At 40.3% G+C, this 60,408-nt stretch overlaps 5 protein-coding genes across 13 annotated transcripts in view; 2 read left to right on the top strand and 3 right to left on the bottom strand.

The window, feature by feature from the left end:
* The first annotated feature begins 2,983 nt into the window (after positions 1-2,983).
* LOC127753270 (F-box/kelch-repeat protein At1g22040-like) lies at positions 2,984-5,867 on the top strand. Of its 3 annotated transcripts, XM_052278747.1 has the most exons (3): positions 2,993-3,144; positions 3,356-3,598; positions 4,168-5,867. In XM_052278747.1, the coding sequence occupies exon 3, from the start codon at positions 4,190-4,192 to the stop codon at positions 5,615-5,617; it is 1,428 nt and encodes a 475-aa protein (XP_052134707.1). In that variant the 5' UTR covers positions 2,993-3,144; positions 3,356-3,598; positions 4,168-4,189; the 3' UTR covers positions 5,618-5,867. The 3 variants fall into 3 exon arrangements, with proteins under 3 accessions (XP_052134705.1, XP_052134707.1, XP_052134706.1); XM_052278745.1 differs by lacking the exon at positions 3,356-3,598 and having other exon boundaries at positions 2,984-3,144; XM_052278746.1 differs by lacking the exon at positions 3,356-3,598 and having other exon boundaries at positions 2,995-3,144; positions 4,102-5,867.
* Positions 5,868-7,252: 1,385 nt separating this feature from the next.
* Positions 7,253-20,150, bottom strand: LOC127753244 (uncharacterized). Its single transcript, XM_052278718.1, has 11 exons — positions 19,822-20,150; positions 17,727-17,890; positions 17,412-17,612; positions 17,171-17,293; positions 16,122-16,159; positions 15,933-16,047; positions 10,719-15,272; positions 9,362-9,469; positions 8,888-8,995; positions 8,658-8,800; positions 7,253-7,881 (listed from the first exon to the last, which is right to left on the bottom strand). Exons 2-11 carry the CDS (start codon positions 17,802-17,804, stop codon positions 7,650-7,652), a joined length of 5,700 nt encoding a protein of 1,899 aa, XP_052134678.1. The 5' UTR covers positions 17,805-17,890; positions 19,822-20,150; the 3' UTR covers positions 7,253-7,649.
* Positions 20,151-29,093: 8,943 nt separating this feature from the next.
* Positions 29,094-31,302, bottom strand: LOC127785827 (disease resistance protein RGA4-like). Its single transcript, XM_052313206.1, has 2 exons — positions 30,987-31,302; positions 29,094-30,742 (listed from the first exon to the last, which is right to left on the bottom strand). The coding sequence occupies exons 1-2, from the start codon at positions 31,300-31,302 to the stop codon at positions 29,094-29,096; spliced, it is 1,965 nt and encodes a 654-aa protein (XP_052169166.1).
* Positions 31,303-38,688: 7,386 nt separating this feature from the next.
* Positions 38,689-43,745, top strand: LOC127786101 (disease resistance protein RGA5-like). Of its 2 annotated transcripts, XR_008019910.1 has the most exons (5): positions 38,689-39,585; positions 40,272-42,368; positions 42,795-42,889; positions 42,966-43,018; positions 43,292-43,318. XR_008019910.1 is itself a non-coding variant. In XM_052313429.1 (4 exons), the coding sequence occupies exons 1-4, from the start codon at positions 39,005-39,007 to the stop codon at positions 43,480-43,482; spliced, it is 2,922 nt and encodes a 973-aa protein (XP_052169389.1). In that variant the 5' UTR covers positions 38,689-39,004; the 3' UTR covers positions 43,483-43,745. The 2 variants fall into 2 exon arrangements, 1 of the variants encoding a protein (XP_052169389.1); XM_052313429.1 differs by lacking the exon at positions 42,795-42,889 and having other exon boundaries at positions 43,292-43,745.
* A 7,876-nt stretch (positions 43,746-51,621) lies between these two features.
* Positions 51,622-60,408, bottom strand: part of LOC127785681 (GDSL esterase/lipase At4g10955-like) — a 12,765-nt gene continuing 3,978 nt past the window's right edge. For 4 of the 6 annotated variants that reach the window (XM_052313072.1, XM_052313076.1, XM_052313078.1 and 1 more), the window contains 3 exons: positions 53,382-53,595; positions 52,266-53,252; positions 51,622-51,944 (listed from right to left, as the gene is read on the bottom strand). In XM_052313072.1, coding sequence (XP_052169032.1) covers positions 52,268-53,252; positions 53,382-53,458 — 1,062 coding nt within the window. In that variant the 5' untranslated portion in view covers positions 53,459-53,595 and the 3' untranslated portion in view covers positions 51,622-51,944; positions 52,266-52,267. The remainder of the gene's footprint in view (positions 51,945-52,265; positions 53,253-53,381; positions 53,596-60,408) is intronic. The other 2 variants (XM_052313075.1, XM_052313077.1) reach the window with 1 other exon arrangement.

The raw sequence follows: 60,408 nt of genomic DNA on the forward strand, positions 1-60,408 counted from the left end.
TTAATAATTCGTTAATTATGTACAATGATTTGTTTCGTTTCCCGTGCTGTTAAAAAGTTCAGCTCAAGAGTTAATTCGAATGGTGCCTTAGATTCTTGGCGGAGTACTGTTCAGTTTTGATATTTTCTACTAGTACGATAGAAAACCCAATTGTAGAAATATAATTTGGGGTTGAGCCAGGACAAGTATCCTATGAGGTGGGCCCCACTGTCTTAGGGACAAAACGGTCACTTCGAGTGGATCACTTCATGTGGCTGAAAAATTAGGAAAAAAATATGGGACACGGTTTTTTGGTTTATAAAGAGAAAAAAAAAAAGAGAAATGGTCAAGCATCCATTAGAGAATGCATGTGCATCCCTAGGTGCTAAGATGGTATTAAACGTGGGAGAAAATGCTAGCATGAGTTCTTCATGCATGCTAAAGCTAAAATACTTAGCTCCCATGCTAAGTTTAGCATGAATATTACAGATTTCTAGTCCAAACTTTAATAACTTAACAACTAAGATGTGCTAAAGGATATTTACGACGACATGATGATATAGCGAGGGCCCTCGTGTTTTTACATTGGACTCGAGCTACCACCTCGATTAGGAGAGTGGCCTCACAGGGAAATACGCGCCATGACGAAGGTATATGAGCCACGTCTTATAAAATACTCTCTCCGTTCCATAATACAGGGGATTTTGAGTTTTTTTTTTTATATTGTTTGACCACTCGTCTTATTAAAAAAAATTGTGTAAATATAAAAAACGAAAAGTTGTGCTTAAATTACTGTAGATAATAAAGTAAGTAAAAAAATAAATAATAATTCCAAATTTTTTTTTAATAAGACGAGTGGTTAAACAGTGCAAGCAAAAACTCAAAATCCCTTATATTATGGGACGGAGGGAGTAGCTTGGCTCGCAAAGTCATTCTCTAGAAATCATATTAGGCAAACAATTCTCTTGTCGTGGTTGCTATATTGAAAAGTGTCGGTCTTAACACATGCTCTCTCGCTAGACTGTGTCATGAGATCATTTTGCATTGCAAATGCTTAAGGGTCAAGTAAAATCTATTTGCCACGTTGTGGTCTCACCTTTTCACCATATGTTTCTAATTTAATGCCATAGTCATGTTCTACCACATTAACGATGATAGTTTTATGGAATTAATCAGTACTATACTCATTATCTTAAAATAATCAGTACTATACTACTTCATCCCAAAATAAATTTACTTTTATACATGGATCAAAATGAATAGAAGTAAAATTATTTTGGAACAAAGTTTTTTTTATTTTTAAAATTAAAAATTACATAATTTTTTTGAGAAAATCTAAGAAATATGCCATTGACAACTACCCAAATCTAAGAAATACCATCGACGAGTATGACAGAAATTCCATTGACGTTAGGGTTCCGTATATGATGCGCTTGGAGATAGATCGATGGTTGTTTAATTCCCATCTGAGTGTGCTGCATTTATAGACATTGAAAAGGGCCCACATAGTTAAAGAGGCTATTCAGTTTGGCCTAGGACCCACGATGTGGAATCCTTTTATCACGTTGAAATCATTTTAATCTACGGTTCTAATTATATAACTAATCTAATAAACGGTTGGATCTTTCTAATTAATGTGGGAACTCCTAGGAAGTGTCCAATTAGTATAGGTATAGATAGATAGATAGATCTTATTTGGGCCCATTACTTCCGTAACTAGCCAAAAAAATCGGCCCGTCCCGTTTAGCACCCACGCGGCCCATCTACCAGCGATAACCCGACGTGGGGCGAACTAAGCGCGGTCCAGTTGTCTTCCATGGCCCAATGATCAGGTGGGCCAACAACGGTGTTGGCCCGAGCGGGACCGATTTGAGCCGTCCGATCTGTTGGACGGCACGGCTCGGTCCCGCGCCGATGAAATCACCGGCCGAGGGGGGTTCCGAAAACCCTATTCTCCAATGAAATCGCCAGCCGATGAAATCCCCTTTCTCCCCTACTCTCCCTGATCCAATCTCTGGCAACGCATGTCTCCCTCCTCTACCCGAGTTGTCGCCGACCAGATCAACCACTGGCTCCAAGCCATTGTTGCTGCTCGCGTGGATCCACCACGGGCACTTGGATCCTGCCGTCTCTTCACCTACCTCTCACGCGGATCCGTTGTCGACGGTGACATGAGGGGCGGATCCGGTGACCTCTCGGCGATAGCCAAGGTGCGCGGGTAGCGGCAGGACTGGTGGGCGACGGATCCGATGTCAGGAGAGGCTCGAGGGTGGCGGTGAGGGTGGTGGGCGAAGGATCCGGTGGCGGGGGAGGCTCGAGGGTACGGAGGCGGCTGAGTTTTGGCGGCTGCCTCTCGAAGTTGCTGCCGCTGCCTGCTTCCTCGACATCACTGCCCGTGGGAGTCGCTGCTGCGGGGAATCGCCTCCCGGTGTCTTGGGCGATGCTCTCTCAACACCTCGACACCTGAGAGCCTCGCTGGTGAGGGCCGCCGCCAGGTTGGATCCGTGGAATCTTTGTTATAATTATGGGGTTGGTTTCATTCGTTTTCGAGTCCAAATCAAATCCACCTGTATCTTTTGTGTTGAACTTGTATTCGCTCTTCCTGTTTTTGTTCGATTTTTCTTGAACGGGGGAGGATGACGTACGGACTCTCGGACTTACAAACCGAAAGGAAAAGGTGACAATCAGAAAATTATGGATTTTTTTAATTATATAGTTAAGATAATATTTTTTTTTTGAAAAAAACGACATAATATATTTGTAGTTCATAGTTTTTAACTTATCGTACAGTGTCCTTTCTTTAAAAAAAACGATTCCTATAAAAAAGGAAAATTGTAACCATGCCATTATAATTTTATAAAATTTAAGATATGCCATCCTGACCCACATATCATTGACTCATATGGGTCCTACATATATCATTAAGATACCGATGACATATCTTAAACTTTAAAAAATTATAATGGCATGGTTCTAAATTACCCAGAAAAAAAAAACGGGAGCCAAAACCGACCCAAACCAACCACAGCTCCCCCTTATCCACACTACTCCACAGCTCCCTCGACACTTCTCAGCCCGCCCGCTCCTCCTCCTCCCCGGCGCTGCGGCTCCACAACGCAACGGCTTCCCGGCGGCACGGCGGCGAGGAGGAGGTCCGGCAAGGAGGTGCGGCGGCGTCCTCCCTTTCACCCCTCCCTCTCCTCTCACCTCTTATCTGATATGATTTATTTTGTGATTTCCACATCTTCTCTTCTCTCACCTTATGTGTGATTTATTCTGTGATTCCGATTGGATTGGATTTATTTTCGGATGATTCCGATTGAATTGGGATTTTAGTTTTTTGGGTTAGATTTGTGATTGGTTGTGGGATGTTCAGAGCGGACGCGCGTTGACAGAGAAGCGGAGAGGAGGTGCACGCGATGCGGACAACGGAATAACACAGACGAATCGGAGTGTGATGAAAGGGAAATTACGAATATTTTAATTAGTTAAGATTAAAAAAACATGTATAAGAGAAGATAAATACACGCCCTCCATCCCAGGCTCGTAGCTCAGCTCATTCGAGTGGGAAAGCTTGTCGCAGCCGCACCACTACTGCAGCACCATCTTATCTTGCAAGGTAGAAGCATCACTTTGGTTGGTAAATGCGGCCTCGCCCGGTGCGATTTTCTTGGGATTTTATGGCCAAAAATTGTATCTTTATTTTTTTTTTGTTGGGTGAGGAGGTGGTGTTCTTTGATGTTCGGAAGATTCTTCTGACGAACCGCCTACTGGGGTTTGTTCGGAATCGAATCTTGGGGTGGTGATTAGGAGCAAAGAGAGAGATCTCGATGCTAATTCAATTGCAATTGGATGTTATTGTTTGATGCAAACGACGTTAAACCTGGACGATATTGTCGCATCCAGTTGAACCTGTAGTACACTTGGGCTGTTCTTGATTAATCCCCATCTCCTTCCTCCTCCCAATCTCGTCTCCTCTTGTACCCAATCATCCATCCATTGCCGCCGCTTTCGTGGATAAAGTGGGATTTTTTTTTCGTGGTATCTTCTGAATTTGACGTTCCCAGTTTCCCTTTCATATTATCTTGCTATTCATGTTGCGAAATATTGATTTCTCCACAGGTTAGAGAAGGAAGTTGTGAGCTTTAACACCATGCTGAGATTACTGTTCTCTTTGGGAATTTGCAGATAGAAAGGAGAAGTGCTCAAAATGGGGGCCCTTTTGAGCTCCCCCAACAGCAAGAACCAGCCATGGGAGCATGGTGAAGCTTCAAAGGCAGATTCCTCCAAGAAGCTGCGGATGTCGGCGCCGCCTCTGTCCGGTGGCTACGACCACCCCGGGCTGATCCCGGGGCTCCCGGATGAGATCTCGCTGCAGATCCTCGCAAGGATGCCCCGGATGGGTTATCTGAATGCAAAGATGGTTTCGAGGAGCTGGAAGGCTGCGATCACTGGCGTGGAGCTGTACCGGGTGAGGAAGGAGCTGGGTGTGAGTGAGGAATGGCTGTACATGCTTACCAAGTCAGATGATGGGAAGCTAGTGTGGAATGCATTCGATCCGGTTTGTGGCCAATGGCAGAGGCTGCCACTGATGCCGGGGATCAGCCATGGAGGAGAATGCAAGAGGGGCATCCCTGGGTTGTGGTTAGGGGATTTGTTGAGCGCCGGCATCAGGGTCTCTGATGTTATTAGAGGCTGGCTTGGCCAAAGGGATTCATTGGATAGGCTTCCGTTCTGCGGTTGTGCAATTGGGACGGTCGACGGGTGCATCTATGTTTTGGGTGGATTCTCTAGAGGCTCGGCGATGAAATGTGTATGGAGGTATGATCCTTTTGTCAATGCGTGGCAGGAGGTTAGCTCGATGAGCACCGGGCGCGCGTTCTGCAAGGCTAGCCTGCTGAACAACAAGCTGTATGTTGTTGGTGGTGTCAGCAAAGGCAAGAACGGGTTAGCTCCGCTCCAATCCGCCGAGGTGTTTGACCCAAGGACAGGAATTTGGGTGGAGGTGCCTGACATCCCGTTCTCGAAAGCGCAAGCTCTACCAACTGCCTTCTTGGCTGAGCTGCTGAAGCCCATTGCGACAGGAATGACCTCATTTGGAGGCAAGCTTTATGTTCCTCAAAGTCTGTATTCCTGGCCATTCTTTGTTGATGTTGGTGGGGAGATCTTTGATCCGGAGACAAATTCATGGGCGGAAATGCCTGTAGGAATGGGCGAGGGCTGGCCAGCGAGGCAGGCTGGTACGAAGTTAAGTGCTGTCATAGATGGGGACTTGTATGCTTTGGAGCCATCAACTTCTTCTGATAGAGGTAAGATCAAGATTTATGATCCTCAGGAGGATGCTTGGAAGGTTGCCATTGGCCAGGTACCAGTGGGTGACTTTGCAGAGTCGGAATGTCCATACTTACTTGCAGGATTTCTTGGCAAGCTCAATTTGATCATCAAAGATGTAGATAGCAAGATCAATATAATGCAAACCGATGTTCTGAAGCCTGTGGAGTTGTCAGCCCCTGGAAATGGTCCAACATGCCAAAATCAACAACTTTCTTCAGAACAGGAAACTAATTTGTGGAAAGTCATCGTGTCGAAAAATCTTGCAGCCGCTGAATTAGTCAGTTGTCAGGTGCTCAACATATAACTTGTTATGTGTTTACTTTTGTTGAGTAGATGTGCTTCTACCAACATCTGATCAAGTCAACGGTAGAGGCTATCACCTTAAGTGAAAATGATCATTATCTGTGTATGGTTTGGATATGTGAGTAATGAGCTGCAGAAATCAATTCAAACGGCAATGTACATATTTATATGTTATCTGTGTGTAATTCAACTCTGTAATACATCACATAAGATAGAGAAAGCCATGCTGGTTTCTTCAGTTCTCAATACAACAGTGCTATCTCCATCAGCACTGCCAAATATATGAACCTTTTTCATTGTCATTCCATTGGTAAAGCTCAGCATTTTCTTTCCCACTTCTTGATGGATAGATGTGCTTTCAATCAGTTAATCCTCGTTTGTAAACTGTTTTAGATGTGACACTTCATATAAAAACTAATAAATGTGCTGATAAGTTTATGTTCTGAGTTGTTGAAACTTGAAACTTTCTTTTTTCTCGAAAACGCAGAAGTTGTTGAAACTTTCTCAAGTAAATATAACTTCCATTGTTGTGAGCTGCATGCTGAGACCGGTATTATCCAATTGAAGCTCTTTCCACAACCTGGAAAAAGGCAAATTCTGACCTGCACTTTTTCTATCTAACAAATATTAAATCTCTTTGTTCCACTGGAAATGATATGTATATGAGTATCTGTTTACTTTCCTTTGGCGTGTCAAAGTTTCATAGCCTGAATCTTTGACAAAATATGGTATCGATTCTTGTGTCCCCATCTGAAGTTAGCACCAGATCCCTGAATGCAACTTTGCATCATGCATCAGCAATGCTTTTCCCTTTTTCATTCTGAAATTCCATTCTTTACCTACTGCCATTGTCTAGAATCTGTCATCTTCTTTTCATCTATGTAACATCTTTAAAATACTACGTCTGGTTCTAAAAGATGACGCCGTCAACTTCTGGATATAGATTTGATTATGCCTCTTATTTTTTTAAAAAAATATGTAATTATTATTTATTTTATTGTAACTTTACACTTATATTTTTACATATTTGTATATATATGTTTTAATAATACGAATAGTTAAAACGTATGTTCAAATGTGAATAGCGTCGGAGCACCGACAACCAGGTCTATTCTTGATGATGACATTATCCAACATAATTCGATTGTGTAATGTGGCTTTAGATCTACCTAAAAAAACTTTATAGCTTCGTCTATTAATAACCCAAGGGGGTATTTTGTACGCATCAGAATATTGTGATATGTAAGCAGATGACGTATGCTTTGGATAGTATATTATCACTAACAGCATCAAAAGAAAGTACGGATTACCAGTATGAAACGCATCTGTGATGCCTGATGCTTTACACATGATTGCTTCAGAAGTTCAGCCACTGGCTTGCCTTGAAACCTGTGTGGTCAAAAATGGAAGCTCTCGGGTTGTCTACACTGTAGACTTGTCAATGGTTGATAATAATCATCAAGATTGACAACTGTAGTAGTATAATTCATCGTATTAAACTACTGATTTTGATACCAAGACTGGTTGACAAAAGAAATTGGCAGAATCATGCTCACAGAAACTATACACATGTCAAAGATGCCAGTATTGCATTAGGATGTTTCTTTTTCACATCAGAACATACATGGAAGGTAAATAAATAATTAGAAGCTTCTTTCTTGTTTTAGCCATTAAATTAACAACAGCAAAACAAGGTCTGTACAACAAGTCTATTGCTGAAAACACCCTAAAAAAACTGTGCGATACAGTCAACAACAGATGTGAATACACTCTGGAAAAGGCTGCTGGTTTTTTGGCATATAATAGCAGTTAGATTAACAAGAATGTTTTCTGAACATGAAGGGGCTTGTACAAGATGTTACATTTTATGTATATGACACACACACAACTCTACAACTGATATTCCACATGCTGAGATTCTACTGATATTTACATTACAAAAAAAGTAATTCCCGTGCTGTCGCGGAATAAGTCCGTTTTACGAACTCCGCGAGATCTTGATTTTTCTGTTCATTTTTTCCTCTATGTTTTTGCTATGATCTCATGGGTGATCGGTTCTTCAGGTTCATCTCAAGCTTCTGCCTTTCTCCCTCAACTTCAGCAAACTGCACACTGAGCTCTGAGTACCTGCCCTGCATGTCTTTCAGCTCACTTTCTACTGCCACTTGCCTTCTCTTCAGCTCAATCGTATCCTGTATCAGTTCATTGATGTCCCTGAAGCTCTGGAATACTGCTGCTTCATCATTATGTTGCTTCAGGAATGAACTGATGAGAGAACAAAGCAAGGGATCAGCCTTCGGTTGAATAGGAATCGACTAATGCAATTAAATTTCACTTCTCCTTTTCTCTAGCTAGTTTTGTTTTCACGAAAACTCTAGTATAATGTAGATCCAGCAAGAAAATTGAAAGGCACATTTTCTCTAAATTCAGGAGTTCCTAAATAAATAGTATGATTTTTTTTAGGTGTACTATGGTAAGCACAGGACAAAGGCTCATTTTTTTTATTATTCGAACCTCTCTAACCTTTTCTTTTTTTTTTAAGGTGTCTTCTGATGTAGTGCTGGTGGTCAATCTGCCACATCACCACTTACCATTAAATTTCCTGAGCTTAACTTAATATAACATAATGCACCTTCTATGTGTCATTCTTTTGTTTATTTGGCTTTCTAAAATCACAATTTAACATGGAAAAGCTAAAACATTTGAAGTGACCTGTATATATATATATATATATATATATATATATATATATATATATATATATATATATATATATATATATATGGACGAATTAATTTCATAATTTATGTGTATAAACGCTATCAAGTGCTTTTGTAACAAAAAAGAGCGAAGGCCAAAGGACATGTTTGATGCACCACATTCTCGGTTTTGAACAATATAGACCTGGATAATCCATCCTTACCCATTTGCATATGCACGGGCAATCAGGCATTTGTTTAGCTAGCAACCATAAAAATACGCCTTGCCACAGAACAGCAAACATGAAAGAAGAGACAAAAATGACTGAATGTAGCAGCTACCTCTGGAAAAGGATGTCTGTTTTCTTCTTTGCTTGGAGTGCTTCTGCTAGTTCGAGTTCCAAAGCAAGTACTCTTTCCAAGGCATTGCCAGAACCAGGAAGCTCTTTAAATGAAGGAAAAATGATCCTTAAATGTTCATTTGCCTAGAAAGTGCCATATTAGCAAGAATAAGGTAAATGCCATGCCAGTTCATGTTTAATGGTACAACAGAAAGGGGGAGACATGCATACCATATCAAGCTGTGATAATGCCCTCTCCAAACCACTGAGTGATGGGTCAATTAGATTGATGTCCAGGGGAAGAAGAGGAGAAAGATTCTCATTTTTCAGTCTCTCCAACTGCATATGCAACACAAGAAATGTCTATAAACTTGTTATCTGTATCATGCCAAGTCTATACTGTAAAATTTCATAGTCCTTAGTTGTGTGTATACACACAGGTATGCATGTTACATATACAACAAGCACTTTATATTTCTGATACATATATCGATATCTCAGCACCCTGATATAGGCTCAAATAATTACAAACCTTCCAGACATGCGGCAATTGAATACACAACTAACTATATTGCTTTTTGTCAAGTAAGAAAAGCCATAATTTTTTTTCAGCAGGTACCCAGGGATATATCCAGTCGTCTAAAAACTTGTAAGAATGCAATTTGTGTTTGAAGAAATAATACACCAAGAGAAGTTTTCACATACCTCCTGATGGAAATGATTCAAGTCAACTGCTAATTTCCTATGCTCCATTGAAATATCCTCAATGGCAGTTTTACCAGTCGAATGATTCTCTAAAGATGGCTCACACTCCTGGCAATTATTCAAAACAGTAAAAACAAAGTAAGTTGAGAAAGCAATCTGCTGTAATACTATACTAAAACAAAATAAGGAATAAAAAAAGCGAGAGTCGATGTGGTGCAAAATAAATACCAGTTAATTATTTTCGCTTGTTACAAGCAAAAAAAAAAAAGTACGAGCAGTAAAACACAAATGAAAGACGAACCAGAAGGTGCACTGACACTTATATGCAAAATACCAAAAAGCAGACTACCATCATCTAGAATGGAACAATATTGCAAGGGTCTCTAATACCATCTTTCTCTGAGTTCTGACACGGCAACACCTAGACTTTACTCTAGATTCCTCACTTGATGTTAAACAAACTGTCCAAAATTATCAAAGATCTAACAATGCATGAGGATTAAACTTCTTATGGACATCATATTAATCATTCTATAGCCCAAAACCCAGATAATTTTTCTGAAACTTAATAGAGAAGTATTCGGAGGCACATGCAAAAAGGGTTGTAAAGGAACAGGGGTGTAACAACTCAATTTACTTGAAGTAATATTTTTTTCCCTTTTACAATCACTTTCCTACTCCAGAGTTTAACTATCAACAAATGAATTCACCAATGAATTCTCTATTTTGTGCTCTAAGCATAGTTCTAGTTTTTCAAAATTGAAGCATATACTTTCTCTAGGACTCAAGGTCATGATGTGGTTCTCAGACTAAGTTACACCGGATGAGATCGTGAGAGTCGTGTTTATGTGTACATACTTCTACCAATGTTATCTGATCGTTTGATTGACCCTGATCACCAAGGCACTGATCAGGTCAATCAGGACGATTAATCATCGATCAGGTTGATTAAGCGAGGCTAATTGATACTGTATATACCAAGATCTATATACTATATAGTGCATAGTATAAGCAATCATAAAGTTTGATGGTCAGATGGTCACTTGTTAGTTTTGATTTGTGATGGCTTCTGGGTGACTAAACCCTATGGGGAATGGGTTGGCCTGATACTACCAAGGCCCAACTTCGCATGCAAACCAAAACTCCTACTGAAATTAATCGTCATCTAGCCTAATCGGACAATCAGATTTCTGATCGAGTTAATTACATTGACTTCCACTAAAGCAAAACTTGTATTCTATTTATGTGCAATGGAAGAAACCTTGGCAAATGTTCTGCTAGAAGTTTGACTATGTGCACTACTTTTTATTAAATTGGTATACATGACACTAAGGAGAATAATGTGTAGACTGATTACCTCTAAGTTCTTGGATGGCACAGATCTGGCATGTTCACCCTGCTCACTAAACCTTCTAACATCCTCCCCTGCTGCCAAAGTTGATGAAGCATTCGTGCTTTGGATTCTATCTTCATCTTGCTGTAATCCAGAATCAACTTCTGGTGTATTTTTTGTTGTCTTTGATGAAGCGGACCCAGGCTTAGCATCTCCAAGAATTTGTCCAATGGATGTAGCTCCAGAGGTGCATGATCCAGAATTATCAGGCACAGTGGGATTGTCAGTTAATGCCATGTTCTCTAACAATTTTTTAACCAGGTCAAGCTCCACCCTTATTCTATTGCGTTCCTCAGTGCACTCCTGAAGAGTGTCCTCAATCTTCTGTTTTTCTTCCATGCAGCAATCAAAGTTTAGTTTTGTGCATTCCAGTTCTGTTACTATGCTGTCATATGCATTAGACAGGTCTCTTTTATCAGCTGATGCATCCTGCATCTCTAACTCCATTTCAGAAATTCTCATTGATAGCTCTTCAATTCTTTTAGCAAGAGCAATCTCATTTTTCCGCCCAGTTTCAACCTCATCCAAAGCACTTTGTAGCTTCAGTAACATCTCTTCAGCATACTTTTTGGAAACAAACACCTGACCTTTCAGTTCTTGAACCTTTGTTTCGTACTGCTCTTTAATGAATGCAATTCTGAGGGATTCTTGCATGGCAAACAATGATCCCTCTTTCTCCTTCCTTCCAGCTTCAGCCTTCTCTTTTAGCTCTCTCAAATGGATAGACAAATTCTTGAACTCTTCTGCCTTCAGAGTTTGTTCAGCAAGTTTTTGAGTAAGATCCTTGTTCTGTTCTTTAAAATTGGCCAACTCGTGTCCAGAGTTCTGGAGCAATGACAATATTTCAGTACGTTGTTCCTCCAATTTTGATTTTAGAACCATGTTTAGAATTTCAACCTCATCTTTTGTAGACCTCAAATCATCAACTTGCTCTTCAAGATTTGTCAGTAAGACTTTAAGCTGCAAAATGTCATCTTGATACTTCAAAACTCTCTCACTGCTATCAATTGATTCTACTATATCTCGAGACTTGTCGGTACCAACTTGAACAAATTGTTCTTCGTTACTTTTTATAAGCTCCTCAAGTTCTTCCTTCTCTTCATTGACCCTAGCAAGGTCAATTTCTAAAGAATGGATAGCTGCTTCGAGTGCAGCAACTCTATCAGCTAATTCTGCTTCAGTTGACATGTGTACCCTTAGTAAATCATCAGCATCTTTGTTCTTAAGCTGGAGTTTTTCATGGTCATTTCTCAAGGAATCAAGTTGCCCAGTAAGCTCCTCAACCAGATTTCTCATATAACTAGCTTCAGTTTCAGTGGCGACTGTATTCTTCATAACTGTTGCTAACCGGTCTTCAACATTGGAAAGCTGGGACTGGAGTGAGATATTTTTACAATTGAGATCCATCTGGATTTGTTCACTTTGTGAAAGAGCATCTTGCATCAAACTGTTTGTCCTTTCCATGTCCAAAACTTGGTCCCTCAGACGATTTAACTCCGTTTTGTGCTCATCAAAGGAAAGCAGGGCCTGATCCTTGTGACCAAGTTGTGACGTCAGACTTGCAAGGGTAGACTGAAGCTCTTCCATCAGCCTTTTTTCTCTTAGCAAATTATCATCACTAGATCGCAGTTCATCTTGCAAGCTTCTGATTTCATTTTCCATTTGCATCATTGCTTCATCTTTAGATTGTAATGACAGGGTAAGAGTTTTGTTCTCCTCCTCAGATTCTGCAAGAGTTACTTTGGTCCTCTCATGTTCCTCAACAATAGCAGCAATATCCTTCAACTTCTCAACAAGAGCTTCATTCTCACTGGTAATGTGCTGCAGTTGACCTTCCATTTCTGCAAGCCTCGATGTTAAGTCAGCATTGATAATGGAATACTTTTCTTGAGCCTCTGAGCTAATCTTAAACTTGTGTGTCATGTCCTGTAATTCTTTCTCAAGCTTTTCCATATGTTCCTCAGAGAAGTTCAGCTTTTCTTTCATCGCATCGAAATCAAGTTGATACTTCTGCTTCATATCAAGCAACTCTAGTTCAGACTTGTCCTGTCTACTTCGGAGAGCCTCGCACATTTCTTCGGCTGCCTCCTTCTCCTGACGAAGTCGAACCACCTCCTGGCATGATTGCTTCTGGAAGAATTCCAAGCTTGCCATGACAGCAATGTAATTCCTTCTTTGAAGTTCATGTAGCAGAGATACCTCATCTAAGCCAGAAATGCCAATGTCCTTGCTGGAAGAAATAATCCCATTGCACACATTGTTCATTTGCTCTTGAAGCAATGCAGAGACAGTTTGCATATCAGTGTTTAATGTGGACTGTTTATGTAATTCATCTTTCATGGCCTCAAAATTTTCCACAACTGATCTGAGCTCATCCTTAAGATGACTGGTTTGCAGACTTTCTTTCATCAAAAGGTCCTCAAATCTCTTCCTATCTTCAGCGCAGGCCTTGTACTTGCTTTCACAAGATTCATGTTCCTGAACATATCGTTCAGATTCTTTGAGCTTTTCCATTAATAAAGCGTTTTCAGCTGACATATCTTGGAGTTTTGCTTCTAAGATTTTGTTCTTTACCATAAAATCATCGCATTTCAAAATGTATTCTGCTTCAGTTTCTTTCACACTTTTGGCTTGATCCAATGCAGCGTTCAACTTCAGCACTAGAGAATCCCTAGCATCATTAGAGTCACGAAGCTGTATTTCCAGCATGTGCAGTCTTTCCTGCATTAGCTTGATTGTACCCAATGCGGTACAGTGAGCCTCACGTAGCACATCAGAGAATACTTGCCACTCTATGTTGGCCATATATGTTTCTAAAACCTCAGATTCCGTTGTTGAAGGGGTTTGTTCTAGCTTGTCAAGTTTGGAGTAGTCAACCTGTAGATTAGTATTACTTCGAACTTGAAATTCAGATCTATTACGGATCTCTTCCATTTTAAGGGCCCGAAGAAGACTTTTCTGGCCATCCATTTTGTAAGTGAGATTATCTGGTCTGCCATTTTCTGCTGAAAATGCTTGGGATTCATGATCAGACATGTACAGGCTACGTTCCTTGTTAGCACCTAAATCTGCTACTGCAGACTGTTCTTCAGGGGAACTCTCAAAATCTTCTACAATGGATTGCTTCGCAAGAGTTTCATTTGATTCATACATAGAGAGAACCTGAAAGGACAGTAACTCAAGATCTTTCTGTAGACGCTCCACAGCAGCAGAATAATTCCATCGAACCCTCTTTAATGCAGTTTCTGTAGCAACAGCCCTCCTCTCAAACTCCTTATTTTGAGCTTCTAATGTTGTTCTGTCCTCAACAAACCTTATTAATTGATCATTCATTTCCTCATGCATTTTCTGTTTCTGGGCTTGGAGAACAGAAACAGTATAGAAACAAGAATTATGTTCTTTCCTGAGGTTTTCCAATTCAATTTCTGTCTGCTTCTGGCGCTCCTCAAGCTTGTGAATAAAAGATTCATAGTAACGCTCCATCTGGCTCATCTTCTCCAACAGATTCTCCTTCTCAGTTTTTGAGTCCTCCAACTTCTGCAAGAGCTCACACATTTTCTCCTCCATTGTGCCTGCACTGCCAGAGGTTTTCTTGTTGGAATCATGATCACGCCCTAAACTTGGTTGATGAGCAGCATTTGTGGGTGGAACCAAGTGTTCTAGATAGTTATTTTCTTTCATCTGTCCAATCTGCACACCTTGCTTGAGGTTCTCAATGACACGCTGAAGAGCCCCCAGATCAGCAAGAAGGAAATCAAGATCGGCGGCTTGAAGTCCATGTAGAGCATTATTTCTGGTCTGCTGCAGTTTACTTTCAAGAAGCAGCAATCCTTGCAACCATTCGGTTTGAAGATCACGAACTGAAGTATCTGCAAGAATATCATTTCCAAACTTACTTGATATATTCCCTTGGCCTGCGGCCATCATGATATCTTCTCCATTTGCCTTTTGCTGCAAGAGTTTAGCAGATTTCATTTCTTGCAGCTCTCTTTTCAGATTGGAACACTCTGTCCTTAGCGAGGATACTTCGGCACTGAGCTGGTTCCGTGACATAAGCTCAACACCAAGCCGTTGAGCAAGACCTTGTGTTTCAGTACCTAACTTGTCGGTAAAATCCTGCAGAGATGTTGCTTCCAACTTGAGATGAGAAAAAGCTGACTCAGCCACCTCCAATCTGGTCCTGAGTTGATTATTCTCCTCATGAGCAGCAGCTAGATCATGGCCAGTGGAAAGCTCAGGACTCCATCCATAAGTCCACTCATTGCTCCCTTGTGGTGAAAGGTGCTTACTCCGAAGTGACCCCTTTTCTGGGGTAGGACTTTGACTTGAAAGTGATAGATCACCTGACATTGTTGCCCTAAAGCTACTGACTTCATGACCACCATATGAATCAATTTTTTCAGCAAAAAGGCCATCAGAATTGTGTGATGAGTTTTCATAGTCTTCAGTTGACCCAGCAGAATCTTCCGCCAAAGGGAAACCCGAAGAAGTTTCTTTCAGCTTGATTCTTGCATTGGCCTATTCAAATAATACAAATAATTATGGTGGGTAACTGAAAATCAAATGACATAATCACATAAAAGGCAGTGATTACACAAACAAATCAGGGAGATGATTCAAAATAAACTCCTCCTGTAAGACAGGCATATTCCACAGGTTATCATGACCCAAGGCATAATAGATGATTTCTCTAATAATGTTTGGCAGTACAACCAGCATTAGTACAATCGATAATTCAATATAGATTAAGCCCACCAGCTGTCAATCTATGGCTGACAGGGCAACCCAATAGGCCTAACATACCCATCACACAGTTTAATAAATATATATAAATTTTCTAATACGCCACATAGTTTATGTAATGGAGATTACCATGGTCACCTCCAAGAAAACAAATTGGTATCATCTTGATCTGTTTATTGGTTGCATCTCAAGAGAAAAAAAAAGAAACAATATTTACTAATAAACCACGGAAGTTACAACTACAATGAAATCAATATATGGATTTATCATATTTGACATGGATAGGATATAATTGCAATGTAGAACAGAGAATATACTTTTGAGAATACCTACTTCACATGAATAAACAACTTTCATCCAGGTAAAACTAAAAGGCAGTTTGAAAAAGAACCACGCACAATTGTCACTATATGAGAATAAATAAGATTGACCGACCTTATGACTATAAATGTCTGATGAAGCCACACCAATTTCGGAAGGATCATGACTTCTTTGGTTCACTAACTGTTGAGTACTTTTGGCACCAGTTTCTCTTTGCTGCTCAAATTCCCTGTGGTAAGAAAGCATTAATAAGAGTCGGAACCAATAATTCAAAATAATCTCATTGTTGCATAGTAACTCAACCTGAAGCCAGTTTTAGTTGTAAGGAGTTGTGCTGTGACCTGCAGTGGTACTTGTTAAAGAATAACTTAGAAGGAAAATCAGAAGGCAATAAAAACAAGGGGCAATTGCGTTTTTGACCCTATTTTAAGGTCTAACTACCAATTTGACCCTACTTTCTTAAGTTTGCTCTTTTGACCCTCTTTTTTGAAAATGAACGTTACGTCTGGCCCTATTCCATTAAGCCAACATAACGGTGTTAATTCAGAGAAAAATGGCTTTTATGCCCTCACTCATTTGACTCAACTTTTTCAAAGTTTTTGCTTGTCTAATTTCGTGTATTTTTATCTAAAAATGTGATATTTTTTTTATTACGATAAGTGACAAATTTAACTTAGGTTTGAGGGATTTGACGAGTTTTTAATAGATTTAACTTTTTTTTTGACAAAATTCACTTAGATTTCACTTAATCCCTCCAGCACCAACAGCATGCAGTCCTCCTGACCGGCTCCGTCTACCTCCAGCCAGGCAAGAACAAAGAGAGGCCAGAGAGAAATGGAGAGCAGCAGCAACAGCAAAAACAAAGCAGCAGCCAAACACCTGCTGGCGAGCTCCCGCGCTGCGCGCCTCCTTCCGCGCCCCGCGGCGGCGGCGAGCTCCCGCGCCGCGCGCCTCCCTTCGCGCCCGGCGGCGGCGAGCTCCTGCGCCTCCCTTCTTCCATGCGGAGCAGCTGCTGCCACTGCCCTCTGCTCACCGGCGCCGAGAGAGATGGGGTTGAGTGCGAATGGATAGGGTTGAGTCCACAAGGGTATTTTTGTCCGTTTGAATAATAATTTGAATTTTTTTCTTTTCCTAAATGAAACCCTAACGGTATAATAGAAATAGGGTCAGACGGCAGCTTCATTTTTTAAAAGCAGGGTCAAATGAGCAAACTAAAAAAAGTAGGGTCAGATTGGTAGTTAGGCTCTGAAATAGGATCAAATAAGCAATTGTCCCTAAAAACAAAGAACTGTTAAGATCACTTTCTCAACAACATCAGACTAGATTATGATAATACTGTGTTAAAACCATACATGTAATATTGTCCCAAATTCACAACCACGAAGAGGAAGTGCTATTGAGACAGGCTTCAGTGCTTCTGCAAATTCGGCAAGATTCACGTCAAGCTCTCCAAGAATACTAGATCGAGAAGTACCCTGGTTTTTCAAGAAACAGCGAAAAAGGGTAAACATTACTTAATGAATCATGTGTCCGATGTGCTTATGTTTGATAGATGATGATATAGGAGAAGGGAAAACAATGTCTAGAACACACCATGGCCACGACAATCTTATAGAGTTTGTCATCATATGTCTTGGTCCTAGAATCCTGAAGAAGCCGTGTTGCTTCATATATAGGGTCTGGCCATTTGCAACTTCCATTCCTCACATTTGCTTTATTTGTCTTTGCAGATACCTTTCCCGTATCAGCAGAAATGAAGGACAAAAATAGCTTGTCCCACCCTGTTGATGGAATCTACAAAAGAAACAAGAACACATGTCAAGATTATTCAAGCATGGATGAAACAAATATTGAACAAACACCAAGAAAGAACATAAATGACTTCAACAAAAATGTATTGCAACTTACATTTGTAGCATGGAATTGTAGCCGGAAGACTACCTTGACTTTCGCTTTTTCGATCTTCCATTTAGGTACCCTTGACATTGTGCCAGTATCAAGGCAATTCCCAGAAAGGGGAAACTTTATAATTTAAGCATATCTCAGTTCTAGAAGGGTCAGATTTCTTTTCCCTGCAAAGCAAACAGCAAAGAATAAATAAAGTCCTTAAACAACATTCATGCAAAAACAAATGTGAAAATGAACTTTTCATGCAGGTGAGGTCGTGAGGTACAAAAGGAAAAATACTGGACTTTGGTCCTGCTTCATATAAGTTACACTTCCCACAATGGGATTGATCCTAGAATAGCTTTCAAAAACATCAATGCACCCAACTATCATTAAAGCATATCTAATTTCCTAATGAAGGCAAAAGATATGCACAGATACATATAAGTTCACAAATATCCATTATCCCGTGTAACAAGGAATTTTCATGGCTATAATGTATAGCTGGTTCAGCGGCATAGAAACCAGTAGGCAATAATGCTATATCCCACAAAGGAGATGAAGTAAGTAATAATTGCTGTTCAGGAAGGGGAGGGGGCACATATTCCTCTGCAACAAACCTTTTTGTTGAGTTCGCAAATGAAACTGATACAAGGTTCAGTATAATGGAAATATATCCTGGAAGAACTCAGATAACAGAAATACAAGCACGACACACTGTTGCATGTGCTACCGAATTCGCTAAAGGGATCATTCATACTTAATCAACAATTTAACACACCTCATACAATGTACAAGGCTACCAGTTTCTAAAACGTAAAAAAATAGTGAAAAAATGGCACATGTAAGGACAGACTGACAAAAAAACTAACTTTTTAGCTAGTTAGTGACTTAGTTCAGATCCAATAAAAAGCAGAAGAGACACAAGCATAAATAAGATTCCACAATTATCTGCAAAGTTCCCACTTTCCACAAAACAGAATCCTAACACTACGCTACCCATAAAGAGTCTAAATGCAAGAATTCTAAAAGGCTGCATTCAAAAAAAAAACAATCTACCATTCTGCTTCCCACGGAAGTAAACAAAATCTCAGCATTACCTCCAAAAAGCCTCCATCTTTCCACTAAAGATTAATACGGTACCATATCCAAAGGCCCCATGAATAATAGAGGCCATCAGCATTGTACAAACAACCAACCAAAAGCATATCCAACTAACCGAAAAGGCTCTGAAATTTAATCAAGAAGCAAACCCCAGCCAACTCAGATCCACCAGACCCTCTAAAAAAAGCTCCAATACCTTGCGATTTACCAGCAAAGACCCGCACCCGCGCACCAAGTACAAGATTTAATGCTAAAAACGTATAATGCACCGCAATCAAACCCCCTGATCCACTTAAGGACGTAGCTGACCGAAGATTGAGCTGTTAGTACAGGGAAATTTCATCAGCATTGGCAAGATTTCACCACAAAGTTCACAAGACTTGGCCCCAGACATCTATAATTAAGAGTAGCTAAGCTCCTTCGCTGTAAATCAAGATCCCCAAGAACATCCACCAGCATTGGCTGAACAATCCCAAAAGGAAAAAAGAAAAAACAATCACACCAACTAAAGCACCGAATCTAACCACTAACAACAACCCCATGACCCCCACACAAATTGAGAAGGCCGTAAAATTAGTCCAAAAAACTTGCACCTTTGTGCACTAAACAGTTTCACCCCCAACAACTCCCAAGTAGTACGCATACATCTGTAACCAAAATTCACTTCCTTGATGCAAAATGCTCTGGTATATATATTTCACTGATTAAATCGATTAAATGCAGTCAGATCCATCCAAAAAAAAAAAACCGGGCTTGCGCGAAAATTCCCCGGAGACGGCGAACCGTGGGGTGGAAAGAATCAAGATTTGGGCGGGAATCTCCCCGGATCTACCAAAGTAAAGGAGGGATCGAGCGCTACTGTTCATCCATTCCTCTCCTCTTATCCCCTCCTCCCCCCACCATTGCAAGAACCCCCCCGAGCAACAGCAGCAACAAGAAGAAGCCGGGGAGAGGTATACCCCCCACCGACACCATCACCGGGCAAAGGACGGAGATGGCATTGGGCACGAACCTCTCGCTCCACCGACGCCGACGCCGAACTCGCCGGAGAGCGGCCCCCCGCGCCCTCTCCTCCGCGTCCACGCCGCCGCCGCCGCCGCAGCGGCAGCGGACAAGAAGACGTACGGCGGCCGCGGTCGCCCCACGCGTCGCGACGCCGCACCCGTGACTCCGGCGAGGAAGAGAGAGTGGTGGTGGGCTACTGGAGCGGGTGATCTAGCTGCAGCTGCTTGCTGCTGCTGCTGTAGTAGTTGCTAGTGAGAGAGAGAAGAGAAAGATGTAGAGAGAGAAAGAGTGAGGAGAGAGAGAGAGAGGTGAGGTCAGGTGGTTTGGGGTTTTGATTAGGGAGGAAATGAATGAGGGAGGGGAGGGAGCTTTGCTTACCGGGCAGGGAACGACACCCGCCACAGCATAATCATGCCTGTTTGTGTGTTTGGTCGCTTATATTAATCAATTCATTACCCCAATCAACATTTTTCTTTCAGTACATCCCCTAATTAAGGCTTTAATCTATTGAGATATGATAGACTGATATGCATTGTTCTTGGGTTTCTAACCGCTGCAGTTTTTTATGAATTTCTAACTCATTAAACAGTACATTATCATACATTATGAAATCTAAAAAATGAACTAGAGTCGGAAACTAGAAAAACCTAGCTTCTCTATATTCTTATACTACTCCCTCCGTTTCAAGTTATAAGACGTTTTTAACCAGGGTTTACAATTCCGACAGGCCCTTCTGTTTCGGGCACTGGCGGAATTTGGAATTTCGTGAAATTCAGTGGAAAACTGGTAAATTCCGAACAAATTTCATAAACCAAAATTTGAATACAAATTCCCTGAGTTTGCCGACAAGTTCTCGAAAACCGATCGGTTTTGGCGAAATTCTAATCGAAATCATCGAAATTTCGATCAGTAATTTATAATAGAGGTAATTTACTGAAATTATTTTCTTTCCTGATGTAAGTTTCAGTAAATACACACAATACAACATTTTTCTCGAAAATCTATATCCCAATATGTTCTATGAATATCATAGTATTTATAAGATTTTATTTGATTTTTTTTCTTTTTTTATCAATTCAAATTTGAATTTGGATGAAACTTCTTGAAATCTCAGACGGTTTCTACTTTCGAGCCTCGTCGAAACGTTGAAATTTCGCGAAATCCGACCGGATTTCGTCGGAATCGTAAACCCTGGTTTTGACTGCTTGAAGTTTGACCAAGTTTATAGAAAAAAGTAGTAACATTTTCAACCCAAGAAAAATTTATTATAAAAATATATTCAATTATTGATTTTTATGACACTAATTTAGTATTATAAATATTATTATATTTGTCTATAAACTTAGTCAAACTTGAAACAGTTACCAAAGTCAAAACGTCTTATAACATGAAATAGAGATGGAGGGAGTATCAAACAGGGTGCTTAAGAAAAATTAAGAGTGAAGTGCACCAGCGGTCCCTAAACTTGTGCAGGTGTGTCATCTAGGTCCCTGAACTCTCAAAATGCATTTTTGATCCCCGAACTTGTCTTGCGTGTCATATAGGTTCCTGAACGCAGGCATGGCTGCTGATTGCCACGCTCCTGCACCTTGCCACATGAATAGGGCCAAGCACTGCATGCATCTATCCACACATGCTACCGAGCGGAGGCCAGCGAGTAGCTGCGCGTGGAGGGGTTTGCCGTGTCGCGCCTGGGTGGAGAGGCGACGTAGCCGCGCGCGGCCAACGGAGTCGCACGTGGCGGCGGCGGCGGCGAGCCGCGCGAGGTCGCAACGTCGACAGCATAGGAGTTTCGCATGGCCGCGGAGGCGACGGAGTCATGGCTCAACGCCGAGGCGGACAACCATGACGGCCGGAGCCCCTCGGCGTTGGCAGTCGCGCGTGGTCGCGGAGGCGACGGAGCTGCGCGCGGACGCGGAGGTGACGCCGTGGCCCACGCAAAGGTGGTCCCTCGACGGCGCTTGCGGCGAGCCGGAGCTCAAGCTGAGGCGGAACGGCCTTGGCCGTAGCGAGAGGCGAGAATGGAGGTCGTGGAGCGGCATGCGGATTACTCGGCTGAAGCCAGCGGAGTGCTAGGCGGAGCTAGCCGCCATGCGCGTAGCGTGCGCCCATGCATGCTACATATGCACGCAGCATGGGAATCCAATGCATGCCGCCCGTGCATGCAACCATAACTATGTGGGCTAATTGAACAGAAGCCGCGACGTCGCTTGCGGCACAGAGGGTGCCGAGGAAGCGGCCTCGGGCGAGGCGAGTGTGGCATCGCTTGCGGCGCGGAGGCGGAGGCGGCAGAGCTCGACGTGGAGAGCCGGCTGAGGCTGCCCGGCCGGGCCGAGGTGGGTGCGGCTTCGCCCGCGGCGAGGAGGCCAATGTGGCGGAGCCAGCGGAGCCTACGCATGTAGGCCGGCGCGCGCATGCCAATGAGCGGAGGCGGTGGAGTTCGACGCGGAGGTAGAGAGGAGAAAATATGGTTTTTAATTTTATTTTTATACATGTGACTGACATGTGGGGTCCTCACCAACACGTAGGCGTCACCGTGGCATGCCACTTCATCGGATGGACCTATATGACACGCAAGACAAGTTCGGGGACCTAAAAATGCATTTTGAGAGTTCAGGGACTTAGATGACACACCCGCACAAGTTTAGGGACCGCTGGTGCACTTCACTCAAAAAATTAATGAAGCAACCCAAAAGATAACTTAAGGGTAAATTATAGCATATATCTGTTTGTTTGGGATCCAAAACTGATACGGGAAATAAACTACGATGAGAATACAGCAAAATCAATTGTTTACATTTAATTTTGGCTGCAGGCCTGCAGCTGATAAGCCAACTGGTAAAACGATTTGAGGATAACACACTCAACAGAGGAACGACAAATTTATGATATCAGTAAACTTCTTTCAAGGCGTAATCCATCGTGCGTAATAGTATTTACTAGCATCAAGATTTAAACAACCAGTTTTTTTAAAACAAACAATTTAATTAGTATGCATGATTTTCTTTATTTTATCTACTTTTCTACTATATTATGTTCATTTCGATGAGGAAAAAAAGGTGTTTCCACTAGTGGTTGGTACAAATGGAGTCCATGCTATGATGTCAAGTCATTTTTTTTTGTCGGCGGAAAAGATCTAAAGATTCTGGTCTAGCTCCAAACAACTTGTGCTAAAATATTTGCTACTAAGGCTATATTTAGATCTAGGGGTGTAAAATTTTGCCGTGTCACATCAGATATACGGACACATATTTAAAGTATTAAATGTAGACTAATAACAAAACACATTACAGAATCCGCATGTAAACTGCGAGACAAATTTATTAAGCCAAATTAATCCATCGTTAGCAAATATTTACTGTAGCACCACATTGTCAGATCATGGAGCAATTAGACTTAAAAGATTCATCTTGCAATTTACACGCAATCTGTGTAATTAGTTATTTTTTTCATTTATATTTAATACTCCATACATATGTTCAAATATTTAATGTGATAGGGTGAAAAATTTTGCCAGAAGAGCCTAAGTTGGGCTTCCGTTTCATATTTTGGTTCAATTAGTTGGTCGTTGGTATATGTTACATCCATCTTATTAAAAGGTGAAGTTTGAGCAGGAGGCATGTCAAGTTTGTCATTTCAAGGGAAAAATGGTTGTCCCTCCAACCTTTGTTTGACATTAATGTTATCCCTGTTTAGGTCCATCACTTCAAATCGGAGAAAAGGTATACCACGCCAACCAGAGTCTTATTATGCTCATTAAGGATTTGGGTATACGTTCAGTAAGGGCAGAAAAAGACATTTTCTATTCCTTAGTTCATTAAATTTCACCAATCAAATGATGACAAAACTACATATATATTTAATATTGATGATGTCATAAAACTACGGATTTAGAGATTAAATCATTAGCACTAATATTATCTTTCAGATGTAAGTGTTATAGTTTTGTAATTATATTGGTGCTAAACTTGTAATTTTAGAATGAATTTTGTTAATAAATCTGTAATTTTGTGATACTTTATTTTAATATGTAGTTTCACGATAATTTTACTTTTTTTAAAATAAAATAAGATCAACCTAGAAGGAACTAGAGTGACTTTGTTTTAAGAAGAAAATAAACAACTAAATTCCTCTCGATGAGGATAAACTTGGGTGGTCTAGGCGTGCACCTACACCGTCAAACAACTAAGCCAGCCTCAGTTTCTACGAGAAATTTATTTCTACGTATGTAGTTTTATAATAATTTGGTTAAAGTATTTCTAGTTTTGCGAAAATTGGTTAAAGTGTTTATATAAAATTTACTCTTCATAAAATACTCATTCCATTTTAGATATAATTAATTCTTTGAACTATAATTTTAACTGTTAGTTTCATTTATGAAATACCTGTATATCTATGTATATCTATGATATTATGGCGGTACATTTTAAATGCATCAATGTTTTATTTTGAGCAAAATTTCATACATAAAACCATATATAAGGTTTAGCACAAGTCACATAACCACACACTTTCTGGTTAAAGTGTTTCTAGTTTTGCGAAAATTGGTTAAAGTATTTGTATAAAATTTACTCTTCATAAAATACTCATTCCATTTTAGATATAATTAATTCTTTGAACTATAATTTTAACTGTTAGTTTCATTTATGAAATACCCGTATATCTATGATATTATGGCGGTACATTTTAAATGCATCAATGTTTTATTTTGAGCAAAATTTCATACATAAAACCATATATAAGGTTTAGCACAAGTCACATAACCACACACTTTCTGGTATTATTATTTCATGAAACCTCATCTTAAGCAAATCTTATCTATCTTACACATGGAGTCGTTGGTAGGTTGTCATGGCGCTCCATTTAGAGTGTTTCCTTAATTACTGAAAACATATATGTTATTGTCTAAAACTAAAGAAAACATATATGTTATGTGAGTTTTGATTTTCCGTAACTTGGATAATAAAACCTGAGGTTTAGCACAATTTACTCTATAATATTCATATAGTTGATCAAAATTTAGAACAATATCAATCTTACAGCTTTTCTTTTGAAGGGAAATCCTTGTAAATTTTTTACCAAAGGTATTTCATATAGTTGATGCGTCATAAATTGGAGCAAGTAATGTTTATAGCTTTTAGTTTAAAAGGGTTTATAACTTGTTCTTGCTCACTTCTTTTGTGTGCGTGATCATAGGTCATAGCAGTACTATATATGGCCACATAGGGGTTGTGCAGTAGTGCTTATTGTTGCTGGTGGACTGGCTGATTGCGTAGTGATGAACTAGTGGTGGACAGCTCACAGGTAAGGTAAGGGTACTAATGAAGGTTTGCTTTATTAATTGACACAATTAAGAATGTTATCATTATTCCAACTCTTGATGATGGATATTTCTTCATCCTTCAAACCGTAGGTAAAGAAAAAACATTATGTTGTTTTCCGAAGCAAGAAATCTACTACTCACTCTATCCCAAAACACAACAACTTCTATCATTTAAAATTTATTCTAAAATATAACAAATTCTCCACCAACATTCTTTTCCAAACCAATCATAACACTTCACCATTCACTTTTTTACATGCCTTCACTTTTCAATCAATTACAACATCTCTCTATTTAATTTTACTTATTTTCTTAATAATTGTGTTCGACTTTCCAACTACTTATATTTCAGAACAAAGGTTGTAAGAGAAGCCAAGATTTTGACCTGACCAAACGCCAAACAAATACTAATAGTATCTGTTTTATATTGAGAAATACTGGCTCAAATAATGCAAAAAAAAAAAAGCACTGTTTTATTTCCCAGTGCCTATCATATATCATCAAATATTGCTACTAGTACAAGCTAAGCACGAAAATAGAGTTTTTTTCTTTTGATATGATCAACTCCACTCTTCTGTACTCTCTCCGTTAACTGATATAAGGAGTCAGGTTTCTTTGTGGGAGATTACGAAAAAATATAAAAATATATAATATTTCTCATTAAAAGGTAAGATAGAAAGAAAATTAAATGGTACTACCTATGTCCAAAATAATTATATTTCTACCATTTAAATTTCTGTTGAGGTGGGACCTAACCTTCCGTTTAATCACGTTTAAAAATAGTAATTAAGTGGGCTTATTGTCTCATCCTTCCTTTCAATCAAGTATTTGTATGGTATGAAATATGTGCATGCAGTGTGATCATCGGTTATTATAGTAAATTGTGTTTATTGCTAATTTGTCTCTGATTCTCTAGAAATATAATTATTATGTAATGGAGGCAGCAGTTGATTAATAAAACAAGTAACACTTCCAAATCTCTTATATTTATGGATAAATCTTAAGCCTCAAAATCTTTTATATTTATAGACGACGGGAGTACTTGACTCTTTCTTTTTTCCTTTCATAGTGTTGGTGATGGAGCTGCAACTTTGATGTATAAAATATTTTCATCAACAAAAAGGTCTGATGACATAAATTTTAGACAGCTAAATGTAGCTTTGAACATATGCTAGTACAATATCGAATGTTATTCCTGGCATATATTATAGTAGCGGTAAATAATATTACTCAAGTCAAATTTTATTTCCGACAATTAATCGCCCACATGGTGTAGTAAATTTCCAGCTATGGTCTCTAGTAAAATGGACTGATGAAATATTCCATAGTGACGGCAACAAATGGACACAACAATTAAGCCGAAAAAGAGACAATTGCGTAGAACACCACCCAGCACCTCTGTCTGAAGTCTCTAATTAACCCAAGATAACACAGCACTTGTAACCAATTTCCTTTTTTTCACAATTATTTTATATATGTGTATAGTGCAGTGGCAGGTGATACACATAGTACTACATTAATTAAATTCAATGTACGGTTTTGTTTATACTATAACAGAGTATTTGTGAACCTATCCTACAACGTGTCCATGCAAATAATTGAACCCTTGGAACTACATGTTTAAATTAAAGCAGATACGTGGAAGGAAGTACTGTGTTTGTCATGAGCATCAGAGACACAAGTACATGATCAGGTGCTCTTCAGCCAGCTGGCATTGTTTCAGAGTAGTACATGTGGTGACCAAATGTATAATTTTGTTTTGCTTTGATTGTGGCTTGAATTGTGATGATTAGTTTGGCACATATGGTTTTCAATGCATCAGCTTAATTAGCGTATTAGAGCAATTATTATTGAAATGCATTATTGCTTATAGATAAAAGGTATTCTCTCTTGTATGTACCGTATGCATAAGCTTTCAATTATTTCAGTCTAGTGACATATACACTAAGACAGAAATACTAGATGAAATTATGCATTGGATAAGGGCAAATTGCGCTATTTTGTACTAGCTTGTGTAACTGTGTTTAGCTAGGTTCTCTACCACGTCATTTTCCTATCACTAGCTTAACTGATATATTCCTATTTGATGACTTTAATTAATAGTCTAAATCAAGGGGCGCCATAAATTAGCTTTAAAGAAAGCTAAAGAAAGGCTTTGGGAGAGTACATGTTAAGCTAGCTTTTGTTTTATTAGTAATACCTAAAAAAATTTTACTTAACCCTCTAAAAGTAAGTATTATCTGGGTCTACCTAAGAGACGACCTCTTGGAAGGTAGTTTTAGATAGGTTTGTTTTCACCATGACAGGTAAAACGTGCCTATGATACAAAACGTGATGGTTGTGACTTGTGATAGTCACATGTTCCGGTTAGGTGCATTCTTTTCAACAGTTAGTGATAGGTATTCAGCAGCACGTGAAACTGATAAGCTATTAGCACATGATTAATCGAGTATTAATTATTATAAACTTTAAAAATAGATTTATTTTCCCTGAAAAAGAAAATTTATTTGATTTTTTAAAAGAAACTTTTATACATATTTTTTTCTATACATTTAGCGGTTTGCAAAGCGTGCTAATGGAAAACGGGAAAGTTGCGGTTTGGAGTTGATAGAAAAAAAAACTCAATCTTAGTTTGGGTTGGTGGCGACTGAGAGATGAGAATACGCTAAGGTTAGGAATAGAAACTTAACATGTGGGCTACTGTGCGGCTAGCCTTCACCACACCATAAAAACATCAGCTGGTACAGTGTCAAGTGACAACATCACTTCACAATCATCCCGGATGTTATTTGAACCACCCGTCATACTTTGCACGTTAGAATCTCTTTTCCTTTGTGTTCAATAGAGAGGGTCTTTTCTCCTTGGACCCCAGTTAGGTGAGCTACTTCTCTTGTTTGCATAATTATTAAGCTCAAGTATTTACACGAGATTCAAATCAATATAATGCAAGCAATATTAGTTCTTCTTTTGTGGATATAACCTCATTAATGGAATTGAAAAATATCGAAAAAAATGGCCAAAACATCCTTACCTCAACATATAAAGGATTCATAGCTTGTTTGGTAAATCATGCAATTCTTCTCTTTTGTTGAACAGCTATCTCAGTCGGATGATCTGTTTTGTCAAAAAGGAAAAATAAATACAATGCTGTGTGTTTCTGGTAGCACAAGGCAAATGATGGTGTAAGGCTTTCATGGCGCCACAAGGACCAGCTGCGGACTGCAACATCAGATCAGAACACTATGATAAGAACAAACTAAACCTTAAAGTGCACCTTAAGTCCTAACAACTTAACATGCTATAATTTATGTTTAATTAAAATAAATAAATAAATAAATACTTTGTTAGCTTATGGAATATATTTGTGAGGTTGCACTTCGTTACCAGCTCATCTCCAGCGAGTTTATCCCAGTGTTGATGAGACAATAGCATAGAAACAGCTGCAATTCCCTCAATTCCCGCATGTTTATCCTAGTGTTGATGAGACGAGCGCTTCTTAAATTACAAGAATAGTCGGAAAATAGAATACAATATCATAAGAGTTTTCTGCGAGTTGGAATAAAAGACCATTATGTTCACCAAAATACTACTACCTCTATTTTTAAATGCATGGAGTTGAATTTTGAACTAACAAAAAGAAACGAGTAGTAGATAGAACATCGAAAAGCGAGTCATCCGACAATAATGTGACTTCAATATTACAAGCAGCAATCAACATATTATGAAATCGTAAACGAAGATCTTAAAGCATAACTGTCAGATGGCAGGAACCAAAATGAAGCCTGAATCTTCACAATCCTTGCTAGTTGCTGTGCTGAATAGTACTTTGTTTGAACCCCCCCCCCCCCCCCCCCCCAAACAAAAAAAAAAGAAAATCTTGGAAGCTGTCTAATTTTTCATTTTCCATTTCTTCACGCATGGCAGAGATCTTGGAAATCTCGAAACCTGTTAATTTCTTACAAATAGATTCCGTATGCCATTTTGTAGCCAATTCCGATGAAGTGTAGAAGGTTTCTCTCTGCCTGTGCAACAGAATGTTCTGATCTGGCCCTTCTCGTCCTTTCGATGAACAAAATTCTGGGTCTATTTGCGTGCTTCTTCGCCCAGTTTTTCCGTGATCTTCCATTTACCGCAGAATCAAGCACCACTTCCCTAAGACGCTTGATGCCCCCAATGTTGATTAAAGGAAGGTTTGCCAAATTTTCATACATCAGCTGGAGAGACACAAGCTGTGGCAGAGCTCCATCCTGGATTTCGAGGAATGATGGATTCTGAACCACCATGCATAGTCGTTGCAGGCTTTGGAATGCCCCAACTTTTATGACAAAACCCTCGAGATTTTGCGCGACAAGTTTGAGATAAACTAGACATCTCAATTCAGTCAAGCTAGTTAAGAGTTCCTGCCGAAGAGTAGTCGATGTCAGAGATAGCTCTGTGAGAGCTACCAATGAGGGAACAAATGGAGGTATTTGGTGCAGGTCACCTTGGAGCTTCAGCGTGGAAAGATTGCAGGGTCCTTGCAGGGAAAAATTCATGATGTCTTCAGAGCATTCGTTGAAATGGACAGACAGAGAACGGGCATCGTTCAAGTCATCGCCGTCTTCAATGTAGTTTTGAATGGCATTTGAAATCAAATGAAAGTTGTTTCCATCTGGTATAGACCGGCACCATATCTTAATTTTTTTCAGGTTCTTCATATGACCAATTAGTTGCAGAAAACCTTGGTTACTGTCTGTGACAAATCCGGCTAAAGTTTGTAGTTTACTTTTTCCCGCATCGAAAAACTTAAGTATTTTATCCGATACCTTACCGAAAAGTTTAAACTTCCCAAAGAGGTGAATTAATTTGGGAAGCACTATTGCTTCGACTGGGAACACCATCACATCAACCTTGGCTCTCCTAACATCAAGTGTCTCCAAGAAACTTAGTGTTTCAATCTTCTTGGGGAGCATGGTAACTTCTCCCCCGAGGCTAAGATACTTGAGCAACAACAAATTGGATACGCCTTCGAGATGTTGATCCGTCAATCCGTCACATTGTTCCAGATCCAAGACTTTGAGCAGTTTGTACCTGCTGAAATCCAGAACACATTGGGATGCTATGCCGGAGACCATGAGAGACCGGACAAGAGAGAGATCACTTCTTGGTCCTAGCCTGTCCTTCACAGCAGCAGTGCTAAGTTGGACAGCGAGACGACGAGGGGCATACCTGGGCATCACATTCTCATCAGAAACCAGTGTGATGAAACCCTCCGATATGGACCTGTGCAAGATGAACTCGAGCATCATCCCGGGCAGCTGGCATGTCTTCACCTCGTCGTTGGTGCTCACACCGACAGGATGAACGATGTTCCGGTCCATGAACGTCCTGAAGTTCTTGACCGCCGCGTCGCCAAGTCGAGGGTGAGGCTGTTCTCTGACAAGCCCTTCAGCCAGCCATCGCATCAACAATCTTCTCCTCCGAATCGGGTAGTTGCTGGGAAACATGCCTAGGTACAACAAGCAGGCCTTGGCATCATGGCATGGCAGGCAGGCATAGCTCCTGGCAAGCAACCCTTGCATTCTTGCTAATGCCTTGTTGTCCTTGTTCTCCAGATAGTAACCTACTCCCTCCGTCCCCAAAAAAAAAAAGATAAACCCTGGTTTCCGTGCCCAACGTTTGACCGTCCGTCTTATTTGAAAAAATTATAAAAAAATAAAAAGACAAGTCACGCATAAAATATTAATCATATTTTATCATCTAACAACAATGAAAATATGAATTATAAAAAAAATTCATATAAGACGGACAGTCAAAGTTGGACACGGAAATCCAGGGTTTGTCTTTTTTTTTTTGGGACGGAGGGAGTAGTTTGCTGCAGATGTCACTGCATGTCTGCCCTGTTAGAGCTCCTTCTGTGCGCAAGAACTGGCCTACGCAGATCAGAGCCAGTGGGAGGCCATCACATTTCTTTCGAAGTGATTCTGAACCTCTCTCTATGTCAGGTGAGCATTTCTCGATAGAGGCGCTTCTGAAGAACAGGTTTTTGGAGCATTCAGCATCTAGTTTTTCCATTTTGTAGATGTAGCCTTTTGGGATGCTGCATGCATTGGCAATTGATTGAATACTCGTGGTCACCACTATTCTGCTGCTGATACCATGATCGGCAGGGAAAGCAGGCTCCATATTACACCACTGTTCTACCCTCATATCATCAATTACGATGAGATACCTGCGAGACTAATTTCCCAATCATAGAGGGGGAAAAATTGATCAATGAGTTTAGCTTTAGCACTAACAACAACTTCTGAATTTAGGTAACACTCAAATACAAAAAGATTAGGTAGAACTGATTAGTTTGTATCACATTCTTTGCTGATTAAATATAATCCTGGAACTCAACTTGGGAATTTTAGAACAAGATTCTGACAAACTGAGCTAACCCCATCCCTAAACCCACCTGTTGACTCTTGCACTGAACATCTCACAATATGATGCACTAAAAAAGGCAAATGAAAGACATCGATAGTTTCAAGTTCAATCCAAACTTATTTGAACTAGTCTATAGATTAACAGGCTAAACTTCACTCCTAGAAAAAAAAAATTTGTGTGCACTTTCATACAGAGCATATGCCTAATGTAAATAAAGTGCCCGAGCACTATTTGTTCTAGAAGCAGTGTATAGTAATTGGGACTGTTTATTTGTGAAGTGACTGATTTATTTTTTCCTTGTCTACCGATAGCTCTTTTTTTCTTTAACACCAAATCAATATCCAATAACTCATGCATATTTTTTTTGTCGCTATTGTGAAAAAAAATGTTCTAAACTAAACTGTAAAGAGAATACACTTTGTTGTTTATCCTCACTATATAAGCATAAAACTATTCTAGATTAATCTAGAAAAATAAAAAAAATAAAGCAAACAAGAAGTTGCAGTTGTTATGTATAAAAATTTGCAGTTTTTATATATCATACACCTTATAAAAAGGTTTAGTCTACACTCTATGCAAGTTTTAGGTGAATGACGAAACGACCAACAAAAAAATGCAAAACCGTTTAATTAGCCTTACCTTTTGTTGCGGAGCAATTCTACGGTCCTTGAGGAGATACTATGAGGTACCAAAATTTTAGTGTAAAATTTGGTACCTCATGATACCTAGGTACCAAGAGGTACCAAATTTACAATAGAAAAAATGGTACCTCATGGTATCTCCTCAAAAACCGTAAAATTGCTCTTTGTTGCGAAGGTGTTCCCTGAGACGCTTGCTGAGTTGGTCGACATCAGACACGTCCCTTACTCGCACCTCAAATCTCTGCAATATCTCCATGAGAACCTCCCCAGCTGTCTTCTCTGCCGCGCTAACCCACGCCCGAGGACTGAAATTCTGCTCGTCAGTGTCGCAATACACCTGATTGGCAAGGACAGTCTTCCCTAGCCCACCGAAGCCGACGATGGAGATCACCTTGGGCTGCTGCTCCGGCTGTCCCTCGCCATTTACCAGCTCCAGGAGCTCCCTCCGGCGAGCCTCCATGCCAACGAGCTCATCTGAAAAAGTCGACAACGGTGCGGCAGAGCATAGAGTACTACCACCACCACCGTCACCGATGATGATGTACTCCCGGCTGAGAACAGCTGCTCCGTACTGCTGGTTCAGCTGGGACAGTTCAGCTGATATGCTCCTGAGCTCCCTGACCTCGGATGCAAGCCGAGCAGGGCCTTGCCTCCGGGAGCCATGAGGAGCCATCTGATCGTAGATGTAGCTGTCGATGCAGTCCTCCATCTGATGAGCCAGCGTGCGCACCTTCTCGATCCATGTCGCCTGCACAGCTCCTGCTCCCAGCTGATGATGGCGGCCATCTCCGCTTCGCGTTGTCGTCAGCAAGCTGCTGTAATCTTGGATGGCGCTCAACATCATGTCCAGCTCGTTCTTGATGGATCGGATGTCTTGCCGGATAGTCTCCTCCAGATTGTACTGCCCACTGATGAACGTGTAGAGCTTAGGGATGATCGTGGTCAGTAGACTGATCACGATGGGTGTTGGATCCATCACGCACTTGCACCTCCAAGAGGCAAAGAGCCCGATTGATGGGAGTTGATTTGGGGATTCTGCGAAGAAACCAGCTGACAAATGGAAGTTTGATCAGTGAGCACACTACATTCATATAGCCAAGAATAATCTGCACTTGTACTGGTGTACTCGGAAAAGGAAACAACCTAGTTAGCCCAATTGTTATAATTATTATTGGTAGAGTCCCAATCATGCATTTATTTATTTATTTATTTATTACGACAGATAATGAAAGAGTATTCCAAGTATAAAACATAATAACCTTCACATCACTGACGAAGAGAAGAAACAAATTCAATACTACATTGCAGAAGAAACAGCTAAACAGCACACCAAGACAGCAGAATGGCAGAATAACTATTGCGATATTGATATTTCATAGGTAGTATTTTTTTTTTTGACGTAAGAATGTAGAGCCGGCTCTACCTTATAGCCATTTCACTGACAAAATGGAGAGGAATAAAAATACAGAGTGGGGATACCTGAATTTTTTATATTTTGGTCCTTTTGAAAAACTTATTTTATAAATAGACCCCTGAAAAAACGTATTCTAGGAATGATCCTCTTTGGTGCGCCAGAGAGACTGGCGCTGTCATCATGCCACTGTAGCACTAGGGCACAAGTGGCGCAGGGCTGACGTCCCACAGACCACGGCGCCAGCCTGGCTGGAGCGCTCTCCCTGGGTAGGTTGCGCCCTTAACCCGCGCGGGCCGCACCTCCTTTCTCCTCCACCACTCATTCGCCCTGCCTCCCCAACCCGAGCCGAGCTGAGTTCTTCTCCCTTTCTCTCTCCCCCTCACCTCTCCACCTCAAATCCACTCAATTTGAAGGCGTTTTTCGCAGGATTTTTTAGGAAATCGAAGAGAAAAGTATACTCCTCCATTCCCCCTCTCTTTTTTTCGTTGTAATCGGTTGAATTTGTAGATCGGAGGGTAATTCTAGAACCCCTTTTTTTGCCCAAATTTGTGATTTTCAACGTTTAATTTGGAGATTTGCTGATTATAGTGCTACATATGTGCAATGTACTCTTTGGTGCCACGATTTTTTGAAAATGTGGATTTTTAGATGGTTTGGTTGGATGGATGGATGAAAAAATAGACTTGAGGCATTAAAGGAATTTTAATTTGATGGATTTGAGACTTTAGGCTAATTTTTTAGATATGAATTATATGGAGGGGAGACGAATTTGGTAGCACTATAGAAATTTATTAAAGTTAATTAGAACTAGGTTGGGTTGTATGATGGAGTATTTGTAATATTTTGATGTTTTATGCACTAGTAAACATGTTGGTACTTTTGGATGTGGAATAAATATTTTTCGTGAAGTAGTAGTTTTGGGACAATTTAAGTTATGCATTGGTTATAATTTATCGATTTGGACTACGTTTAGGAAGGTGGATGTAATTTTAGTTGTAAAGTCACATTTTATTTTTTGGTGTAGATGGATGGACTTGTTCGTGTTTACTACGGTGGTAGAGTGGTGGAACCTTACGTTGGTGCACATGTTGAGTTTGAGGATATGTCATTGAAGACCATTTTGTTTCCAACCCGCCCGATTCTAGATGAACTAAGGTCAAGAAGTTCTTGAATGGACCGAGGATAATGTGAAGATTCGTTTTTATGGGAGATACGATGTTGGTCAAGAGCATAAGTATATATTGAATGTGCTAGGTCAGTTGGAATGGGAAATTTACTTTGATTTGGTAAAAGAGTCTCAGTTTAGATCTTTAGAGCTATTTGCATCAAAGTTGGTACGTACCGTAAACAATTTGGATCTAAACAAATCTCCTTCTTATCATTACGTTAAGAAAAATTTTATGACGTATTCTTCTCGACGTGGAGGGGGAACAAGTAAATCAATCTCAAAGTCTGAGTTAGTACGAGAAGACTTGGATGGGTAAGGACAGAAGAAGAGACCTTTGTTTGGAAATGAGTTAGGGGAAGCAGGACCATCAAAGAGACATTGTAGTAGTGATGATGTGGACGCAACAAGGGAAATGGAAAGGGAGTTAATACAAGAGGAGCTTGATCTAAGTGAACATTTGTCGGAAGATGTAGGTAACGACCTAATTGGTCATCTTATGGAGGCAACCCTGAATACTCAACGCAAGTAGCATGCCAAAATGTGGATCCAGCTGATTACTTTGATGTGCAATTGAGTGGTGGTCACGATTCTGTTTCAGTAGAAGTCAATCGAGAGGAGGTTGACGAGGAACCAAGTGTTGAGCAGTATGATATTGAATTTGCTGATGACTCCGATGATGACCGTCTGTTCCCTCCACTAACTAATAATGACAAGTTAGCATTAGAGGAATGTCGTGTGTTCGAGAAGGTGTTTGGGAGGAAGCCAGACATTCCTGAGTTTAGGGACCTAATGCATGCCCATGGTGCAATATTAGATGACGGCATCAGCATGGATCACTTGCCAGAACCATTACAGGTGGATGGTCTCCAGAAGGGTTTGGAGTTCGCATCCATGGTTGCAGTGAAGCTATGGCTCCAGGAGTACTCCATCGTGCACCATCGTCCATACCATGTTATCAATTCTACCGCAAATAGGAGATACACTGTTAAATGTGAACACACACGATGCAATTGGAAGGTGCACGCAACTAAGAGGTCTAGTGGCACGTGGAGGATATCACGAGTTGGTAAGATACATAGTTGTGCTAGTGCAGTAGGTTCATGGAGCCATCGACAGTTGACATCTAAGTTCGTAGCAAACAAGTTATGCAATGCCATAAAATTGCAATCTACACTCTCTGCTTCAGCATTAGCTGTCTATATATTTGAGGTTTTCCAATATAGGGTGAAGTATGGCAAGGCTTGAAGGGCAAGAGAGGATTTTCGCAGACCCTTTGGCGTGTGTAGGTTGCCATGCCACACGCGAAAACCTCTTTCCTACCGCATGAAAAAAATTGTTTTGGTAGTAGTGAACTCAAAAGGCCATGCTGTTTTTCCCATATATGTCAAAGTTCGTTCTTCAGCTAAGCTATGCACAAACGAACATCGTCCGCTTCACCTTGAGCTCCTTGACTTCGCCAAGACGCGTAGGAGCTGGATTGCAAATCCCAATAAAATAAAATAATTAATTAAGACTGAGTAATAACGTGTTTCTTTGATATATAATGTGATCGAGATTATGGGGGTGTAACGTCTCGCCTCTTCCAGGCCAGACCCACTTACATCTTGCAGTTTTTATAGGTCATAGACTGCCCTCACAGACCAACACAAGTCTTTTCTGCACACTTTCGGAAAAGAAGTTGTATTTTGTTGGTATGAGTATTATATTAATCCTATTAAGCCCTGGGCCGGGATGTCAGAAAAGAAGTGGCCTGGGAAGAACCCAGTCTTTCTGCACACTTCTGGAAAGGATGTCAGAAAAAGTAGTGGGAAGAACCCAGTCTTTTCTGGGCCGGGATGTCAGAAAAGAAGTAGCCTGGGAAGAACCCGGAAAGGATGTCAGAAAAGAAGTAGTAGCCTGGGAAGAACCCAGTCTTTTCTAGGCCGGGATGTCAGAAAAGAAGTAGCCTGGGAAGAACCCAGTCTTTTCTGCACACTTCTAGAAAAGAAGTTGCAACTTGTTGGTATGAGTATTCTATTAATCCTATTAAGCTCAATCTAGATATCAGAAAAGAAGTAGTAGCCTGGGAAGAACCCAGTCTTTTCTGGGCCGGGATGTCAGAAAAGAAGTAGCTTGGGAAGAATCCAGTCTTTTCTGCATACTTCTGGAAAAAAAGTTGCAACTTGTTGGTATGAGTATTCTATTAATCCTATTAAGCCCAATCTAGATGTCAGAAAAGTAGTAGTCTGAGAAGAACCCAGTCTTTTTTGGGCTGGGATGTCAGAAAAGAAGTAGCCTGGGAAAAATTTCCCGGTTGGTCGCCCATCCCAAAATTGCTCTAGACCAAGCACGCTTAACCGTAGTGTTTTTTTTGGAGATCGGCTTCCGGTCCAGAAAAGAAGTTACAACTTGTTGGTATGAGTATTCTATTAATCCTGTTAAGCCTTGGGCCGGGATGTCATAGGGGGTGTTTATATAGATCCAGGGGTAAAGTTTTGGCGTGTCACATCGGTTATTATATAGGGTGTCGCATGAGGTGTTCGGGTACTAATAAAAAAACTAATTACAGAATCCATCAGTAAACCGTGAGATGAATTTATTAGGCCTAATTAATCTGTCATTAGCAAATATTTACTGTAGTACCATATTGTTAAATAATGGAGCAATTAGGCTTAAAAGATTTGTCTCGTAAATTAGTCGTAATCTGTGTAATTAGTTATTTTTTAGTCTATATTTAATACTTCATGCAGGTGTTTAATGTTCGATGTGACATGATGAAAAATTTTAAGGTGGAATCTAAACAGGGCATTCATTATGCAAATGAAATCGTCTGGGTTCTGAGCAAAGTGTCGACACACGCAAATAGAGAACGAATTAGACGTTGTTGTTAGAGCCGGTAGCTTGTTGTGTGGTGCTATCTCAATCTTTTGGCTTCTTAATATATTCGTCTCGTATGTTGACAAATATTCCTAATTATTTGATGCACCGATGTGTGCGCCGTGTGTTTTACGATATATATGAATATACCGGCTGCTGTTGTTAGCGACATAGGGATTTTTTTTTACTACAGTTGAGTGCTGTTGAGTTGTGACAGTAAGGTGTGATATTAATAAGCTTTTCTCTTCTTTTTTTTTGGAAGGTGTTATAATAAGCTTAATTACGGAAACCTTTGTTGAACTAGCTAGTATTTGCTCTCAAGAATATAGTTTATTTTAACGAAAAATCAGCAAAAATATAGATCCTCACCCTGACCTTTAAGCGTAGATATTGGGCTGAGCTGACATAGTTTGTCATAAAGTCATCCTAAACGCTTCGCTATCAACTACTCCCTCCACCTAGAATATAAAGAATTATAGAGTTGGACAAAAAAAAATAGTAGATGGAATTAAAAAGAAAGGGTTGTGATTGGTTGAGAAGTGGAGGTAAGTAAGAAAAATGAATGGTGGAGGGTTGCGATTGTTCTGAAGGGAATGTTGATAAAGAAGTTACTATATTTTGGGATAAATCCTAAGTGCTAAAAGTTATATTTTGGGACGGATGGAGTAGTACACTATCTACCATAAAATAATAACTAGAGCACTCGTGTCAAGTCAATAACTTATAAAAAGAAATATTCAAGAAATACCATTGACAAATACCAAATTTCAAAAAATACCATCAACAAATACGAGTTCTCATACAAGCGACTTTATCCCAGAAATGCAATCGCTGTTAGGGTTTCCATTAACACTTTTAGCAGCCCTCCGTAAAGTGCTACAGGATGAGCAGTGCATTTAATAGCGTGAGATGGATGGAACCCTGACAACGATGATATTTCTGGTATAAAATCGCTCGTACAATAATATTTTATAGAACTTGCACTGACATGTTTTGGATTTTGGTGTTTGTCGATGACATTTCTTGAATCTTCTAACTTAAAATCTGATAAGAAGTTTCATGAGAAGGAGTCGAACAGCCAGCTAATTAAGCTACGCTCCAATGAATACTAGCCAAAACCAGCGGTATCTGTATCCTTTCCTCGCACGTATTTTTGGTGTGCTTTGCTTGAGGCAGGCAGCGGCAGCCATGGAGATGGGGTTCAGTGCTTGGACGGGGGCCATGGGCTCTCTTCTCCGGAAGCTCGATTCGCCGCCACAGGCTGGTGATGGTGGTCACATGGAGGCGGCCTACTAGGGGATCCACTCGTTCAGAGACGACCTCGAAGAGAGCCATGGATTCCTGCGCGAGCTGTCGGAGCTGGAGGAGACGACGACCATGGCGGACAAGTGCTGGATGAAGGAGGTGCGCGAGCTGTCCTACGACATCGAGGATTTCTTGGACGAGATCGCCCTCGCCGCCGACGCCATGCTCATCGCCGGCAAGGTATCCGAGTTCCGGGAACGCGCGCAGGAGGCGAGCCAACGGCGGCGGCGCACCAGGTACGGCCTCTGCCATCCTACGAGCAGGCGGAGCAGCCGCCGGAGATGTTCCTCGTCGTCCACCAGGCGGCCGCCACCGCGGTTCGGCGCCGACGTCGACGTCGCGGCGGCGGATGAGGTCGCCAGGTGGGTGGCGAACGACGACGGCGAGGAGGAGCGGGGGCTGAAGGTGGCGGGCGTCGTCGGAGCCGGTGGGACCGGCAAGACGGCGCTCGCCGGGGAGGTGTACCGGCGGCTGGGAGGGCAGTTCGAGCGCCGGGCGTTCGTACGGGCGGCGGAGAAGACCGACCTGGGGAGGCTTCTCAGGGACATGCTCTCGCAGCTGCTTGGGCGCCATCACAAACACCTGCAGGACCACGCTTGCGTCGACACGCCGGATCTTGTTAAATTCATCAGGGAAAGCTTATATCATCGGAGGTATATATAATTTTTTTCATCCATTATTTTCTCCCCAGATGTAAATCATTTCAATCGTGTATTTTCAGTGGATGGCCGTCTAAAGAAAAAAAATCTGTTTTAGCCACATGTAAAAATCATTTTTCTAGCAGTGTAAGCTGACGGCTGTTTTATTTTCTTCATTTTGCGGGGATATATACTCTTCGATCTGCTATAAGTGATTTATCACTAGTTTTAGCTTATATTCATGGTGTTGGATAATTCGATTACGCATTCAATTTTTCCGCCTAATCAATGAAATTCGGTGTTGTCGGAACAAATTTCGTACAAATAGTCTGTATCAAATTTAGAAGAGGGGTGATCTCCTTGGGAGTTGGGGCTACTCGATCAATAGGTAGACTAGCAGGTCATGGATCCAATGATCAACTACACCCTGCTCTTTTTCTCAACGAAAAAAAATTAATTGTGCGAAAGGAGTCGTAAATATTTGATGTTTATTGGAAGGGAAAATTTTGATAAAATTTTTAAACAGTGACCAACAACATTTTCTCAAATAACTAGGCTTTTTTGTTTTAAAAAAAAATGGTATGCATAGATCTGCCTTGAAAATTACTATCATAATATGATAGACTTGTTCCAATATAAAATTAATGATTAACCTTTTAAATACATGATAAACTTGTTTGTTGTGAAAAATTAATTCGCAGGTACTTAATTATAATCGATGATTTATGGTCGACATCATTGTGGAATTACCTTCGTCGTGCATTCCCAGAAGACAATAATTCTAGCAGAATAATCATAACTAGCCAAGTCGAGGAAATTGCGTCATCATGTTGCAACTATCACTCCGGGTCCATTTTCAAGATGAGACATCTTACTACAGATAACTCAAGGAAACTATTTTCCAGAGGAGTTCTTGGCTCTAAAGATGGTTTCCCTGGGCATTTCAGGGAAATTTCAGCTGATATTATCAACAGATGTGGTGGTTTGCCGCTTGCGATTGTTAATGCAGCTAGCCTATTAGCAAGCCAACTGGCAGTGATGGATGAACAGGAGCCTTGGAACATATACAATTCATTGGCCTCCAATTTGAGAAGAAATTCCACCACAGAAGTGACAGGACAAATACTGAACATGAGCTACAATAATCTGCCTCATTATCTGAAAACATGCTTGCTCTATCTGAATATATATCCCGCGGATTATACGATCTTGAAGGATGATTTGGTGAAGCAATGGGTAGCTGAAGGTTTTGTAGATGTCATAAAAGATCAAGATTTAGAGGAAATTGCAGGAAACTATTTTGATGAACTTGTGGAAAGAAGAATGGTACAACCTGTGGATGTCTACTATGACAATAAGGTGATTTCCTGTACAGTGCATAGCATGGTTCATGATTTTATTGCACACAGGTCCATCGAAGACAACTTCATCATAGTACTAGATAATTCTCAGAACTCGATCGAAATTTCCGACAAGGTTCGTCGACTGTCACTCCATTTCGGAAATGCAAGATATGCAAAGACTCCAGAAAACATCAGCTTTTCACAAGTTCGAACACTTGGATTCTTTGGAGCTACAAGGTGTTTGCCTTCTGTTGCAGAGTTCAAGATTCTTCGGGTTCTAATCCTTTATGCTTTGGGTGAAAAAAGAGGACCACCAGTTGTTGACCTCCATATCATCGGTGAACTGCATAAGCTAAGATATCTGAAGGTTTCATGTGATTCCAGGATTAAGCTGCCGACCCGGATATCAAGGCTAAAATGCTTGGAGACACTTGAGATAGAAGCAAAAGTAACTGCACTTCCATCGGATATAGTTCATCTGCCACGCTTGCTGCACCTCCGTCTTCCTGACGAGACAAATTTGCCAGATGGCTTTGGAAAGTACATGACTACTCTTGTTACACTAGTAGCATATCTTAATCTCAGTGGTAGCAGCATAGAAAATGTTGAGAGCCTTGTTGATCTGATCAATCTTCAGGATCTTCATCTGACCTGCTGTAATTTGCAGTCAGTCCAGCTTCTTTGGGAAACCATGAACACTTTCGGTTTTGTCATCGAGAGCCTTGTCAACCTCAAATCTTTATCTCTAGCTGTTGGCTTCTTGAACGGGACATCATCCACGGATCATTTCAGTTCAGCTACTACAAGAATGTCATGGCAAATGTGCACTCCTCCTCCGTTGCTTCAGAGAATTGATCTGTCACCTCATGTCTGCACATTCTCCACGCTTCCAAACTGGATCAGAGAGCTTGGCACCCTCTGCATTCTGAAGATTGCAGTCAGGAAACTCGGTGATGGCGACATGGATGTTCTTGGTGGATTGTCTGCACTCACCGTACTGTCGCTCCATGTCAGTGACGCCCCTGAAGAAAGGATCATCTTCCGCGAGGCAGGGTTCCCGGTTCTGAGCTACCTCAAGCTCAGATGCAGCGTAGCAAACCTGGCCTTCGAGGAAAGAGCAATGCCGAGGCTCCGGCGGCTCGTCCTCGGCTTCCGTGCCGCCGGCATAGCGGAGCAGCAGCCCGGCCGGACACCTGTTGGGATGGAGCACCTGCTAAGCCTCGAGGTGGTCACTGCACGGATCGATGCTTCCTGTGCAAACGAAGCTGACAGAATGGCTGCTGAATCTGCACTGAGAAACGTTGTTAAAGCTAGGAATTTGTTCGGAGGAATAGCTCCAGTTGTCAACATTCGTTGGGTAGATCGACAAATAACTTCTACCGAGGAATCAAAGACAGTAGGTGAAGATCAACCAGCAGATTATCCAACTTCAAAGAACGAATTCAGCGGCCGCAGGTATGGATTTTCAGATGCCCACCTGTAAAGAGTTCGTGTTGTTTTTCAGTACTCGTCACCATCAGAAGTCATATCAGCGGGGGAAGCGTTTTCATCCTTAATAGGATATCTTTTTTATTTATTTATGTTATTTAAATAGTTAATAAGAATTTAGTTTTTATGAGAATTTATTTTTTTACGAGATAGATTAATATGTGGCGCAAATATCCAACTTTACATTCAACTTCTACAAGTTGCAGTAAAAATGGTAAATATAACTGTAAATGTACGCATATAAGATAAATTTAAATTTTTATTACAAACCTGCAGAAATCAAATTTATCATCAGATTTTGATATGCTAATCACTAAAGTGTGCAACCTCATACGTTGGTGAAGTGATATATATCATATTGATGTATGTTGTCAATTTTTCTATAACATTTAGGCGACAGGTAAACAATGAGGGGGAAATGAAAATCCCATCTTCGTATCAACGTTACGTTTTGGCGTTCTTCTAGTTTCATTCGTCTATATATTTTCGTACGTTTTCAATCTTCATGTGCCTTGTCTTTATTCATAGAAGATATAATGATGAATAGTGGCTTTATATTATCAGGATTATTGAGTCGTCCAGTCTGCCTGGGAGATCCTTCACATGCCACAATCCAGGTAGCTTATTTAACGAGGCTTTTTACAGTTTCTCGAGGATGTATTATGGTATGTTTTAGTGTAAATTTAAATACCTTTTGGTATGTTGTTTTTTAAAAGTAACAGGATGTACTACAAACTAATACTCCAAATTATGGTATTTCTGAACAACTGTCAAAAGTCAAAACTACAAAATTGTTCTTATTTAGAGTATGATTATCGCTTTATTGGCTTGGGATCGGATCCAGTATATATAGATATGGCTCCGTCTGAATATTTCTTGATTTTGTTCAGGAATGAAATTGCATGAACGAGTGCCCATGACCCCCTGGGAAACAGTATTGGTGTTGTCTGAAAGCTGCTTCTCAATGTTTTCTGGTCCAGAAACTGGGTTCACTTCAACGCCTGCAATTTTCATCGCACGGGGAGCTATTCTAAACAATTCTCTAGAAATTCTATATAATGGACAACATATAAATTTTTGAATAGAAAAGTTTGGCTGTTTTGAGAAAAGAGTTCGATAACCGATCTTTATCTTTTTGGAGAAACAACTGTACAATACAAATTGTGGTGAAAGCTTGACAAACATATTTATACTTGAGTTTGCTATGTATATCACTAATTGTGAGTTCATCACTTTCCCTCACTAGTAATATGTCCATGCTAACGCAATGGATACAATCAATATTGTAAATGAGCAACCACAAAGTTGGTCATATGTAGTACATTGAAGCCGTGAACTCCAGCATTCCAACATAATATAATTAGTTCAACAGAAAACAATGTTTCAGAACTACTCCAATACAGCTGACACAAATTTGAGGAGCAGCAACAGTAATGCTCAAACTCGTGACCGGAAGATTTAGAAATGGTTAATTTGATCCGTGCCATTGCAAATATGTCTATTCAGATAAACGTCATTACAATTCGTCTATTTATAGGCATTGCATTCAAATTTTATAAAATTAGAACCATCCCATCGTCGTCACATTTTCTATCTTCTTCTCCATATATGGGCTAAGGCCCACAAGATTAATTCTTTAGAAAGTCACAAAAACCCACCTCATGGGATGGCATGTATGGGGAGTTTAATACCACATTGCCTATTATAGGAGAGGGAGACCTCCTTATGAGGGATGGTGCTTTCCTAGCCAGAGATGTGTGGTGGACAGAACAAGAGGAACACACGCGCACTCGCCACGCCTTGCCAGGCGGCGCATGTATGTGACATGCGCGTGATTTTGGAAACCTAGTTTTTGGAAACACACCGAATAATCCAATGCGTGGAGCGACGTGGAGTCCGGATAAGTTACGCGCGACTTACCTGGTTTGGTTACGCGGTGTGGAGAAGTCTGGATAAGTTACGCACGACTTACCTGGTTTGGTTACGCGGTGTGGAGAACGTGCAGACGTCCTGATACCTCTATATAAACCTAGTCGCCGCCTCCTCTCACCGTACGCGAAAACAATCTAGGGTTTGGTTACGCGGTGTGGAGAACGTGCAGACGTCCTGATACCTCTATATAAACCTAGTCGCCGCCTCCTCTCACCGTACGCGAAAACAATCTAGGGTTTGCATCCTCCTCTGTACTGCATCGTCGCTCGTAGTCTACTCCATTCCACTCGCCAGCGTGCACCGATGATCGGGAGAGCAGGTCTCCGAAATCTTCGCCTTTGACGTCTTGCACAAGGAGAAGGCGGCAATAAGGTTTTCGGGAAGCATCTCGCGCGACTGCTTGTAGGTCTTCCATGATGGCTCGTCTTCCTCTATGTTTGAGGGTAGCACATCGACCACAACACTCAGCACCGCACGTTCTTCATGTGGTGCGTGTTGCTCGTCATCAACCCGATCCACAGCCGAATCAAGACCCTCGGTACCGGTACGTGCTTGTGATGTTTCACATAATTGATCTGTCCATGTTTTGCTGTCTAGTTTACAAGTGTAGATCGTATGATGTGGTTGTGCTAGCATTCATGTTTAATGTCATGATTTATTTATGGTATAAATTAAATCTACATGTGATTATATTTTCAGCAATCCAAAAACCTTAATATAGCCATTGTGATTTTACTATGGCTGGTTTTGTCGAAGCACTGAGGCCGGAGAAATTCACCGGTGTGCACTTCAAGAGATGGTAGATCAGGGTCACTCTGTGGCTGACTGCTATGAAATGCTTCTGGGTTATTAATGGCAAACCTGAAGGATTTCTTAATGCTGACCGGAAGAAAGAATTCGAGGAGGCCACTACTCTCTTTGTGGGATGCATTCTTAGCGTTCTTGGTGATTGACTGGTTGAGGTGTATATGCACATGACAGATGCTAAGGAGTTGTGGCATGCACTGAATACCAAATTCAGTGCAACTAATGCTAGAAATGATCTGTATGTCATGGAGCAGTTTTATGACTGCAGGATGGTTGACAACCTTTCTGTAGTTGAGCAGGCTCATGAGATACATGAGATACAGACCATGGCTAAGGAACTCTGTTGACGCGAAAAACACGTACTAGCCTGAGAGATTTGCTTTACTCTAGTGTAGGTCCAAAAATCTTGCCTTCGGGTTCTGAGCGTGCCAGTTGGTCAGATCCTATCACCAACAAGAAACAAAAGAGAACAAAGTTAAATCTATTAACGATAGCCGATTGGCTAGATTGCCGATGACGTATCATTCAATATCAGTCGATATGGTAAAGATCAGATCGGCAATGGAAGTATGTAGCACAAGAATACATAGGCCCACCTGATCAGCTGTAGATGTCAATAGACATATAACCAGTCACTCAGAATATATTTGAACTAAGTAATTTGGATAGATCGGACAGTATGCCGAGACAGTATCAATCACTTATGTCTAAAATTACTCTGAGAAAAAGATTATATACATTCATATCATAGCCGATGAAGCAAACCTAGGGTGTATCGGCTAGTACTCCGATACCACTTTATATCAAGATATCGTAGTAGATGAAGTATACTGAACAAGAACCGATTTAACATCGGGATGGCCTAATAGATTGACGGCAAGCTTAATATATTTCAAATAAACGAGATCTTAGTATAGAGGGCAGACTTAGCATACCAAGCAAACGCGAGGGCGACAAGATAACTAAGCCAGATAAGATGGGTTGAAACCCTGATGCTATCTCTATTAGCATCTGTAGACAAGCTAGATATTGCAATTCTAAACACTACTTAATAGATCAAACTCAACTGATGCAACATTAAGTCATGAAGAGAAGTACAGGATCTAAGCGGGCCGACAGAGGCTCTTCTGAGATGGTAGATACGCTATATAACCTAATTCAACGTCGGTAACCAACCTTTGCTGGCTGTTTTCGATGATAGAGGCTAGCCGATGAGATTGTATAATGATATTGATCTAGGTTATATAGCATACTACCTCTGTTTTTTAATAGATGACGCCGTTGACTTTTTCTCACATGTTTGACCATTCGTCTTATTCAAAAATTTTATGCAAATGTATATGATATAAATCACACTTAAAGTACTATGAGTGATAAAACAACTCATAAAAAAATAAATTATAATTACGTAAATTTTTTGAATAAGACGAATGGTCAAACATGTGAGAAAAAGTCAACGGTGTCATCTATTAAAAAACGGAGGGAGTATATGATAACTCAGCAATTCACATAAACAAGATTAGAGTGTCATGACGATGTAAGCACTAATCTCGAGAACGCAAACCACCATAACAAGCCTCACCTCTTCGTCGGAGATCGAAACTGATACAGCCGAACTCGAAAGCAAGAACTCGTCGAAAAAAACAATGAAAGTGGAAAAAGGGTGGCAATGCGCCGAAAGTATTATTGAACTCGTGTTGTTTGTTTACAAGCTATCGGGCCATATTTATACCCGAAGTACGTGAGATGTCCTCGCTAGACACGACTCTATCTCCATTACAACTTAAAAATACGAACAAGTCCCTTGGGTGTACTCTGACCAAAATATCTCTAAGGAAATTAATAAAACATCCTAATTAATAGATACAATTACCTTTTCTGGACCCTAATCCTTGCGTGGCAATGCCCATGTAGCGCCTTGATCGATCCCGACAATGATTGTAGAACCATCTGTTCGAGATCGGCTGCATCGGCTTGTCCTTGTCTGATTCAGTATCAGCCAATGCATACAGCAGCTGATGTCGTCCGTAGCCGATGCGTACTCTGCTTCTCATAACCAAATTCCTCCAAATCCGCTTTGGCTCTAGCTTTGAATCCGAACCATGATTTTACCAAATTTGGTCGTTAACACATGCCCCCCAAGTCCGCGATATTTGGGGATGTTACGGATTTGCCCGACTCCATTTCCGTTTGTATCTAGGGTTTCTTTTCTGTTTCGGCTGTTGCCGCGCCCTCCCTTTAAATAGAACCGTCCGCTCGAAAAACTTCACGGCCTTCTTTCCGCTTCCTTCGTCTTTAACCAACAAAATTTCCCCACACTTTTCGTCGGCTTCCTCAGCGACCCCGCAGGCAACCCCCTTTGCTCTCGACGGCGCTCGGAACCCCGACAATGGCTTCCGTCAATCCTTCAAGTGCTTCGGTGGCTGAGTTACCTGAGGTAAACGTCATTGACTACGACCATTCTTGGTCTTTTTCTTCTCTCGGCGTGTAATTCCTTCTTTGTGATCTTGACTTTGTCCCCTCCTTTACTGTAGCACCTTTCCCATCAGATTGCAATCCCCAATTTGCACCATCAAAATCAGTTTTTTCTGGGCCCAATCGGTAATGTAGATCCCGCTCAATTCATCAATCACTGCTGCACAAGTCATCTTTACCTCCGGTTCGTAAGTGCCTGTTCTCTCGGTTATACAACTGGGAGTCCAAATCCGGGACTAAAGATAACTAAAGATAGATATCTTTAGTCCCGGGTAAAATAACCGGGACAAAAGTTGATCGTTAGTCTCGGTTGGTGTTACCAACCGGGACTAAAGAGGAGGAAAGCGGCAGTCCCGGTTTCCACTTTTTTTTCATTGTTTCTTTACCAGATGCATTTTTCCTTCTATTTTCTTCCAAATTGGATGGGATCTATGCATATCCCTCAATAATCAAATCCCTAATCCCCAAATCAAAATATAACATCTCAATACATTCACATCACAGATTGCATCTCAGAAACATACAATAAATCCCAGAAATCAAATACATCACAGATTGCATCTCAGAAACATACAATAAATCTCAAATTCTCAAAAGAATTACACATCTTATGGAATCACAAATTGCAAAAAAAAAAAACAAATGAATCGGCCACCAGCCGCCTGCCCGCCGCAGCCGCCGCTGCTTGGCCCGCCGCCGCCGCCCTCCGCAGCCGCCACCGCTCGGCCACCCACCGCCGCTCGGCCTGCCGCCACGGCCCTCCGCCGCCGCCGCCGCTCGGCCACGCCGGCACCCGCCGCCCTCCGCCGCCGCTCGATCTGCAATGAGAGAAGGCAGGAGGGAGAGGATAAGGCTAGAAGGAAGGAGAGGAAAAGGCAAAGAAAAGAATAAGAGAGTAAAAATAGAAGATGAGGAGTTTGAGAGGATAAGCCATAGTGATTATATACGGTACATCGAATTTTAGTCCCGGTGTTACCAACCCCAGCTTAGGTCATTGGAAGAACACCTTTAAGTCTTGGCCTGCTGCTAATGTCAAGACCTGGCCAGACTGGTATAAGAGAGTATCGGACAGCAAGCAAATCCATTGGGACTAACTGGGAATCTCGCAGTGCTTAGCCCTTACTATAGCCAACATGAAGAGAGATAAGTCCATGCTGTCGGCTGCAGCTTACTTTTGGTCCAATACCCTCAATGCCTTCCTGTTTGGTCAAGGGCCGATGACGCCAACCCTCTTGGACATAGTTATGATTACCGGTCTGGATGTCACGTCGGCAGCTAACCCATTCAGCCTGAACACTAAGAGCGAATTCTCTTATAAGACCAGAAGTATAGGTGGTTGGTCTGGTTTCATTACTGCGAATATGGGAACTGGTCCGGTCACCCTGAGAGAGCACACAGCTTTCCTAATGATGTGGCTCGAAAATTTTTTATTCTGTGATCCAAGTTGTGGCCCTACCTCCAACTGGCAGTACCTGGCCGAAGCCCTTGCAGAAAAAAGGCAGTTTCCCCAAGGTAAATATTTGTTGGGAGCCCTGTATCAGACTCTGAGCTCAGCATCGGCCAAGATCGTTGTGGATTCTATCATCGGCACTGGTGGCCCTTGGTGGCTTCTGCAGACGTGGCTCAACCTTCATACCATTAAGGTGTCTATAAGACCAGCTCTGACTACGACAAGCTTCCCGTCCCTTGAGCCGACCGAAGATGATGAAGGGAACCTGGTCACGACTCGCCGATGCACGTCTTTTTGGGAGGCGGCTTCTACTTATGCTGGGTCAGAATTATCGGCTGTGCTTTTTTCAGATCGGTTCAATCACTTCTACGATGGGTTCCCAAGGGATTCTAGAATCTGGTTTGCCTACCAACACTCTCAAGACTTCGAACTCCCAGCCAATTTCAGATTTGAGGAAATCAATCATGAGAGTTTCAAGCAGTGTAGGAAAGTCTTGGCGACGGCCAACTCCCCCTGCATTCTCCCTGTCGGTATTCATCAAGGCCGTAATATTCAGATTTCGTATGAGTTCTATCACCCTATGAGCGCTGCAGACAACTTGGACTGGGTCAGTTGCCTATCGGCTTGTTCTTTGTGGACAAGATCCAAACAAGGGGGGTGATCTCATCAGCTCTTATGATGGACAGGCTTCTGAATATTCCAGGACCACCGTTAGGCAGCATTGATAACATCGAGTTGGCCTTGACAAGGAGTAAGACTTTCGACCGTTGGTGGGTTGAATGGAAAAAGCATCTCTTTCATCAATCGTCTTCAATGTACTTAACTACCATCTTCCCAGACGTGATCCCGCAAGTGAGTACTTTTCTCTTATCACAAACTATTTTGTTGAGCTGATACCGATACTATTTAGCAATTCTTTAATTCCCTTTTCTTTCTGCTTGCAGACCATAGACTCCTCACCTCCTCATGTCAGTCGAAGTGGGGAACCTATTAACTATGCCGCGGGGATTCTTCCAAATGGTGGGGGGCTTGCTCCTTCTATCATCAGTTATAATGCCCCCAGGACATCTTCCTTACTCCATGGCTAACCTCGTGAGCCTATCAAAGCTGGCAAGAGGAAGAGGACTAAGCAGTCGGATGCCAAATCTCCCCTCAAAGAGAAAATCCAAAAGAAACCAAAAGTTGCCGCTGCCGCCGATCTGCCAACCATAGACCCAGACGTAGAGGAATATTTGGAGAATGAAGATATGGAAGAGGCCGTTGTTGATGTTGCTGTCGATGTGAGCGAAGAAGCAGTGCAAACACCTCCAGTCGATCCACCAAACCCAAAAAACACGCCAAGAACCCCAAAACGCCAAATTCGTCAGCCTCTGGTATGTTACTTTCTGTTTTCTGCCTTCTTATGACTTATAAAGCCCACATTCTCAATTTGACCAAACTTCTTAATTGTAGAGGAAGAAACTGACTTCCAAGAAAAAACCGCCGACACCTCCTCCATCGGTAATCGACGACTTAACCTTCCTTCTTCTATTTTTATCAAATGATGTCATATTTATCCTTCTTTTTTAGCCTCCCCGCTATCCATCTCCTTCTCAACACGAGTCAAGTGAGCGAACTCCGTCGGCCAAAGACGGCCATAACGCAGAAACACCAGCATAGCCGATCCCTGCCGCGCTTGTAAGTATTTTCATATCCTCACATATCGGCTGCAACGCTTGCACTATTAATACCTTTAACTTATCTCTCTTCAGGTTTTAGCTGAATATGTTTTCCTTTGGCATCAACCAGTTCATGGATGAAGAAGGGGAGGAGGCTTCCAGTAAAGCCCTGGTCCCTATTAATGATGACATCAAAGTCAAATTTGTAGATATCGCTTATCGGCTAGGGAGCTCTTTGGATTCCATCATGACTATTGGTGGCCTTAACAAAACTGTCCATCATGACTATTTTTCGATGTTGTTATTACGAGAAAGTTGTCATGTTACTACACGATGATCGTTATGTTACTGCGGAATTCCTGCGAGACGTGAACAGCAAAGTGGTGGATGGGGGAGGGAGTCAATGCGCGGGTTTGACCGGCGGGAGGGGGCTTTGACCAGCCTTTGACTGAGGTGGGAGGGGGGGATTTGGGCCCTAGGAAGGAAGGGGGAGGTGGGATTGGCCCATGGGAGAGGGGTATAGAATACTTATTCTAGGAGATGGGTGCCCTGGCACCATGGAGCACCAAACAAATTTACTATATTCATATATATGTACATATATATATGATTGGTCAAAAACATTTATGAGCACTCTTTTTCTCTTTTTTTTTCTTCTCATAATGGTTGAGAATATTTTCTACCTTTCTTTCTCTCTCTCTTTTTTTACAATCATCTATTTTTGTAAACTACTGGCGAGCCATAATCGTAACAAAGTCCAACTATAACCACATAGACCAACTATAACCACAGAGAATCGCAAGTCCAATTCACTTCACTGTAAAAAGGGCAAGATTTGCTGAAGAAAGATGAATATAGCAACGACAGGGGGGAAAACAAAGCAACAAGAGCAGGAGAAATTATTGTGGCAGTTTTCATTGATTTTATACTCTTCTGAATGCAAATGCTTCAATTACAAAACATAATTTCATATCGGTACTTATAGAATCCAAGGTCAACACTACTCGATCGGGATCAAGTAAACTCGTGCGCACCGCACGTTACGTTGGAGACCACATGTACAGGCATATTTGAAATTTCATATCTGTACAGGCATGTATGCATGCTGCAGTCGATCGCTATCACGAAATGGATTAAGTCCAATATAGTATACGAATATAGAATCATAGATAGGCAATATTCAAAATATATGGATTTACCACTCTGGCAGGCCCTTCTCACCTGGAAGAAAGACAAAAAGAGCCGCAACATTAATATGTTTAGGTACATAATGGAACTTTGCAATATTATAAAATGAATAATCACGCTTGTCTATGAAATTGCACGACCAGGTCAATGATGTAAAATGAATAGGTTCCAACTTTAGTCATGTTCTGCATATAATCAAGCATTGGATTGCATTTCTGGACCACGTTTGCTCAGTGAGTAATCTCAATTTAGCACTCCTTCCGTTGTTTTATTTTTTTTAAGATGAACCAACTTCAAATATTAAAGGATGGAGGTATAGTTGTAAGCAAATACTGGGAGAAAGTTTCACCATACCCTTATTGCACGGGCCTCCACCGATACAGCTTGCCGAGCTCTGGGTCCAGCCCAGAGCTTGACCAACCCAGCGCGACGTTGGACATCCACCACTGTTTGAGCCCGTGCGGATCCTCGTTGTGGCTCTCCTTCGTCACTTTCCACAGCCTCGCCGTCGGCAGGAGGTGCGGTTGTTGCTTGTTTTCACGGAAGACGGAGGAGGCCATGTCCCGATAAGACATCATCATCGCCGATTCGGCAACACGGTGGAAGCGCTCATCCACCTGCTGCCGCATCTCAAAGTAGTCGATGAAGCCCTGGCAGATGATGTCCCCCTCGTGCACGTAAAGTTGCGGTTCCCATGGTAACAGCTTCTCGAATATCTCCTCCATTCGATTCCTGTGGGACTTCATGAGCGTCTTCCCGAGTGCACACTTCACGAAGTAGCTGAAGGCATATAGATCCTTCTTTGCCTCCTGCGGCAGGTGTAGCCAGTTGATCGCCGGCCCCATCGACACCTGCGGCGGGTTGAAGAGGAAGGTGTGAAAGTTGAGATTCTCTTGGATCATCATATGCCGCCCCACGTCTAACGCGAACGCCGCGCCAAGCGAGTGCCCCACAAGCCATACGGCGGCGGCGCTGGTCGTTTCGACCATGAGGCCTCTGATCTCAGTAAGTACTCGGTCGAAATGGCTGCACTTCCGTAGGTCGTTTATGACGACCTTGATGTCGTGGTACAGATCGAGCAACGGTTTGGAGTGCTTCAGCATGGTGCCGCGGAAGGCGATTATATAGGCAGGAGCCGACTTGGGGCGAGGCTGATCGCCGGCGGCATACCTGTATATGGCACCAAACATGAATTGATCATGCCCCTTGAGCTCTTTGAAGAGCTCAAGGTTGAATTTCTCCCACCACGGCGGCGCAAGCCCGTTGTTATTCTCGTGCGCGTGGAGGGAGGTTCCTTTGAGAATGCAGGCGGCAGCGCACCGGCGGTGCTCCTCGCTGCCCCTGAAATAAATGAAAAAAATAACATTATTAGTGATTTGTCCTTCCTGGAACTATATAAATATATATGCCAGTCATCAGTACATGCATGCATGATATACTACAGGCGTGCGGAACTTCCAACCACATTACCAATTAATATCCGTCATATCCTTTGGTCCGGCGATGTTGAAGCTGTCATTATCAGTGGATTCACAGTTCGAACCCATAATTAAGTTAGTCCCGTTGACTGGTCGAAATTACTCGATCGATCGGTACGGTAGATCGGAGAGAGACAACTCGTTTCAGTTTGTTTGTGGACGATATCCTTTCTTTCGAAGCTTCGTGTCCATTTCAGTGGTACCTGCTGGATATACTAAGAATATGAGACTTAGGGTGTGTTTAATTCACGTTAAAATTGGAACAATGTGACAAAAAAGTTGAAAGTTTGTGACGAAAAAGTTGAAAGTTTGTGTGTGTAGGAAAGTTTTGATGTGATGAAAAAGTTAGAAGTTTAAAGAAAAACTTTGAAACTAAAATCGGTCTTACTAATACGTTCCGGCCCGTACTATATAGAAGTACAGCTAGCAGGAAAGCCCTTGCGTTATCTAATATATATATATCAGATGATACTAGTAAAATGACCGAAATTGCATTGATTAGGAAATCTTAGTTTGGGTTTTAAAACACCATGCATGCGTATACATTAAAACTACCATGAAAACTTAAAAAATACAACTCGAGGTAGATTATTTCAAATATATATATATATATATATATATATATATATGCACCAACAATCTACACCATTGATGGGTCTTGAGATTCGTGCTAGTGAAATGTACCATGCCATGATGACAAAATGATGGTTTACTATATAGGGGAGAGATGGGAAAGGTACACAATGCCACTGTCAAATTTTGAGTTATTCCCTAATTGCTCTTTTCTAGTAGTATGTCACAGCACAAGCATTCATTGATTCAAAGCAAATTTTTATCTTGTATTGGTATTAGTTTTTTTTTTATCTCTCTTCACTTTATAGCAGTGATATATATTTAGATTTATTGAACATGTTCATACTGATATATCATATATCTTTGTTTCTATGAAATATGAAATTTGTAGATGATTTCTTAATGACATATCTCTAAATAGCATTTAGAAAATGATTTATATATCTAAATAAATGTGCAAATGGTCCCCTAAAGTTCATACTAATGACATTTCTCTGAAAATGGAACTTGCAAATGACACATCTCTAAATAGCATTTAGAAAATAATTTATATCTAAACCCATAACTTGCATGGCATTTCAAAGACTGATAACAAATAAATTGACTAGACAACCATGAGAAAAAAAAATGTGCAAACGCAAAACAAAGAGAACACAAAATCCACCCATAGAAAGATAATACAGCCATTGGGGGGATGGAAATACATTATTATTAATAAAATATCAATTTACATATCATCTCATAATATGTTGTACTGAATCTACATCATATACTTTTAAGAAATATAATATATATTTTTATCAACATATTAAATAAACGTAGGTCATTACTTAAAAAAAAAAGGAAACCCACAAATATTGAACTAGTAACAACTAATCTGTTTATGAATTACGAAAAAATTTATTTGTTCAAGCTATTGTAGTACTACTTGAGGGGCATTTTAGACCACAAAAATTGTAACATGTACCATCCTTTGTAGCCACCATGAAGGGAATTAGATACACGTGTCAAACTATCCATGTAGTTGCATATACCCCTTGGTTCATATTATCCAGCATATATATATATATATATATATGTATATATATAACCTATATATATCATCCGGAAACTATTTTGATCCTTGAGGGGAGATGTTCCCTCGTTGTTTATCACTCAAATAGTTATAAAAAAATTGAATAAATTTGGGAAGATGTATTAACACGCGATATATCATTTTACGAACAAGTTTAAATTCAACTTCTAAATACAAATTAAACTACAGCTAGTTAACGTATATTCATAGTAAAATTTGTTTTTTTATTTAGGAGATGTAGAAGTTGAATCTAAAGTTGCATGTTTGTGGTGTAATATATCTCATGTTAATACATCTTTTTAAAAAAAATTTATAACTATTTAAGTAACATGCAAATAACGAGGAGATATCACCTCGAGGGATCAAAACGACTCTCTATTTCATCGTCGCACTTTTGCGTGATGCCAATCCATTAATTTACTTCACTCAGAATCTGTATAACTTGTATCTCTTCTCACAACCATTACTAACGTTTCTGGGCATGTGATTGTGCGTCTAGCTCGTTCTCTCACAATTCAGAAAACTCTTTCAGATTTGAGTGAAAATAATAGAATAATGCCAGAAGTGTCATGTCGTTAAATATCATAGCTAGAGTGTCCATATAAGACACAACGACAAGACACAAAAATAAAGAGACACAACTATAAAACTAGAGAGCCAGCCGGAAGGCGTCCGAGCGTCCCGACCCAACAAAAGGCAACAATAATATATATTGATTATTCTCAATTGTTAATAACATAATGTACATCTAGTAAAATATATTGATTATTCTCTGTTGTTAATAACATAATATATATCTAGTAAAATCTGTACTTTTACTATCATATTATGCATACCATAATCAATATATGTTTTTACTAATGTATATTACTTATCCCAACTATTTTAAAGAAAATATCTTTATTTCTTGACGCATTCAAAGAAACCACATATCTGTTATATACTAAATACATTAAACTTCATACAAATGCTTCTAAGCCGTTACGTAGCATTCTAGAAACATCCTTAAGCCACTATGTGGCACTCTAATAATTAAGAGAAATTTAGAAAAACAACAAAAATATCTAACCATTAATTTTCATTAAAATTGATGGACCCGTTATTTATAACCATTAGATTTATCTTAAAGAAAAAATTCACCTCCCAAACCGGCTGCAGCGGTTGATACAAGGTTTGGATTTTTCTGGTCCAAGAACAATAATAAAAGCGGTGGCGGGTGAACAAGTGGAGGGATGGCACATGAGCAAGAGCACAATGGCCGGTAGACTTTACAAATCTATATTTCCTTAAGGGCATTCCCAACCCAATGACTAGGATGGTGTCCATAGCATTAAATAAGTTGCCACCTAGGATAAAAAATGATGTGGCAAGTGAAGAGGAAAGAGAAGGAAACCATGTCTTGCATGAGACATGGCTTCTGCACAACATCCAAGACATCATGTGAAATAAGTAGCATTAAATTGAAGTATGGAATAATGGTGTTTGCATTGGAAGAGTAGTGTCTAGTACTAGTTTCTTGATGATATGGAGTTTATGGAAACTATGTCTAGTGTTATGAGTTAGGACTACTCTAAGGGACTAGTGGTGGTGGTAGTTCTGTAACCACCCCATCACTAACTCCCTGTTTTTTTAAGGAAAATGACAGGTGGGGATTGATGGTCCAAATGTTAACCACACTTAACCAATTCTCTTCTTTAATTTTTAGGAAAAAGGAGAAAATACAGCCAAAGGGTCTACATGCCGATAACAAATATATACAGCGATTAATTAAGAGATGATATATAAAAAAAATAATAATGGTAATTTTCTTTAATTGAAATCCCATTATATCGCACGGAGTTCTATAAGGTCAACAGGCTTGAAACACTCCCACACAAAATCTGAAATCCTGGAAATTACCATGTTCATTCAAAAATAGAGAAAATCTAGACAATCAATTTAGTGATTAAAGTAGGGACCGTCTATAGATTTCAATCACCTAAAAATACACACAAATTCTAATCACTTATCTATGGTGGAATTAAAGTGTACGCCAAGATTCGGGCTAATCATAGTAGTAACTCCCCCTCCTCCTCTCCCAACACATCCCCCTCCCACCGGGAATGGATGATGGGCGGTTGACCGCGCGCGATCGCCTCCTCCCTTTAGTGCTCGTATATTCGTATATATATATGTATATAGTTTTCTATATATATGTATAAACTTTGCGTATATACATTTTATACGTATGTATACAAAATATATATGAGTAACATTTTGTATATATAGTTATAAAAATATTTGTATATGTGTATATTTTATACATGTACATATATATTTGGGCTAAACAAATTTATACATATGCACAAAAAAGTTTGGATGTATATATACGTACGAACTTCATATATATATATATATATATATATATATATATATATATATATATATATATATATATATGTATGTATGTATAAAGTTTGTACCTAAAAATTGAGCATATAAATTTTCAATATATAAACTTTAGGTATACAAACTTTATACGTAGAAATATATATCTCAAAACTTTATGCACATAAATAGTTTATGTGCACAAACTTTACTGTAGCAATATGTGTACAAACTTTGTGCACATAAATACTTTGAATTTGAATTGGTATCAAAAGCAGGCATATAAAATTTGGTGTACAAACTGCAAACTTTTAGTGTATAAGATTTGGGTGTATAAACTTTAGAGGTGTACTTTTTTTTAAGAACAAAGGAAAATGTGTGGTGAAGATAAAAGGAAAACAGGGGATAAGGGAAATTGATCATGCGCGATCAGTCGCTTACCGCCCATTAGTGATTTTGCCTCCCTCTCCTCCCCCCCCCCCCCCTCAATGACCGCCCCTTCCCGTTCGGCCTCACTGGTGCCACAAAGGGGGCAAATGGTGCCTACTAGAACGGCCTTCTCCCTCTTTTGTCCTCACCAAGGCGAGCGGCAGTGAGGTTCCCTTGCTCCACCATGTGTTTCCCATCTTCAGAGGTTATCAACGCCCGACGACATTGTTGCAACCACCTACTCCCTCCGGTTTTATTTTAATTGACGTATTGAACAATGACACGGTCTGCAAGATATATCTTTGATCTTATTTTTCTACTATAATATATATAATAAATAAATCTATATATGTTGTTCTAGTTCTTTTAAACTAAATATTTTTAAAGTTATTGATGGTCAAAGTTAAAAAAGTTTGACCACAACATTGTCCAAAACGTCAATTAATATGGAACTGGAGGAAGTAGTAACCACTCCAACTTCTATGTTGCCAACACAGCCAACTGACTGCCAACCGTTGACCTCCAACCTTGGTCCTGTTTGGTTCCATGGACTAATTAATAGCCCCCACCTTTTAACCCTGAATTAGCCATCAAGGATCCAAACATGTGGGCTAATTTGAGGCTAAAGTGAATTAGCCCCCCTCAAAACATTAGCCCCTCCAAGGGGTGCTAATGGGGCTAATTTTGTGTGGGAACCATCAAAAAGCAGCTCTCTCTCTCCCCCTCTCTCTCCTCTCTTTATACTCTCTCTCCACCTTTTAGCCTTGAATTAACTCATGGATCCAAACATACCACTCTAGGCTAATGTTTAGCCTACCAATTCATGACTAAACATTAGCTCTCAAAATTAGCCCTGGGCTAATATTCCAAACAGGGCCCTTGTCCGTCACCCGTCAAATATGTGTGTATTTCCCCTTCCTCTTTCTTATAAATATAAGTACTAAATATCCTAGAATTCATTGCTTGTACTTAAATTTCAAATTTGGTAATCTTAGGCTTAATATTGTTCAGTACTCTCTCTGTCCTAAAATATGAACTTTTTTAGACTCTGACACGGTCTCCTAGTAATTTTTAGGAACTCACAACTATATCTCTTATCATTAGTTGGTTTCGAGGTAGACCGTTCTGTGCGTATGCAATAACCCGTTTGCATTGGCATTCTTGTACTTTGCTATTTGGTATACTAGGTGAAACCTCGCGAGTTGCTACTGGAGTTTACTATAATAACAATAAATAAAAATAGTGTGTAAAATAGCTTAAAAAATATTGATGTGATTCAAATTTAAATAGTACTCCCTCCGTATTTTAATGTATGACGCCGTTGACTTTTTAACCAACGTTTGACCACTCGACTTATTCAAAATTTTTATGCAAATATAAAAATACTTATGTCATGCTTAAAGAACATTTGATGATAAATCAAGTCACAATAAAATAAATTATAATTACATAAATTTTTTGAATAAGACGAAAGGTCAAACGTTTATTAAAAAGTCAACGGCGTCATACATTAAAATACGGATGGAGTATTTAGAATGATGATTCATATGTAAAAGTAAAATAATGTGACTTTATAAGATAACAAAAGAAGGAAGATAATTTAGACCATACATCTAAGGGCTAAAATAATTGAGATGATATGGCTTAGTGAGAGAAGAAAAGAAGAGAGATAATTTGACATAGATTAATCATCTAAGGACTAAAAATAATTGATATGATATGACTTAATGAGAGAAAAGAAAAATAATATGAACTAAGTGATGATGAACTATAGAGGTATATATAATATTATAAAAAATGATGGATATATACATATATATATATATACACACACATATATATATACATATATATATATATATATACATACATATACATATATATATATATATATATACATATAATATATACATACATATAATATATATACATATATATGTATATGTGTGTGTATATATATGTATGTATGTATGTATATATATATATATATATACACACACATATATATATATATACATATATATATATATATATATTCAACGATACAACTATCATCCCTTTGAGTTAATTTTTGTTCGTTTTCGCCTTCCGTTTGATATCGGCCTTGTTTAGTTGGAGAAAATTTTTGGGTTTGGTTGTCACATTAGATATACGGACATATATTCGAAGTATTAAATGTACCCCAATAACAAAACAAATTACAGATTCCACCAGGAAACTGCGAGACGAATTTATTAAGCCTGATTAATCCATCATTAGCAAATGTTTACTATAGCACCACATTTTCAAATCATAGCGCAATTAGGCTTAAAAGATTCGTCTCGCAATTTACAAGCAATCTGTGTAATTGGTTTATTTTTGCCTATATTTAATATTCTATGCATGTGTCCAAATATTCGATGTGACAGCGTAAAAATTTTTATTTTTGGAACTAAACAGGGCCATTGATAGACACAATGGTATTACTCCCTCTATCCTATAATATAAGGCGTGCACACATTCGAAGATTCAACTTTAAAAATATTTGATCAATAACTATTATAATACAAATTAAATTTTATTTGCTAAAATTAAT

The sequence above is a fragment of the Oryza glaberrima genome, chromosome 10, assembly GCF_000147395.1.
Source record: "Oryza glaberrima chromosome 10, OglaRS2, whole genome shotgun sequence".
NCBI classification, from domain to species: domain Eukaryota; kingdom Viridiplantae; phylum Streptophyta; class Magnoliopsida; order Poales; family Poaceae; genus Oryza; species Oryza glaberrima.

Excerpts from the sequence above, each read along its gene's own strand:
- LOC127753270 (XM_052278745.1), top strand. The coding sequence starts at position 4,190 with ATGGGGGCCCTTTTGAGCTCCCCCAACAGCAAGAACCAGCCATGGGAG.
- LOC127753244 (XM_052278718.1), bottom strand. The coding sequence starts at position 17,804 with ATGTCAAGGGTACCTAAATGGAAGATCGAAAAAGCGAAAGTCAAGGTA. Across the intron at positions 16,160-17,170 it reads AATTTGGGACAATATTACAT|GTCACAGCACAACTCCTTAC; the intron begins GTATGGTTTTAA and ends GTACCACTGCAG. Across the intron at positions 9,470-10,718 it reads TGCCATCCAAGAACTTAGAG|GAGTGTGAGCCATCTTTAGA; the intron begins GTAATCAGTCTA and ends AATAATTGCCAG.
- LOC127785827 (XM_052313206.1), bottom strand. The coding sequence starts at position 31,302 with ATGGAGCCTGCTTTCCCTGCCGATCATGGTATCAGCAGCAGAATAGTG. Across the intron at positions 30,743-30,986 it reads CAGTGACATCTGCAGCAAAC|TAGGTTACTATCTGGAGAAC; the intron begins TACTCCCTCCGT and ends GGACGGAGGGAG.
- LOC127786101 (XM_052313429.1), top strand. The coding sequence starts at position 39,005 with ATGGCGGACAAGTGCTGGATGAAGGAGGTGCGCGAGCTGTCCTACGAC. Across the intron at positions 39,586-40,271 it reads GAAAGCTTATATCATCGGAG|GTACTTAATTATAATCGATG; the intron begins GTATATATAATT and ends ATTAATTCGCAG. Across the intron at positions 42,369-42,965 it reads AACGAATTCAGCGGCCGCAG|GATTATTGAGTCGTCCAGTC; the intron begins GTATGGATTTTC and ends TTATATTATCAG.